The sequence below is a fragment of the Lolium perenne genome, chromosome 5 (genome assembly GCF_019359855.2).
Source record: "Lolium perenne isolate Kyuss_39 chromosome 5, Kyuss_2.0, whole genome shotgun sequence".
NCBI classification, from domain to species: Eukaryota; Viridiplantae; Streptophyta; class Magnoliopsida; order Poales; family Poaceae; genus Lolium; species Lolium perenne.
In genome coordinates, this window is record NC_067248.2 from 122,662,188 (window position 1) to 122,734,276 (window position 72,089).

General features: G+C 45.1%; 2 protein-coding genes across 2 annotated transcripts; both read left to right on the forward strand.

Annotated features, from left to right (window-relative positions):
* The first annotated feature begins 11,258 nt into the window (after positions 1-11,258).
* On the forward strand, positions 11,259-12,009 carry LOC139831580 (uncharacterized). The gene is made up of 2 exons (XM_071820879.1): positions 11,259-11,762; positions 11,821-12,009. The coding sequence occupies exons 1-2, from the start codon at positions 11,259-11,261 to the stop codon at positions 12,007-12,009; spliced, it is 693 nt and encodes a 230-aa protein (XP_071676980.1).
* A 6,029-nt stretch (positions 12,010-18,038) lies between these two features.
* On the forward strand, positions 18,039-22,777 carry LOC127299779 (cationic amino acid transporter 6, chloroplastic). Its single transcript, XM_051329829.2, has 5 exons — positions 18,039-18,548; positions 19,329-19,551; positions 20,323-20,671; positions 21,248-21,479; positions 21,872-22,777. The coding sequence occupies exons 1-5, from the start codon at positions 18,125-18,127 to the stop codon at positions 22,453-22,455; spliced, it is 1,812 nt and encodes a 603-aa protein (XP_051185789.1). The 5' UTR covers positions 18,039-18,124; the 3' UTR covers positions 22,456-22,777.
* Positions 22,778-72,089: the final 49,312 nt, after the last annotated feature.

The following is a 72,089-nucleotide window of genomic DNA, read 5'->3' on the forward strand; positions in this document are numbered from 1 at the left end:
AAATTATGAATTTTAAGAATTTAAATAATAACTTGGAATTTTAAACCATTATTTCCTTGTATTTAAAAATTCAAGGAAAAATCTCAAATAAGTTTAAATACTTATTTTCAAACATTTCAAAATGAAATTCTACTATTCCAAGTCATTTCTATTGAGAAAGATATTTCTCAAAGAAAAATACTCTATTCCCTATTTATTCCAAAAATATATAGAGACAACTCTATTATTTTAATTCAGTTTTGGAATGAATGATAAACCACCAAGTCAAATAGTTTTACTTTGAATTATTGTATTTTATGAGAATTAAAATGATTTACACTTTTAAATCTATTGCAAGTTACTGTCAAAGACATAAATCGTAACTCAACCCTAAATTGCTATAACTCAGCGGGGTAAAGGGATTCAACATAAAATAATACATCCATGATTGCATTATTTGGATTTTATAACATTGTCCTTACCGGACAATGATGCTTCTTACAGAACCCGAGGTCCAGGTTCCATCAACTGCATTGAACTGCACTATCTCGCAGTCCACAGGCAAGTTCACCCTTGCTCATGTCAACTTGATTATTTTCTACTACTTTAATGCAAAGCTATATACTTATCATTCCTGCATCGCAAATGAAATGTTACTTTCCAACTATGAATATGACTATGTGGCTGGCAATGGAACCATGGTATGTGTTGATATGGTGGAGGTTCCATTGCATGGGTTATATCACCCTAGGATTAATTACCAATGCCGTCCAGTGATTCTAGCGCCGTACAAACCGCGTTGACCATGAGATCTATAATGGCTCTGGGGAAGCCAGCCGTATCTTTTCCCTTCTGCACGCCAACGGATCTGTAGAGCCGATGGGGTGTTGGAGGCACCGCCGCAATAGGTTGGGATATCCTTTTAAATCCCCATCCATTAGTGATGATAAGCTCTACGATCTATGATGGATTGTCCGGAGTACACCGTGAGTAAAGCCGTATTATCGGGAGAAGTCTACTGGGGGTGTACGGTCGGACAAAAGGGTGGGTTTGCAGTCGCGGAGAAGGCGGTGTGGGCTTGGATTTTCATACCTGGCCTCACACCAAAGGAAGTGTGAACGGGGGCAAGTCCCTGCGGATGGCAAAAGGGGTGGAATCTCTTATGGGAAAAGTAACGCACCTCTGCAGAGTGTATCAAATTGTGGCTGTCACTGAAGGAGATATGCCCTAGAGGCAATAATAAAGTGGTTATTATTTATATCTCTATGTTTATGATAAATGTTTATATGTCATGCTATAATTGTATTAACCGAAACATTAGTACATGTGTGATATGTAGACAAACAAAGAAGTCCCTAGTATGCCTCTTAACTAGCTTGTTGGTTAATGGATGATTAGTTTCATAATCATGAACATTGGATGTTATTAATAACAAGGTTATATCATTGTATGAATGATGTAATGGACACACCCAATTAAGCGTAGCATAAGATCTCGTCATTAAGTTATTTGCTATAAGCTTTTGATACATAGTTACCTAGTCCTTATGACCATGAGATCATGTAAATCACTTATACCGGAAAGGTACTTTGATTACACCAAACGCCACTGCGTAAATGGGTGGTTATAAAGGTGGGATTAAGTATCCGGAAAGTATGAGTTGAGGCATATGGATCAACAGTGGGATTTGTCCATCCCGATGACGGATAGATATACTCTGGGCCCTCTCGGTGGAATGTCGTCTAATGTCTTGCAAGTATATGAATGAGTTCATAAGAGACCACATACCACGGTACGAGTAAAGAGTACTTGTCAGGAGACGAGGTTGAACAAGGTATAGAGTGATACCGAAGATCAAACCTCGGACAAGTAAAATATCGCGTGACAAAGGGAATTGGTATCCTATGTGAATGGTTCATTCGATCACTAAAGTCATCGTTGAATATGTGGGAGCCATTATGGATCTCCAGATCCCGCTATTGGTTATTGGTCGGAGTGAGTACTCAACCATGTCCGCATAGTTCACGAACCGTAGGGTGACACATTTAAAGTTGGATGTTGAAATGGTAGAACTTGAATATGGAATGGAGTTCGAATATTTGTTCGGAGTCCCGGATGAGATCCCGGACATCACGAGGAGTTCCGAAATGGTCCGGAGAATAAGATTCATATATAGGATGTCATTTTATGTGAATTAAAATGACGCGGAAGGTTCTATGGAAGGTTCTAGAAAAGTCCGGAAGAAACCACCAAGGAAGGTGGAGTCCACATGGGACTCCACCTCCATGGCCGGCCAACCCTAGTGGGGGTGGAGTCCCAAGTGGACTCCCCCTTAGGGGGCCGGCCACCCCTCCCATATGGGAGGTGGAACTCCCACCTCTAGTGGGAGTCCTAGCTTGGGTAGGTTTCCCCACCATATGGAAGGTTTTTGGTTCGGGTCTTATTCGAAGATTTGGAGACCAACACTTGGGGTTCCACCTATATAATGAGGGGCCAAGGGGAGGGGGCTGGCCACCCAAGAACCACCAAGGTGGCCGCACCCCTTAGTGGCCGGCGCCCCCCTCTCCCAAACCCTAGCGGCCTCTCTCCTCCACCACGTCCCGCACGCTTAGCGAAGCTCCGCCGGACTTCTTCACCACCACCGACACCACGCCGTCGTGCTGTCGGATTCAAGAGGAGCTACTACTTCCGCTGCCCGCTGGAACGGGAAGGTGGACGTCGTCTTCATCAACAACCGAATGTGTGACCGAGTACGGAGGTGCTGCCCGTTCGTGGCGCCGGAAGCGATCGTGATCAAGATCTTCTACGCGCTTTTGCAAGCGGCAAGTGAACGTCTACCGCAGCAACAAGAGCCTCATCTTGTAGGCTTTGGAATCTCTTCAAGGGTGAGACTCGATACCCCTTCGTTGCTACCGTCTTCTAGATTGCATCTTGGCTTGGATTGCGTGTTCGCGGTAGGAAATTTTTTGTTTTCTATGCAACGTTATCCTACAGTGGTATCAGAGCCGTGTCTATGCATAGATGGTTGCACGAGTAGAACACAATGGTTTGTGGGCGTTGATGCTCTTGTTATCTTTAGTTTGAGTACTTTGCATCTTCGTGGCATAGTGGGATGAAGCGGCTCGGACTAACTTTACATGACCGCGTTCATGAGACTTGTTCCTCGTTCGACATGCAACTTATATTGCATAAGAGGCTTTGCGGGTGACTGTCTCTCCTACTATAGTGAAGATTCAATTTACTCTTCTATTGAAAACATTAGTATCAATGTTGTGGTTCATGTTCGTAGGTAGATTAGATCTCTCTCTCGAAAACCCTAAACCACGTAAAATATGCAAACCAAATTAGAGACGTCTAACTTGTTTTTGCAGGGTTTGGTGATGTGATATGGCCATAATGTGATGATGAATATGTATGAGATGATCATTATTGTATTGTGGCAACCGGCAGGAGCCTTATGGTTGTCTTTAAATTTCATGTTGAGTAGTATTTCAAAGTAGTTGTAATAGTTGCTACATGGAGGACAATCATGAAGACGGCGCCATTGACCTTGACGCTACGCCGACGATGATGGAGATCATGCCCGAAGATGATGGAGATCATGTCCGTGCTTTGGAGATGAAGATCAAAGGCGCAAAGACAAAAGGGCCATATCATATCACATATGAACTGCATGTGATGTTAATCCTTTTATGCATCTTATTTTGCTTAGATCGCGATTTCGTAGCATTATAAGATGATCCCTCACTAAAATCTCAAGATAATGAAGTGTTCATCCTTAGTAGCACCGTTGCCAAGACTTGTCGTTTCGAAGCATCTCGTGATGATCGGGTGTGATAGAATCAACAAGTGCATACAACGGGTGCAAGACAGTTTTGCACATGCGGATACTAAGGTGGCCTTGACGAGCCTAGCATGTACAGACATGGTCTCGGAACACGTGATACCGAAAGGTAGAGCATGAATCATATGGTTGATATGATGAACACTTTGAGTGTTCGCCATTGAAATCACACCTTGTCTCGTGATGATCGGACATAGGTGCGGTGGATTTGGTTCGTGTGATCACTAAGACAATGCGAGGGATATTGTTTTGAGTGGGAGTTCATCTAGATTTTTAATTATGTTGAATTAAAATTTGAACTCAATTTGTCATAAACTTAGTCTAAACTTTTGCAAATATATGTTGTAGAGATGGCGTCCCCAATCAATTTTAACCAGTTCCTAGAGAAAGAAAAACTTAAGAGCAACGGTAGCAACTTCACCGACTGGTTCCGTCATGTGAGGATCTTCCTCTCTAGCGGAAATCTGCAATATGTGCTTGATGCACCGCTAGGTGACCCTCCTGCAGAAACTGAAACCGATGAAGTAAAAGCTGTTTACGAGACTCGGAAAACTCGGTACTCTCAAGTTCAGTGTGCCATCCCGTGCGATCAGGAATCCGATCTTCAAAAACGTTTTGAGCACCACGATCCTCATGAGTTGATGAATGAGCTGAAAGCTATATTCGAGACTCATGCGGCCGTGGAATGCTATGAAGCATCGAAACAATTCTTCAAATTGTATGATGGAAGAAGGCAGCTCCGTTAGTGAGCACATGCTCGCCATGACCGGCATGCGAAGAAACTCACTGACTTGGCAAGAGTGATTCCTAACAGATCGGGATTAATCGTGTCCTTCAATCACTGCCACCAAGTTACAAGAACTTTGTGATGAACTACAATATGCAGAACATGAACAAGGAGTTACCTGAACTCTTTGGCATGCTAAAAGCTGCTGAGATTGAGATCAAGAAAGAGCACCAAGTGTTGATGGTCAACAAGACAACCAGTTTCAAGAAACAGGGCAAGTCTAAGGGAAATTCAAGAAGGGTGGCAAGAAAGCTGCCACGCCTCCTATGAAACCTAAGAACGACCCTAAGCCTGATGCTGAGTGCTATTACTGCAAGGAGAAGGGACACTGGAAGCGTAATTGTTCCAAGTATCTGGCTGATCTGAAGAGCGGCCTTGTCAAGAAGAAGAAAGAAGGTATATCTGATATACATGTTATAGATGTTTATCTCACTGGTTCTCGTTCTAGTACCTGGGTATTTGATACTGGTTCGGTTGCTCATATTTGTAACTCGAAACAGGAACTAAAGAATAAACGAAGACTACTGAAAGATGAAGTGACGATGCGCGTTGGAAATGGATCCAAAGTCGATGTGATCCCTGTCGGCACACTTCCTCTACATCTACCTTCGGGATTAGTTTTAAGCCTAAATAATTGTTATTTTGTACCCGCGATGAGCATGAACATTATATCTGGATCTTGTTTAATGCAAGACGGTTATTCATTCAAGTCTGAGAATAATGGTTGTTCTATTTTTATGAATAATATCTTTTATGGTCGAGCACCACAAAAGAATGGCTTATTTCTGTTAGATCTCGATAGTAGTGATACGCATATACATAACATTGATGCTAAGCGAATTAAATTGAATGATAATTCTACTTATATGTGGCACTGTCGTCTTGGTCATATTGGAGTGAAACGCATGAAGAAACTACATACTGATGGATTACTTGAATCACTTGACTTTGAGTCACTTGATAGATGCGAATCATGTCTAATGGGAAAAATGACTAAGACTCCATTTTCTGGTATGATGGAGCGAGCTACTGACTTATTGGGAATCATACATACTGATGTGTGCGGACCAATGAGCGTAGCATTGCGCGGTGGTTATCGTTATGTTCTAACCTTCACAGATGATCTGAGTAGATATGGGTATATCTATTTCATGAAACATAAATCCGAAACTTTCGAGAAGTTCAAGGAATTCCAAAGTAAAGTAGAAAATCAACGTAACAAGAAGATTAAATTTCTACGATCTGATCGTGGAGGTGAATATCTGAGTTATGAGTTTGGCATGCATTTAAAGAAATGCGGAATACTTTCACAATTGACACCGCCGGGAACACCACAACGAAACGGTGTGTCCGAACGTCGTAATCGAACTCTCTTAGATATGGTTCGTTCTATGATGTCTCTTACTGATTTGCCGTTATCATTTTGGAGTTATGCATTAGAGACAGCCGCATTCACTTTAAATAGAGCACCATCAAAATCCGTAGAAACGACACCGTATGAATTATGGTTTAATAAGAAACCTAAGCTGTCGTTCCTAAAAGTTTGGGGTTGCAAAGCCTATGTAAAGAAGTTACAACCGGACAAGCTAGAACCCAAAGCGGAGAAATGCATCTTCATAGGATACCCTAAGGAAACTATAGGGTATACTTTCTATCACAAATCCGAAGGCAAAATCTTTGTTGCTAAGAACGGAACCTTTCTTGAGAAAGAATTTCTCACTAAAGAAGTGACTGGAAGAAAAGTAGAACTCGATGAGATTGATGAATCTATACTCGTTGATCGCAGTAGCGCAAAGATCGAAGTTGTACACACATCGCCTACACCGGCAACAGAGGAAGCTAATGATAATGATCATGAAACTTCGAACGAGGAAACTACTGAACCTCGCAGATCGACAAGGGAACGTACCACTCCTGATTGGTATGATCCTTGTCTAAATGTCATGATTGTGGATAACAATGATGAGGACCCTGCGACGTATGAAGAAGCGATGATGAGCCCAGATTCCAACAAATGGCAAGAAGCCATGAAATCCGAAATGGGATCCATGTATGATAACAAAGTATGGACTTTGGTAGACTTACCTGATAGCCGAAAGGCTGTCGAGAATAAATGGATCTTCAAGAGAAAAATAGATGCTGATGGTAATATTACTGTCTATAAAGCTCGACTTGTCGCAAAGGGTTTCCGACAAATTCAAGGAGTTGACTATGATGAGACTTTCTCACCTGTAGCGAAGCTAAAATCTGTGAGGATTTTGTTAGCAATAGCTGCATTTTTCGATTATGAGATTTGGCAGATGGATGTCAAAACGGCGTTCCTTAATGGAGACATTGAGGAAGAGTTGTATATGGTACAACCCAAAGGTTTTGTCGATCCTAAAAATGCTGACAAAGTATGCAAACTTCAGCATTCAATCTATGGACTGAAGCAAGCATCGAGAAGTTGGAACCGACGCTTTGATAAGGTGATCAAAGACTTCGGGTTTATACAGTGTCATGGAGAGGCCTCGTATTTACAAGAAAGTGAGTGGGAGCTCTGTAGCATTCCTGATATTATATGTAGATGACATATTATTGATCGGGAATGATATAGAACTATTAAGCAGTGTTAAAGGTTATTTGAATAATAGTTTTTCAATGAAAGACCTTGGTGAAGCATCGTATATATTAGGCATCAAGATTTATAGAGATAGATCAAGACGCCTAATAGGGCTATCACAGAGTACATACCTGGACAAAATTCTAAAGAAGTTTAGAATGGACGAAAGTAAGAAAGGGTTATTACCTATGTTACCAGGCAAGGTCTTGAGTAAGACTCAAGGACCGGCTACGGCAGAAGAAAGAGAAAGGATGAGTAATATCCCCTATGCCTCGGCAGTAGGATCTATCATGTATGCCATGCTATGTACTAGACCGGATATAGCACATGTTGTTAGTTTGACTAGCAGATATCAAAGTGATCCAGGAATGGAACACAACACATCGGTCAAGAATATCCTGAAGTACTTGAAAAGAACTAAGGATATGTTTCTTTGTTATGGAGGTGACCAAGAGCTCGTTGTAAGTGGTTACACCGATGCAAGTTGGAACACTGATCCTGATGACTCTAAGTCACTGTCTGGGTACGTGTTTATATTGAATGGTGCTGCGATGGTGGGCAAGCTCGAAGCGGTGCACGGTGGCGAAGTCTTCAACGTAATCGTAGTACATAGCGGCTTCAGAGGCTTCATCAGAAGCGGTATGGATGAAGAGGTTCATTGTAGAGCTCGGTGTGGTTCCTAGTGCATTGGACCCATTAATCATTTACTGTGATAACATGGGTGCCATCGCCAATGCACAAGAGCCAAGGTTACACAAGAGGCTGAAGCATATCAAGCTGCGTTACCACTCGATTCGCGAGTACATCGAAGATGGAGAAGTAAAGATTTGCAAAGTACACACTGATCTGAATGTAGCAGATCCGTTGACTAAAGCTCTCCCTAGGGCAAAGCATGACCAACACCAGAATGCCATGGGTGTTAGGTATATTACAATGTAATCTAGATTATTGACTCTAGTGCAAGTGGGAGACTGAAGGAGATATGCCCTAGAGGCAATAATAAAGTGGTTATTATTTATATCTCTATGTTTATGATAAATGTTTATATGTCATGCTATAATTGTATTAACCGAAACATTAGTACATGTGTGATATGTAGACAAACAAAGAAGTCCCTAGTATGCCTCTTAACTAGCTTGTTGGTTAATGGATGATTAGTTTCATAATCATGAACATTGGATGTTATTAATAACAAGGTTATATCATTGTATGAATGATGTAATGGACACACCCAATTAAGCGTAGCATAAGATCTCGTCATTAAGTTATTTGCTATAAGCTTTCGATACATAGTTACCTAGTCCTTATGACCATGAGATCATGTAAATCACTTATACCGGAAAGGTACTTTGATCACACCAAACGCCACTGCGTAAATGGGTGGTTATAAAGGTGGGATTAAGTATCCGGAAAGTATGAGTTGAGGCATATGGATCAACAGTGGGATTTGTCCATCCCGATGACTGATAGATATACTCTGGGCCCTCTCGGTGGAATGTCGTCTAATGTCTTGCAAGCATATGAATGAGTTCATAAGAGACCACATACCACGGTACGAGTAAAGAGTACTTGTCAGGAGACGAGGTTGAACAAGGTATAGAGTGATACCGAAGATCAAACCTCGGACAAGTAAAATATCGCGTGACAAAGGGAATTGGTATCGTATGTGAATGGTTCATTCGATCACTAAAGTCATCGTTGAATATGTGGGAGCCATTATGGATCTCCAGATCCCGCTATTGGTTATTGGTCGGAGTGAGTACTCAACCATGTCCGCATAGTTCACGAACCGTAGGGTGACACACTTAAAGTTGGATGTTGAAATGGTAGAACTTGAATATGGAATGGAGTTAGAATATTTGTTCGGAGTCCCGGATGAGATCCCGGACATCACGAGGAGTTCCGGAATGGTCCGGAGAATAAGATTCATATATAGGATGTCATTTTATGTGAATTAAAATGACGCGGAAGGTTCTATGAAAGGTTCTAGAAGGTTCTAGAAAAGTCCGGAAGAAACCACCAAGGAAGGTGGAGTCCACATGGGACTCCACCTCCATGGCCGGCCAACCCTAGTGGGGGTGGAGTCCCAAGTGGACTCCCCCTTAGGGGGCCGGCCACCCCCCCATATGGGAGGTGGAACTCCCACCTCTAGTGGGAGTCCTAGCTTGGGTAGGTTTCCCCACCATATGGAAGGTTTTTGGTTCGGGTCTTATTCGAAGATTTGGAGACCAACACTTGGGGTTCCACCTATATAATGAGGGGCCAAGGGGAGGGGGCCGGCCACCCAAGAACCACCAAGGTGGCCGCACCCCTTAGTGGCCGGCGCCCCCCTCTCCCAAACCCTAGCGGCCTCTCTCCTCCACCACGTCCCGCACGCTTAGCGAAGCTCCGCCGGACTTCTTCACCACCACCGACACCACGCTGTCGTGCTGTCGGATTCAAGAGGAGCTACTACTTCCGCTGCCCGCTGGAACAGGAAGGTGGACGTCGTCTTCATCAACAACCGAACGTGTGACCGAGTACGGAGGTGCTTCCCGTTCGTGGCGCCGGAAGCGATCGTGATCAAGATCTTCTACGCGCTTTTGCAAGCGGCAAGTGAACGTCTACCGCAGCAACAAGAGCCTCATCTTGTAGGCTTTGGAATCTCTTCAAGGGTGAGACTCGATACCCCCTCGTTGCTACCGTCTTCTAGATTGCATCTTGGCTTGGATTGCGTGTTCGCGGTAGGAAATTTTTTGTTTTCTATGCTACGTTATCCTACAGTCACTCCCTGTTCCGGGAAGGGAACTGCGAACGCGGCAGGAAAGGAAATCCACGAAGTTCTGGTCAACCTGTGAAGACTGACGGGCATAGTTTTCATAATAAAAGCAACCTTTTGAAGAAATGATTTCAAAACATGCATTGACCTGCGATTTCCTGATCAATGGTCGTAGCTAGTGCATCAAACACATTTTTACTCTTGTAGAACTTGCTGAGTACCCCTGTACTCACTTTCTTTCGACACCCTTGCTAGACTGTGATCCGGAAGTGGAGGCCGTCAACGATGGAGCACCAGAAGGAAGTTACGAGCTGGTTTACGAGGAACCTGATCTTACCGGCGGAGTGGAAGGAGTAGACTATGGGATAGTCTACGGATCAGATGACACGGAGGTGGAGGAGTAGTGACATACCCTAGCATCACAGAGCCGAGCAGCGTAGAACTTACTTAAATAAGTTGTTGAGCTCTCTTTATAGTTGTTATAAGTTGTAATCGTACTTAAGTAGTATCTTAGGGTGTTCTCATAGGACCTGTGAGAATACCAATCTTGTTAAGACAATGTTTGTAATAAAGTATGGAGTGTTATGACCTGCAATGTTTCTGTTGTACCACTCTGAGGGATATGGCAATTTGTGAAGAAGTCCCTTCACAAAGATCATATCAACGACTTGTATACTACAACATGCAGTGGTATGTTGGGTCACCGCACGCGCCCTAAAAAGCGCCCTGGCTAGTTTTTGAGCCCAGTAGAAGCGCCGGCAACCCCGTGCCGGCCCCTTCGTAGAGGGCGCGGATCGGACGCCGGCACCTCGCGGCACGTCAGAAACTGCGTGTGGACGCCTGCAGCCAGGCGCACCGCTTTTCTCACCTTCCACCCACGCTCGAGCTGACTCCCACCTCTCTACATCGCCATCGCCACCATCGCCGTTGCGCCCCTGCTTGCAATAGACACCGCTGCCGATACAGGAACCGCCGTCCATCGACACGGCCGCCACCGCCTCGACCGGCGGCTGCTGTTTTGACCGGAACAGAGGTCGCCGCCACCGCTGCACAACCGCCCGGCCCGCAAGGTGTTCGTCGGATTTCTGCGATGAACAGCGATGACGAGAGGATGGTGTAGCTGTTCACGGAGGAGCAGAACGTTGAGGCTGTCCGGCGACAACAACAACAACAACTGATTCTGACGAGCTTGCTCCGTGTTCACCATCCTTTGTTTGCCATGCCTCGACACGGTGGCTCAAAGCCAGGCAAGAGGAGAAACATCAACCGACATTTTCAAGCCGACGCAATGCTGCTTGACGCCAACTACTTTGCCGACGACGTGACTCATTCACCGAAAGAATTTCGGCGCTGGTTTAGGATGAACAAGGATATGTTCATGAAGATTGTTTACGGCGCCAGGGAGTATGACGACTACTTCATGATCAAGAAAGAGTGCACATATTTGTGGGGCTTCACCTCAATTCGGAAGTGCACTGCTGCAGTGCGCTGTCTTGCATACGGATCTCCTCCAGATACAACCACTGACGACCTACGGATGGCAGAGTTGACATGTTCACAGACTCTCTACAGGTTTTGCCATGCCGTCATACCGGTGTTTGGTAAATACTATTTGAGAGCACCAAGAGCAGATTATACAACTCGGATCCTGGAAAATAATGCAGCAGAAGGGTTTCTTGGGATGCTCGGAAGCATTGACTGTATGCACTGGGGCTTGAAGAATTGCCCCTTTTCTAGGCAGGGGATCTACAAGGGGAATACTGGTGAGTGCGATTTCATTCTAAAGGCAGTGGTAGACCATGACCTCTGGATTTGGCATGCTTTTTTTGGCATGACATGACGTGCTGCAGCGGTCTCCGGTGTTTTCTAGGCTAGCTGAGGGGCAAGCTCATGCCGTGAACTTTGAGGTAAACAACCACACATACAACAAGGGGTACTATCTAGCTGATGGTATCTACCCGACGTATGCTACATTTGCGAAGACAATCCCGTCTCCAACTTTGGAGATGGACGTTATTTTGCAACATGCCAGGAAGTAGCTCACAAGGATGTTGAGCATAGTTTTGGGGTGCTTCAGCAGCGTTTCGTCGTTGTTAGGTACCCTGCTCTCACTTGGTCCGAGTCTCAGATGTGGGAGGTAATGAACGCCTGTGTGATCATGCACAACATGATCATTGAGATCTACCATTTGATTATCAAGATCATCTTGCTGAGGTAGAGCATGTACCCCAAGAATCTGGCGTGTTTCTTCACATGATTATGAAGATCATCTTGCTGAGGTAGAGCATGTACCTAAGAATTTGACGCTTTCCTTCGCATGCATCATGAAATCCGAGATGCAGGTGTTCATGCTCCACTCCAGGCGGAATTTGGGGGCGAGGGGAGGACACGCCAACAATGCATGGTTTAATTTGAATTCTTGTATGAAAATTTTAATTTGTATTTGTTTCACTAGTAGAAAACAGGGCTTTCGTCCAACACCCTTGGAAGCTTTAGTCCCGGTTTAAAAACCAACTGGGATTAATGGGAGGCATTGGTCCCGGTTTATCCTAGAAAGCCTTTAGTCCCGTTTTGTTTGGAGCCTTTAGTCACAGTTCGTATTACCAACCGGGACTAAAGGGGTGGCGAGCCTTTAGTCCCGGTTAGGTTTTTTGGCTCCCCACGCATCTCCACACCCCCCGTGGATTGCCTTTTTAGCTCTGTAAAGTACAACAGAAAATGATAGAAAATTTAAAAAATAAAATCTTTTGAGATTCCTGTTTGTTACGCAACCTATTATTAGGGAGAATTAACAAATTTGAATTTCGACATTTTTTTTACATAAAAGGTTTAGAAAAAGATAAAATGGCATTAACTTTTGCATACGACGTTGGAAAAAAACGTATAATATATATATCAAAATGATCGTGTGAAAATTTTACATCTGCATTCAAATTAACTAGCTAGCTAGAGATGGCTAACTATACTGCTTGCGCATCAAGCAGGGGGGCGGGTCCTCTCTAAATGTGCACTACTCTAGTTTTTGCCATAAATTCAGGATTTTATATTTTTAAAAATTATAAATTAATAATTGCATCCTGCATAAAGATTACTATTACTTAACCATAAAGTTAGCCAATTTTTAGATCTTCAATTTTCAGGGTTGGCAAAAAAAATTTAAAAATTATAATACAAATTTAAATAGTCAATATTTAAAAGAATATAAAAATTATAATACAAGATTATTATTATATCATTAGTTTTGTTTATTAAAAGAATATTTGGAATTCAAACAATAAAGAAGTGTGACATGGAACAACACGTTAATATGATTGATATGATACTACTATCAACAATATGTGCGCGAAGCACTTGGAAACGGGGCGGGAAAGAAACTTGGAAGTTAAGCGTGCTAGTGCTGGAGTAGTGGAAGGATGGGTGACCGAGCGGTAAGTTTGACCGGTAAGTAATTTGATTAGAGATTAAGTGTAGTTAGAGACTAAACTTGTCAAATAACTGAAATACTAGAAATTCTGAAAAAATAGAAAAAAAAGTGGGAGCGAAAAAATTAGTAAAACAAAAATGGATAAAAAAAATAATGAAATAGCCTTTAGTCCCGATTAGTGTTACAAACCGGGACTAAAGGTCATTTGCCTCGACGCACGCCAACAGCCCACGTGGCGGGACCTTTAGTTCCGGTTTGTTTTACAACCGGGACTAAAGGGGAGGGCCTTTAGTCCCGAAGGTTCAGTCCCGGTTGAAAAACCGGGATTAAGGCCCTTATCAACCGGGATTATAGGCCTTTTCTCTACCAGTGTTTGGTTGTACGAATAATTTAATTTCTATTTGTTTGATATTATGAATAATTTAATTTCTATTTGTGTGATTGTATGAATAATTTAAATATATTATGCATAATTTATGTGATTGATATGTTGTTTCAAAATATTGTAAAAAGAAAAGAATTTTTTTGGGGGCTACCGTATGGGAAACACCGGTGTGGGAACATCATCCTCAAATAGAGAATGCAGTGTCAATGCCCAAACACAACAGTATTGACACTCTTGCTAGCGTCCATTTAGAAAGTGTCGGTGGAGATGCTCCAAGAGAGAGGGGTTCAGGCAGGAGAGTACATAACATACGACGAGCAGGAGAGTGATAGAAAACCTTCCAACTACCAAGCGGGGCCCACTTCATTGCATGCTCTGGCAGTAGGTCCAAACTGGCGCCGCGCCGCGCGTCCCGTTTTGGAGCCACGGCTCATCCGCAAGGCAAACGAACCGTTGAGAAGCCCGAACCGAACAGTGCCCGATCGGCACCTAATTTGGAGCTAAAGGTATTCGTTCATGCAAGAGCATTTCTAAATGCCCCCGAAATGTCTATGATATGTCCATCGGAGCGTCCACCTAAAAAAATAGACTCGCACTGACGCTCTTAAAAATGTGCTACCTCCGTCCTAAAGATTAGAACTTCTATTATTTTTGAAAGTCAAACTAAATAAGTTTGATCACATTTTTCGAAAAATCTATCAATAAATATGATATTTTATAGATACTATATGAAAACATATTTCATTATCTATCTAATAATATTGAATTTGGACTTTACATGTTAACAAATTTTGGTAAAATATGTAGTCAAATTTAACATAGTTTGACTTTATAAAAATAATATAAGCCTTAAGCTTTGGGATACAGGTAGTATCAGTAGAGTGCAACCCGAAACCTCTATTCGTCCTCTCGCGCTAGGCCTCGATCTATACATGCCAATCTCGGGGGCTCCGCCTGCCGCTACTCGTTCCATCTAGTCTAGGCCGTCACTAGTTGCTCATCTTCCCGTCTAGTCCATGTCGTCGCATGTTAATTTGACTACATATTAGCCATATGAGCCACTGGGGCAAAAGTCTCATCATAGTCACGGCCGTCAACCGCACCTCCACCGCCGTGATGCCTCCAAATAGTCTACCCTAGGACGGCAAGCCGAAGAAGCCATGCAAGGCTTAGTATGCGATGAATGCCAACACATCATGCAAGAGATGGATGTGGATACGCGGCAGCACCAACACCAACAGAGGAGCCAACGCTTGCGATCAAAGAGGAGCCAACGCCGATGGTCATAGAGGAGCCACCGTCGATCTCCATCTGATCTGTCCATTGATGCTTTTGTAATGTTATTGTTAGACTTGGTGGCCATTTTATGATGTGGCAAAATTTAAGGCTTTTCAACTATTTAAACTTTTTACATGTTTTAATTTGAATAACTTAATCATTTCAATTTATTTAAGAAAATATCAATTGGATCGTCCTATTAGGCAGCGACGCTATAGGCAAAGGCCCCTAATAGGGCGACCGCTTGTGTAGGTCCCGCCATGTTCGATGTTGTTGCCGGATATGGTTTAGGGGATCCGGGGAGATGCTCGTACTGAAGATTTTAGCACACAATTAGTCCAAAGATTTTTTTTTTGAAATTCAGTCCAAAGATTTTTTTTTTTGAAATTCAGTCCAAAGATTCAAAACAAGAAAAAACCCTACTTAAAATATTGGTAGGTGAGTAGGGTGATGCAAACAAATGTTACAGCTTGGTATGTCAAAAGAGGAAGAGAAAGCCCAAGCTCCCGTGACATGTGGGCCTGTTTGATTCATAGAAATGTTGGAGAAAAATCATGGGAATATAATTTTCCTTTGGTGACACTATTCATCTCTTTGATTCAAGAGAATGGAGCATAGGAAAAGTTTAGAAATTTTATCTTTGGTTTTGGTTTCATAGGAAAGTCAAAGGATACAATCCACCCAAACCTCTTTTCCACATTGCTAGGCAGAAAGAACGAGACAAAAATATAAACTACATAATAATGATCTAATCTTATAATTACATTTTAATCATGATTTAATTAACGTTATACGGACTCTTATCCTTTTCCTATTTATGTGAATCAAACACCTAATTTTACAAATTAATGTGCTTTTACAACCATCGAAAATTGCACATACATTTGTATCTTGTTCCTGTGGTTTTCTATTTCTTCATTTGTGAAATACTGCAGACCAAACAGGCCCATACTTTATCCCACCTCTTTTAAAGATCATATAACCCCATCTCTCCATCAGCAGAACTTCACGGGCACGAATCTCCAGCATAGCTAATGACGAATCTGCAGCTACGGCATGGCACCATGGCTTCCTTTTCTATGTGTGTGTCAGAGCTAGCGATATTCCTCAGCCAGGTGCTGGGTGTAAACGCATTGACAGATCGATTGTCCGTTTATATAAGTGGAGTGCGTCCACTCTTCGGATATGGATATGTAAAGCGGCCTCCCATGGTAGACTCTACTACTGCCAGACTACCACTCTGGCCATATCATACGCGCTCCACATTTTGGGTACGATTTGATCCGGACTTGGACAATCGTGTAGCTTTGTATTACCACTTGGGAGATCCTTGGGCCAACTTTGCTAGAGAAATCCTTGAGAATGTTAAGCTTCATGCACTAGCCATTTGAACTAAAAGTGCGAACTGATGGAAAGAGCTAGACAATCCATATATACACTTCACAACACCCTCACTCGCGTGTGACGGGAGAAAAGAAAGTCAACACGTGAAAGAAGAAGAGCACACCGAAACAGCGGTGACTAAAGAGGGGGGCAACAACAATTTTTAGACTTAATTGCAAAAACCATGTGAAAGACAGGATTTGAACTTGAGACCTGGGGCTCTGATACCATGTTAAGCTTAATGCACTAGCCACTTGAACCATAAGTCCAAACTAATAGAAAGTGCTAGGCAATCCACATATACACTTCACAACACCCCCACTCGCGTGTGACGGGAGAAGAGAAAGTCAACACGTGAAAGAAAAAGAGCACACCGAAACAGCGGTGGCTAAAGAGGGGGGCAACAACAATTTTTAGGCTTAATTGCGAAACCATGTGAAAGCCAGGAGTTGAACTTGAGACCTGGGGCTCTGATACCATGTTAAGCTGCATGCACTAGCCACTTGAACCAAAAGTCCAAACTGATGGAAAGGGCTAGGCAATCCACATATACACTTCACAACAGAGAATACCTACTCATTGCGAGACAACCGGTTTTGTTTCATGTAACACTCCCTAGTGCTTGTAGATTTGCTAACCTACAAATGATCTAGCCCTGCTAGCAATTAATTATAACAAGAGATCAGCTTTGATACTTTTCTAAACTACTCCTTCTGTTCCATAATTTTTGTGCTGAGTTTAGTTTAAATTTAGACTACTATCATTGGCATAAAAGAATACCGTAAGTTTGTCTCAATTTCGATGTAGAGTGTCTAGATAAATTTAAATTTAGACAAGTATCAGACAACGCCTAATGGAGGGAGGGGGTACAAATTGATGTGGAAAGAGCTAGTAGTGTGTGTTACTCTTTTGTTGTCGCCCTTGCCCGAGAAACCAATGCTCCGACTTATTGGCTACTTTCTCCATGTATAAGTTTGGTAAAAAATGGAGGTTCACTAAGTTTGATTAAATATGTAAAATGAAATACCCATAATTACTATATCAAATAAGTAAGTCACACGAATATATCTTATGTGGGTTGATACTAATTTGCATTATGGATCTTGATATTAATGTACCATCCATATAAAAAAAAACTGCTCAACTTTTTCTATATACCTTCGTATATAGATAAAGTTGAGCAGTTTTTTTTAGAGCCGGAGGGAGTACATGATTTGGTGAAATTAAGAAAGTGTCAAATTTTGAGTAAAATTGTTTGGGTGTGTGATCCGGATAGTTTCATGTTTTTTTGAAGGAAAGAGTTGGCTGTTTCTTTTCTTTTTTTGCATGCATTAATCTAACATCAACGCTCTTTCAAGCTGAAAAGAAAATAATTTGGTGAAACATAGAAAATATTAAATTTTGAGAAACAATATTGGGACCTGTGATCCTTATTAGAGTTTCATCTCTCTTTTTTTTGGCAGGAAAGAGTTTCCTATTTCTTTTTTTGCATAAAATAATTAAATAAAATGGCCCTTTTGAAGCTGAAAGAAAAAAAAATCTATCATCCCGGCCCTTGACACTCCTGTGGCCTCTTTATAAGGCGAGCTCTGGGAGCCCTCACTCTCCAGGCCTCCCTCATCTTCCGTTTCTTCTCCAACCCCCTCACGGAAACCCCGCTCGCACTTCTCCTTCCGTAACGGCCATGGACAAGGGCGCGCTGATGTCTCAGGACCCGGGCCAGACCGGCGTCGGCGGCGCGGGCTCGTTCTCGAGCCTGCGCGCGTACGGCCGGGCGCTGTCGCAGACCCCGCGGCGGCTGGCGCGGCGCGCGTGCGCGGCGACGGCGCCGGAGGAGGAGATGAGCCGCGTGCGCGCGCGTTCGGGGGCGTCCATGGCGCGCTCGCTGCGGTGGCCCGACCTGGTGGGTCTGGGCCTGGGCGGCATGGTGGGCGCCGGGGTGTTCGTCACCACGGGCCGCGCCACGCGGCTCTACGCGGGGCCCGGCGTGATCGTGTCGTACGCCATTGCCGGCCTCTGCGCGCTGCTGTCCGCCTTCTGCTACACGGAGTTCGCCGTCGACATGCCCGTCGCCGGCGGCGCCTTCAGCTACCTCCGCGTCACCTTCGGTAAGCTCGTTCGCTCGCAATCGCGCCCCGTTCCCAATCAATCAATCATGGCCCGTTTCTTGTCACCTCTCAATCGGCGATTTCTTTATCCCATGGCATGAATATTTTTGTTGGCACTCGCGCGCTTTGTTCGTGCGATCGTCACTGGGGCCGCCGCGCGCGACGAGTGATGACTCACAACATATCGATGGAAATATCGCATCTTTTCCGAGCCCCTGAAAATAAACTAGTCCATGGTTATCTACCTTCATCTGTACTTGCTCTCCACCTCTTCCGTTTGTCCAGTTGCCCCAAAAGCAGCCTCCTTTTGCGCCTATTAAATGCGCGCGCGGAGAGGTGTCGTCGTCGTCGTCGTCGTCTCGATGTGAACTGTTGGCCTGCTCCTGCTGTCGCCATGGATGTTTGTTTCTCATCAAATTCAGACATCTGTTGTTTAGTGTTTACGCACGTCTCGCTGTCAACTGAATTTGGATCGAGATTTTAGTAAGAATAGAACCAAGCTGGGGAGTCCAAACGGGAGAGAAATTTGCTCGGATTGCGACTCCCAACAAATTTAATTGCGCACGCCCACATCCATATCCAGGAAATAATGTTGGGGAGGCGGGCGGTCGCTTTCTTGCATCTCCCAAACGGTTTGCTCTTTTGGCCCAGATGCGGATGGGGCCTCCTTGCTACCTAGCTCGACTGTGCTGAAAGCAAATGATCTCACGCTGAAATCATCAGCCGCCATGCCACCCATCATCAGCGGCAGTAACTGTAACTGTTTGCGTGTGTGCGCAGGTGAATTCGCGGCGTTCCTGACGGGCGCGAACCTGATCATGGAGTACGTCTTCTCCAACGCCGCCGTGGCGCGCAGCTTCACGGCCTACATGGGCACCGCCGTCGGCGTCGACGCGCCCAGCAAGTGGCGCATCGCCGTGCCGGGCCTACCCAAGGGGTTCAACGAGGTCGACCTCGTCGCCGTCGGGGTCATCCTCCTCGTCTCCGTCTGCATCTGCTACAGGTACGTCAGTTACTCACTTACTCTAATCTATCTATCTATCTGCAGTGAGGTGTGCAGCCCAATAATGCTGGGACACTCCCATTGTCAAATGTTGTGTCACACTGCATTCAACTTCTCCCTATATTGTTTTTTGGGGTACTAGTACAATTAACAACTCAATATTGAAATCGTTTTGGCCTTGCTTGCAAGCGTCAGTCATCTCCTGTCTCTTGCCGTGTCTCCATGTACTGTTGACTGAAATTGCTGTTCCTCTGCAGCTACTTCTAGGAGTGCCAATCATTTGTGGAAAAAATATAAATTAAAACAAGTGCAAGATTTAATAACGATCTCGCGAGGAATTATTTGCTCTAGTTCTACTAGCCATTATTTACTCCAATTAATAATAATAAAGATTATGTTCTGTAAGAAAGGGATCTTGTCCGTCGCTGTTGTGCCTTTTCCTGCCTTTCGCAATCGAATGTCTTCTGTTCCAAATGTTACTACCGAAGCTTTTTCCAAAGAAAGAATCTGAGATGGGCGGCCTCTACGTTTCTCGGTCAAAACTGCAAGAACCACTCTTTTTTAATTAATTCCCTAGTACATACATTTGGGGTGACAGATTGGAAGGAACAACCAACCTGTTCTTGATTCCTGTCGGTATCAAACTGCCCAGTGTTAATCTGCCGGATTCTCATTTTTTTTTTGTTTTTTTAGATTTAGAAGAAACATGATAGGATAGGAGCACATATTCCTGCAAAAAAACATGACGATGTTTTCTTGTCTGATAAACAGCACCAAGGAGAGCTCGATTGTGAACATGGTGCTCACGGCCGTGCACGTGGCCTTCATCCTCTTCATCATCGTCATGGGCTTCTGGCGCGGCGACGTGCGCAACCTGACCCACCCTGCCGACCCGGCCCACCCGGGCGGCTTCTTCCCCAACGGTGTGGGTGGTGTGTTCAGCGGCGCCGCCATGGTGTACCTGAGCTACATAGGCTACGACGCCGTGTCCACCATGGCCGAGGAGGTGGAGCGTCCGGCACGCGACATCCCCATCGGCGTGTCGGGCTCCGTCGTCATCGTCACCGTGCTCTACTGCCTCATGGCCGCCTCCATGTCCATGCTGCTTCCCTACGACGCGGTGAGAACCAAATCATGCCACCGACTGGAGTACCTACTAACCAGGATATCATCTATATTTGTAGAAAAATATTGAGACTCCCTATCTTATTCCATAGGCATATACGGATGATGCTTTCCTGCTTTCTGAGTCTCATCTAGAGTAGAAGAAGAGATCTCGCCTATATATGCATGTTGGTTAAGAGTAGGTGAGGATAATTCCGGGAATATAGTGCCTAGGGTAAGTGGATGAGATTGCTAGTATTGCGCTCGTAGCTGTGTAGAACAGGAGATTGGCACAGTTGCAAGCACACGATTCTTGTTATTTTTCCTACCTTTGCCTGTCCCTTTTTGGGATGTTGGTCATGTGATTTTTGGGATGGAGCTGCCGTCTCCATCGCAGGACGGCGGCAAGGCCCAAATCTACTTTCTAGCTTAGGGGCATCTGCACCAAATTGCCTTTAGCCCTTTGCCTTTCTGGGTTGCCCATTGGCCATTGCCGATGGCTTTGGTCAGTGACAGTGTCACCAACAGAATCCGATCTTTGTGTACTATTTCACCTGAGAATGATTACTGAAGGGTTCTTCTTGTGGTGCAGATTGACACGGAGGCACCCTTCTCGGGGGCGTTCAGGGGCAGCGAAGGGTGGGGGTGGGTGTCGAACGTGATCGGCGCCGGCGCGAGCCTGGGCATCCTGACGTCGCTCATGGTGGCGATGCTGGGGCAGGCCAGGTACCTGTGCGTCATCGGCCGCTCCGGCGTCATGCCCGCCTGGCTCGCCAAGGTGCACCCCAAGACTGCCACGCCCGTCAACGCCTCCGCCTTCCTCGGTACGCACAGCAGCTCACGATCATCCACTCTTCCGTTTCGATTTTGACTAGAAACGTCGCGGCTTCACGGGCACCATGATTCCTTCGAGAGTTGTTTCCGGCAACGACAATGTGTGTACAATACGGTTGCTTTCCGTGACCACCATTAATGGCGGGCGAAATCGATTAGCGAGCGACCGGCCGTGGCAACCTCTGTGGACTTTGGCAGCACGCACGGGAGCTGTTTCCATGGACGCCCGCGGGCGAACGCGCGATAAAGCTAGGCTAGAGTAGGCACGGGCATCACACGCATCGTACCGCGTTTTCGTAGCTGACCAAATCGACAACTTTTCTTGGTTTTCTCAGTTTACCTTTCTCGTATATTGACAGTTTGCACTCCTTCCTCCTCGCAGGGCTCTTCACGGCCGCGCTGGCGCTCTTCACGGAGCTGGACATCCTGCTCAACCTCGTTTGCATCGGCACGCTCTTCGTCTTCTACATGGTGTCCAACGCCGTCGTGTACCGCCGCTACGTCGTCGGCTCGCACACCACCACCGTCGCCACCTCCTCCGACGAGCGGCCTCGGTGCGGCGCGTGGCCGACGCTCGCGTTCCTCCTCGCCTTCTCCCTCATCGCTCTCTCCTTCACGCTGGTGTGGAAGCTGGCGCCGCAGGAGGGCCGCGCCAGGGTCGGGCTCCTGGTGGCGTGCGGCGTGGCGGCGGTGGCCACGGTCGCCGCCTTCCAGGCGCTGGTGCCCCAGGCGCACACGCCCCAGCTGTGGGGCGTGCCGGGGATGCCGTGGGTGCCCGCGGCCTCCGTCTTCCTCAACGTCTTCCTGCTCGGCTCCCTGGACAGGCCTTCCTATGTCCGGTTCGGCTTCTTCTCGGCGGCCGCCGTGCTCGTGTACGCGCTCTACAGCGTGCACGCCAGCTACGATGCGGAGGAGAGTGCCGCGCTAGAGGGTGCCAAGGTGCAGGACGAAGATTGCAAGGTGTAGCTAGCTAGGGCGGACTGATCGATGGAGCTAGTTTAACTGGTGCTCTAGCCGTTAACTTCTTCCTTTACTTATTTTTCCCTGTGGTCGTGTTCTTAGATTCTTAGTGGTTGGCAGCAGAGCAAACGAGCTAACAAGGTGATGAAACGCGAAAACTGAGCGATGATTGGGTGAGGGAAAGAGGTTTACCTGGAACTTGCATATGCGATGTACAAGTTCACTCAAAGTGTACATGTTCTAATTTCATTGAAGAACTTGCATATGCGATGTACAAGTTCTCAAAGTGTACATGTTCTAATTTCATTGAAGAAACTTTTTAGCGAAATTGTTTCTGTTGTTACCTGTCAATTTATTTACCCACTTGCTACTCATCAATCATTTCAGGCTTGATTGGTTGCTACCAGGGTTTGGTCGCATCTATGAAACACGGCTCCGTCGGTGCTATTCGAGGAAATGTAACCTTTAATTTACGTTGTGCAAGTTGTTTGTTCGCTAACAATTTCTACTCCGCATCAGTTGTGAAGCAAGCCCCTGGTGTTTGGTTGCTCACAAATCGTGTTTCAACAAATGCAACGGCTGTTTCTTCTACCCTTCTTGGTGAGCTTACCAAGTTTACCGCCACAAGCTGTTCAACGAAATAGGAAATAATATGATAACAACCATAGATCACATAATTAATAAAGCTAGCATACGGATAATAGGTCTAGCAGTGGAGTTGCACCATGAGGTCATGAGCAGCAGCTCGTGATGCAACAAAAGTCCATCAATCGAGAGGTTACGTAAATACCACTTTGCAAAATATACATACATGTCATAAGTTCAGATCAACCCTAGCTACTCCCAAAAAATACATCATGGATGCGGTGTTCATCATTGTTATCAGAACAAGCACGATCTCCTCAGAGGTAATACTTCGCTAGGAAGACGGTGAACCAGGCCATTCTGTTAGGAGGGGTCATCGCGAGATACCTTTTGCCATGTGCCTTGTGATCCATGAGGTGGCTCAGAGCACAGTGGACCGCCGAGGCAGTGAGCGGAGTAGCTGGAACACGATCGACGTAGATCTTTGTCATCTGAGCATAGTTGTTTATGGACTTGTTGATGAGATCCGCATCCCTAGGGCGAGTCTGCGATGATGATGTTACTTAGTTCTTCCTCATGTTCAACCTAACAACAACCATCATAACTTAGTCAATGAAGTGCAAGAGAAGGTGCAATGTTCAAACCTTGGTGTAGGCATAGTATGCATCATCGTCCATCATGATAGCTGATGTGTTCTCCACCCAGTGCACCCCCTCCGGTGTTTTTTGCTTGCATACCTGAACCCACCTAGCTTTCCAATGCCTCAGATGGTTCTAGATCTGATCGACACCAACCTCACGGCCAATGAACTTCAGAACAACATGTACAATCTCCTTCAGGTCATGGTTCATGAAGAACTGCACTCCGGCCTTCTCTCCCGTGACCAACTCACATACCCAGTTCAGCACGAAGGTGGACAGAGCGGCAGGCCATATCATGTTTTCTTCTTCTTCATAGGAAAGTGCCTATCAAGCTCCAGGATGTACCAGAGTGGTACAACATGCAACACAGACTTCTGTGATAGATCAGGGGAGGTCGCGTCCTATACAGAAAATAAAAGTAGCGGGTGCAAGAACATTGGTAAACAAACTACTTGTTTAACACTTAGAAGCTCTGAGGACAACATTATGCAATAATGGTAAGCAAGAAAGCACGCTAACAAGCTTTAATGAAGTTCCAAACACGTTGTGTGCACACATATTGAATATAACAAAGTACTAATCTTCTGTGCATGCTGTCATGTATAAATGCATAGCTGGTACAAGGAGTAGTTGTACACATCGTAGAACCAATCTTCGTACCAACTATCACACTTATACGTTGACAACTTGGCTTAGAAGAGTGCATAAATATGTGTTCGGCGAAATAACGGCCACTAGAAATCTTAGAAATGCATTATAGGCTTACAGATCAAAGCAATAACTAAGCAAAACTATTATACTATTACATATCGAAGGAAGAACTAAGCAAAACCACTCTACTCTTACAGATCAAAGCATAAACTTAGCAAAAGTACTATGCAAGTATAGACGAAGAAACAAACTAAGCATAAAAACTTCAGGTCATACATATCGAAGCACCAAGTTAGCAAAACTACTAGATCGAACCAAGAACTCTCTATCCCTACACATACAAGCAGCCTTAGTGTAGATCTAAGCTAGGGTTGGGAGGTACTCAAGTGATCTGGAAGTTGGACCCAGAGGAGGAAGACAACAACATGTTCAGCGGTTGAGGAAGAACAACCGCAGCGGAGGTCCACCGGCCCGTCACTTACCTTGGTTGCCGGTGAACAGCTATGGACGGAGAGTTCGAAAGGGGGAAAATGCTGGCGCGGTTTTGGGCGGTGAGGTGGGGAGGTGTAAATAGGGAGGAGTATCGGAGGTAGGTGACCCGAATTTCTCCCGCCGTATTTTCGCTCGCACATACAGGCTCCCGCACCCCTCCCTCGCATCAGCGCAACACATTTTTTGCACCAGCGAGCGCGAGACGAGGCTGCATCTCCAGAAACGGCCGAATCGAGCGTTCCCCCTCATACAACTTTTCGGGTGCTTTAAAGTTCATGCAATGTAGGAAAATTTTCTTCCGTGGGACGTCCAAACGCCCGTTTTTCGTCTCCACGCATGCGAGGAAACCCATTGTTGGCAAACAAACAGGCCAACATCTGACCATCCGCGCACGCGTTTCGATTTGTGTTGTCCTTTAGCGACATCAAACATGAGCGTTTGTTTTTTGTGTCGCATCCCGCTCGCGTGTCTCGGTTTTCCCATACACATGTCCCTGTTTTTTTTTGGTCATTTTTGATATTTTTGAATTTCACAATGTTACCTTTTCCATTTTAAGGTTCTTATGTTCCCATTGGGGTGGTGAGGGAGAGCACCATACAAGGACCATCTAAATCGAATGCAATTGAAATTTTGAGCAAAAACTTTAGCAACCGTAATTTGATGCGAAAAAGGAAGATTATAAATTCTATGGAAAAGGTCACGGAAAGGCTTTTGTCCCACCCATACATCTTCCTGAAATCTGGTTTTTCTCCACCCCTATAATTCTTTTACGGTAGCTATAAAACACGTTCTTCACTTCCATCAGGCCATACCAGAAGTGAGAGCATTCAACATAATTTCTATCCTGAGTAATAGTTCCGGATTTCACATATTTAACTAGGAGTAATTTTTGCCGATCACCATCCTCAGTTTTGGGTCTCCATAAACATTTACACAACAACATAATATTCCTCAAATTTGAACTATAAAACCCAAATCTCCTTGATCTCTAGGACGACAGATATCACTTCACTTAACTAAATTGTACTTACTAATACCATCTTTTCCTTGCCACAAAACTCTATCTCTAAAAGATCCATACGCTTTAGAACGCCTTCAGGAATTTCAAAAAAAGAAATCATAAAGTTTGGGATGCTACTTAAGCATGTTTTTTGTGAGAATAATTCTACTTCCCAAAGATAGAAGATTTCCTTGGCAACTTGGGGTTTTATTTTCAATTTTCTCCTCCCCCATTTTCCAATGAGAATTACTCTTTTATAATGAACATGAATTCCTACATACTTAAAAGAGGAATCACCATCTTTGCTGGTGAAAATATACTCATATTCTTCCTGCTTTTCCTTAGCCTGTCCAAAACAATGGATTTTGCTTTGAAGAAAATTAAATTTTAGACATGTCATATGTTCAAAAGTACATATGATAATATTAAGATTTCTTCCACTCTCCAAGCCATCCTCAAACATAATATCGCATCGTCATCGTATTGAAACATCGATAGTCCACATTCATATAACTCCAGAATCAACCCTTTAATAATATCTTGCTCAGTATCTCTCATAATTAGAGTAGCTAGTGTAGGGATTCGTAGCATAGAAAACAAAAAATTTCCTACCGCGAGAACGCAATCCAAGCCAAGATGCAATCTAGAAGACGGGAGCAACGAGGGGATGAACGAGACTAACCCTTGAAGATTTCCAAAGCCTACGAGATTAGATCTCGTTGTTGCAGTAGACGATCACTTGCCGCTTTCAAAAGCGCATAGAAGATCTTGACGGTGCCACAATCGGGCAGCACCTCCGTACTCGGTCACACGTTCAGTGTTGATGAAGACGACGTCCTTCTCCCCGTTCCAGCGGGCAGCGGAAGTAGTAGATCCTCCTTGAATCCCGGCAGCACGACGGCGTGGTGGCGGTGTCGATGGAGATCTCCGGCGGAGCTTCGCTAAGCGTTTGCGGGAGAGGTGGAGGAGGTGGGGCGGCTAGGGTTTGGGAGAGGGGGTGGCCGGCCACTATGGGGTGCGGCGAAGGCTAAGGCTTGAGGTGGCCGGCCCCCTCCCCTTGTCCCTCATTATATAGGTGGAACACCCAAGAGTTGGTCTACAAGTCTTCGAATAAGACCCCAAACCAAAACCTTCCGTATGACATGAAACCTACCCAAGGTGGGATTCCCACTTGAGGTGGAATTCCCACCTTTCCTTGGGAGGGGGTGGCCGGCCACCATAGGTGGAGTCCACCTGGGACTCCACTCTCTAGGGCTGGCCGGCCATGCTAGGTGGAGTCCCTCCGGGACTCCGCCTTCCATAGTGATTTCTTCCGGACTTTTCTAGAACCTTCCATAAATGCACCGGATCATTTTCAAACTTATAAAATGACTTCCTATATATGAATCTTATTCTCCGGACCATTCCAGAACTCCTCGTGATGTCCTGGATCCCATCCGAGACTCCGAACAAAACTTCGAACTCCATTCCATATATTCAATATCTACTAATACGACATCAAACCTTAAGTGTGTCACCCTACGGTTCGCGAACTATGTAGACATGGTTGAGATCTCTCTCCGACGAATAACCAATAGCGGGATCTGGAGATCCATAACGGCTTCCACATATTCAACAATGACTTAGTGATCGAATGAACCATTCACATACGATACCGATTCCCTTTGTCACGCGATATTTTTACTTGTCCGAGGTTTGATCATCGGTATCTCTATACCTTGTTCAACATCATCTCCTGACAAGTACTCTTTACTCGTACCGTGGTATGTGGTCTCTTATGAACCATTCATATGCTTGCAAGCTATTAGACGACATTCGACCGAGAGGGCCCAGAGTATATCTATCCGTCATCGGGATGGACAAATCCCACTGTTGATCCATATGCCTCAACTCATACTTTCCGGATACTTAATCCCACCTTTATAACCACCCATTTACGCAGTGGCGTTCGATGTAATCAAAGTACCTTTCCGGTATAAGTGATTTACATGATCTCATGGTCGAAAGGACTAGGTAACTATGTATCGAAAGCTTATAGCAAATAACTTAATGACGTGATCTTATGCTACGCTTAATTGGGTGTGTCCATTACATCATTCATATAATGACATAACCTTGTTATTAATAACATCCAATGTTCATGATCATGAAACTATGATCATCTATTAATCAACAAGCTAGTTATACAAGAGGCTTACTAGGGACTCATTGTTGTTTACATAACACACATGTATCAATGTTTCGGTTAATACAATTATAGCATGGTATATAAACATTTATCATAAACACAAAGATATATAATAACCACTTTTATTATTGCCTCTTGGGCATATCTCCAACAGTCTCCCACTTGCACTAGAGTCAATAATCTAGATTACATTGTAAGGTACCTAACACCCATGACATTTTGGTGTTGGTCATGCTTTGCCCTAGGGAGAGCTTTAGTCAACGGATCTGCTACATTCAGATCAGTGTGTACTTTGCAAATTTTTACTTCTCCATCTTCGATGTACTCGCGAATCGAATGATAACGCAGCTTGATATGCTTCAGCCTCTTATGTGACCTTGGTTCTTCTGCATTGGCGATGGCACCCATGTTGTCACAATAGATGACTAGTGGGTCCAATGCACTAGGAACCACACCGAGCTCTACAATGAACCTCTTCATCCATACCGCTTCTGATGAAGCCTTTGAAGCCGCTATGTACTCCGATTCTGTTGAAGACTTCGCCACCGTGCACTGCTTCGAGCTTGCCCAGCTTACTGCAGCACCATTCAATATAAACACGTACCCAGACTGAGACTTAGAGTCATCAGGATCAGTGTTCCAACTTGCATCGGTGTAACTGGTTACAACGAGCTCTTGGTCACCTCCATAACAAAGAAACATATCCTTAGTTCTTTTTAAGTACTTCAGGATATTCTTGACCGCTGTCAAGTGTTCCATTCCTGGATCACTTTGATATCTGCTAGTCAAACTAACAGCATGTGCTATATCCGGTCTAGTACATAGCATGGCATACATGATAGAGCCTACTGCCAAGGCATAGGGGATCTGATTCATCCTTTCTCTTTCTTGTGCCATAGCTGGACCTTGAGTCTTACTCAAGACCTTACCTGGTAACATAGGTAAGAATCCTTTCTTACTTTCGTCCATTCTAAACTTCTTTAGAATCTTGTCCAGGTATGTACTCTGTGAAAGCCCTATTAGGCGTTTTGATCTATCTCTATAAATCTTGATACCTAATATGTACGATGCTTCACCAAGGTCTTTCATTGAAAAACTGTTATTCAAATAACCTTTTACACTGCTTAATAGTTCTATATCATTCCCAATCAATAATATGTCATCTACATATAATATCAGGAACGCTACAGAGCTCCCACTCACTTTCTTGTAAATACAGACCTCTCCATGACACTGTATAAACCCGAAGTCTTTGATCACCTTATCAAAGCGTCGGTTCCAACTTCTGGATGCTTGCTTCAGTCCATAAATTGAACGCTGAAGTTTGCACACCTTGTCAGCATTTTTAGGATCGACAAAACCTTTGGGTTGTACCATATACAACTCTTCCTCAATGTCTCCATTAAGGAACGCCGTTTTGACATCCATCTGCCAAATCTCATAATCGAAAAATGCAGCTATTGCTAACAAAATCCTCACAGATTTTAGCTTCGCCACAGGTGAGAAAGTCTCATCGTAGTCAACACCTTGAATTTGTCGGAAACCCTTCGCGACAAGTCGAGCTTTATAGACAGTAATATTACCATCAGCATCTGTTTTTCTCTTGAAGATCCATTTATTCTCGACAGCCTTGCGGCTATCAGGTAAGTCTACCAAAGTCCAAACTTTGTTATCATACGTGGATCCCATTTCGGATTTCATGGCTTCTTGCCATTTGTTGGAATCTGGGCTCATCATCGCTTCTTCATACGTCGCAGGGTCTTCATCATTGTTGTCCACAATCATGACATTTAGACAAGGATCATACCAATCAGGAGTGGCACGTTCCCTTGTCGATCTTCGAGGTTCAGTAGCTATCTCATTCGAAGTTTCATGATCATTATCATTAGCTTCCTCTGTTACCGGTGCGGGTGGCACAGGAACAACTTCCGGTACTGCGCTACTCTGATCAACGAGAGAAGATTCAGTAATCTCGTCGAGTTCTACTTTTCTTCCAGTCACTTCTTTAGTGAGAAATTCTTTCTCAAGAAAGGTTCCGTTCTTAGCAAAAAAGATTTTGCCTTCAGATCTGTGATAGAAAGTGTACCCTATAGTTTCCTTAGGGTATCCTATGAAGACGCATTTCTCCGCTTTGGGTTCTAGCTTGTCCGGTTGTAACTTTTTTACACAGGCCTCACAACCCCAAACTTTAAGGAATGACAGCTTAGGTTTCTTATTAAACCATAATTCATACGGTGTCGTTTCAACGGATTTAGATGGTGCCCTATTTAAAGTGAATGCAGTTGTCTCTAATGCATAACTCCAAAATGATAACGGCAAATCAGTAACAGACATCATAGAACGAACCATATCTAAGAGAGTTCGATTACGACGTTCGGACACACCGTTTCGTTGCGGTGTTCCCGGCGGTGTCAATTGTGAAAGTATTCCGCATTTCTTTAAATGCATGCTAAACTCATAACTCAGATATTCACCTCCGCGATCAGATCGTAGAAATTTAATCTTCTTGTTACGTTGATTTTCTACTTCACTTTGGAATTCCTTAAACTTCTCGAAAGTTTCAGATTTATGTTTCATGAAATAGATATACCCATATCTACTCAGATCATCTGTGAAGGTTAGAACATAACGATAACCACCGCGCGAGGCTACACTCATTGGTCCGCACACATCGGTATGTATGATTTCCAATAAGTCTGTAGCTCGCTCCATAATACAAGAGAATGGAGTTTTAGTCATTTTTCCCATTAGACATGCTTCACATCTATCAAGTGACTCAAAGTCAAGTGATTCAAGTAATCCATCGGTATGGAGTTTCTTCATGCGTTTCACTCCAATATGACCAAGACGACAATGCCACATATAAGTAGAATTATCATTCAATTTAATTCGTTTAGCATCAACGTTATGAACATGTGTATCACTACTATCGAGATCTAATAGAAATAAACCATTCTTCTCAGGTGCTCGACCATAAAAGATATTATTCATAAAAATAGAACAACTATTATTCTCAGACTTGAATGAATAACCGTCTTGCATTAAACAAGATCCAGATATAATGTTAATGCTCAACGCGGGTACAAAATAACAACTATTGAGGTTTAAAACTAATCCCGAAGGTAGATGTAGAGGGAGTGTGCCGACTGCGATCACATTGACCTTGGATCCATTTCCAACGCGCATCGTCACTTCATCCTTCAATAGTATTCGTTTATTTTTTAGTTCCTACTTCGAGTTACAAATATGAGCAACCGAACCAGTATCAAATACCCAGGTACTAGTACGAGAACCAGTAAGATAAACATCTATAACATGTATATCAGATATACCTTCTTTCTTCTTCTTGACAAGGCCGCTCTTCAGATCAGCCAAATACTTGGAGCAATTACGCTTCCAGTGTCCCTTCTCCTTGCAGTAATAGCACTCAGCATCAGGCTTAGGGCCATTCTTAGGTTTCACAGGAGGCTTGGCAGCTTTCTTGCCACCCTTCTTGAATTTTCCTTTAGACTTGCCCTGTTTCTTGAAACTGGAGGTCTTGTTGACCATCAATACTTGGTGCTCTTTCTTAATCTCAATCTCAGCAGATTTCAGCGTGGCGAAGAGTTCATGTAACTCTTTGTTCATGTTCTGCATATTGTAGTTCATCACAAAGTTCTTATAACTAGGTGGCAGTGATTGAAGGACACGATTAATCCCCAGTCTGTTAGGAATCACTATTCCCAAGTCACTGAGTTTCTTCGCATGCCCGGTCATGGCAAGCATGTGCTCACTAACGGAGCTGCCTTCTTCCATCATGCAGCTGAAGAAGTGTTTTGATGCTTCATAGCATTCCACGGCCGCATGAGTTTCAAAAATAGCTTTCAACTCATTGACCAACTCATGAGGATCGTGGTGCTCAAAACGTTTTTGAAGATCGGCTTCCAGACTGCATAGGATGGCACACTGAACTTGAGAGTACCGACTTTTCCGAGTCGCGTAAACATTCTTTACTTCATCGGTTTCAGTTTCTGCAGGAGGTTCACCTAGCGGTGCATCAAGCACATATTGCAGGTTTCCACCATCGAGGAAAATCCTCACATGACGGAACCAGTCGGTGAAGTTGCTACCGTTGCTGGTTAAAATTGATTGGGGACGCCATAATCTACAACATATATTTGCAATAGTTTAGACTAAGTTTATGACAAATTGAGTTCAAATTTTAATTCAACAAAATTAAAAACTAGGTGAACTCCCACTCAAAACAATATCCCTCGAATTGTCTTAGTGATCACATGAACCAAATCCACCACACCAAGTCCGATCATCACGAGACAAGATGTAACTTCAATGGCGAACACTCAAAGTGTTCATCATATCAATCATATGATTCATGCTCTTCCTTTCGGTATCACGTGTTCCGAGACCATGTCTGTACATGCTAGGCTCGTCAAGGCAACCTTAGTATCCGCGTGTGCAAAACTGGCTTGCACCCGTTGTATACACTTGTTGAATCTATCATACCCGATCATCACGAGATGTTTCGAAACGACAAGTATTGGTAACGGTGCTACTAAGGATGAACACTTTATTATCTTGATATTTTAGTGAGAGGGATCATCTTATAATGCTACCGTCGCGATCTAAGCAAAATAAGATGCATAAAAAGGATTAACATCACATGCAGTTCATATGTGATATGATATGGCCCCTTTGTCTTTGCGCCTTTGATCTTCATCTCCAAAGCACGGACATGATCTCCATCATCAACGGGCATGATCTCCATCATCGTCGGCGTAGCGTCAAGGTCAATGGCGCCGTCTTCATGATTGTTCTCTCATGTAGCAACTATTACAACTTCTTTGAAATACCTCTCAACATGAAATTTAAAGACAACCATAAGGCTCCTGCCGGTTGCCACAATACAATAATGATCATCTCATACATATTCATCATCACATTATGGCCATATCACATCACCAAACCCTGCAAAAACAAGTTAGACGTCTCTAATTTGGTTTGCATATTTTACGTGGTTTAGAGTTTTCGAGTAAGATCTAATCTACCTACGAACATGAACCACAACGGTGATACTAGTGTTGTCAATAGAAGAGTAAACTGAATCTTCACTATAGTAGGAGAGACAGACACCCGCAAAGCCACTTATGCAATACAAGTTGCATGTCGAGCGTGGAGCAAATCTCATGAACGCGGTCATGTAAAGTTAGCCCGAGCCGCTTCATCCCACTATGCCACAAAGATGCAAAGTACTCAAACTAAAGACAACATAAGCATCAACGCCCACAAAACAATTGTGTTCTACTCGTGCAACCATCTATGCATAGACACGGCTCTGATACCACTGTAGGGATTCATAGCATAGAAAACAAAAATTTTCCTACCGCGAGAACGCAATCCAAGCCAAGATGCAATCTAGAAGACGGGAGCAACGAGGGGATGAACGAGACTAACCCTTGAAGATTTCCGAAGCCTACGAGATTAGATCTCGTTGTTGCAGTAGACGATCACTTGCCGCTTTCAAAAGCGCGTAGAAGATCTTGACGGTGCCACAATCGGGCAGCACCTCCGTACTCGGTCACACGTTCGGTGTTGATGAAGACGACGTCCTTCTCCCCGTTCCAGCGGGCCGTGGAAGTAGTAGATCCTCCTTGAATCCCGGCAGCACGAAGGCGTGGTGGCGGTGTCGATGGAGATCTCCGGCGGAGCTTCGCTAAGCGTTTGCGGGAGAGGTGGAGGAGGTGGGGCGGCTAGGGTTTGGGAGAGGGGGTGGCCGGCCAGTATGGGGTGCGGCCAAGGCTATGGCTTGAGGTGGCCGGCCCCCTCAACTTGTCCCTCATTATATAGGTGGAACACCCAAGAGTTGGTCTACAAGTCTTCGAATAAGACCCCAAACCAAAACCTTCCATATGACATGAAACCTACCCAAGGTGGGATTCCCACTTGAGGTGGGATGTGGCCGGCCACCATAGGTGGAGTCCACCTGGGACTCCACCCCCTAGGGCTGGCCGGCCATGCTAGGTGGAGTCCCTCCGGGACTCCGCCTTCCATAGTGATTTCTTCCGGACTTTTCTAGAACCTTCTAGAACCTTCCATAAATGCACCAGATCATTTTCAAACTTATAAAATGACTTCCTATATATGAATCTTATTCTCCGGACCATTCCGGAACTCCTCGTGATGTCCTGGATCCCATCCGAGACTCCGAACAAAACTTCGAACTCCATTCCATATATTCAATATCTACTAATATGACATCAAACCTTAAGTGTGTCACCCTACGGTTCGCGAACTATGTAGACATGGTTGAGACCTCTCTCCGACCAATAACCAATAGAGGGATCTGGAGATCCATAATGGCTTCCACATATTCAACAATGACTTAGTGATCGAATGAACCATTCACATACGATACCGATTCCCTTTGTCACACGATATTTTTACTTGTCCGAGGTTTGATCATCGGTATCTCTATACCTTGTTCAACCTCGTCTCCTGACAAGTACTCTTTACTCGTACCGTGGTATGTGGTCTCTTATGAACCATTCATATGCTTGCAAGCTATTAGACGACATTCCACCGAGAGGGCCCAGAGTATATCTATCCGTCATCGGGATGGACAAATCCCACTGTTGATCCATATGCCTCAACTCATACTTTCCGGATACTTAATCCCACCTTTATAACCACCCATTTACGCAGTGGCGTTTGATGTAATCAAAGTACCTTTCAGGTATAAGTGATTTACATGATCTCATGGTCGAAAGGACTAGGTAACTATGTATCGAAAGCTTATAGCAAATAACTTAATGACGTGATCTTATGCTACGCTTAATTGGGTGTGTCCATTACATCATTCATATAATGACATAACCTTGTTATTAATAACATCCAATGTTCATGATCATGAAACTATGATCATCTATTAATCAACAAGCTAGTTATACAAGAGGCTTACTAGGGACTCATTGTTGTCTACATAACACACATGTATCAATGTTTCGGTTAATACAATTATAGCATGGTATATAAACATTTATCATAAACACAAAGATATATAATAACCACTTTTATTATTGCCTCTTGGGCATATCTCCAACAGCTAGAACATCCGCAGAAATGTCGAATGGAATCGGAGACAATGGATCACCTTGCCATAGACCTCTCCTAGTCAAAAAGTAGGGACCAACTAAAACCATTTACCAAAATATTAACATTTCATCCAATCAAAAACATGTTTAATCCATTTGATAAAAGCTACAAGAAAACATATCATTTCTAGCACTGGAAACATAAAATATTGGTTGATTTTGTCATATGTGTTTTTCAAAATCAAATTCAAAAAATACACTAGATTTATTTTTTGATGAATGTAATGAAAACTTCATGAAGTACAACCACAGCATCCAAAATAAATCTACCTTTTATGAAAGTTGATTGAATCTTAGAAATAAGTTCATTAGCCACTAGGATAGCCCTAGCATTCAACACTTTCGTGAACATATTAAATAGAACGTTCAGAAGACAAATAGGTCTACACATTTCGTATTTTATCTACACCCTGACCTTTGGCAATGCAATATATTAGGTTTAGAAGCTACAATAATAAGAAAATAGATGTGTCCATTTCATTTATGCATGTAAAATCCAGGAAAATTTAAAACTTTTTGAGAGAACTTTGGCGATGCAATACACTCCTTTCATCCTAAAATGTAAGGCATCTAAGGATTAGTCAAAAGTCAAAGTTTTTTTAAGCTTGACCAAGTTTATACACAAAAATATAAACATTTTGTCGTCGTGGTGAACAGACAGATGCCATGGGATGGCTTAAGTTGGGGCCGAATGGACGCTAGAGGATTCGGGGGAGGGTTTGTGTTATGGATGGAGAGGTTTCCGGATGGATTCCTCAAGAACTTGGCCTTGGCCTAAGGAAGAAGATGATGAACACAAGAACAAGAACAGCACTAGATCTCTCTATTTCTTCATAACAAGTGGTTACAAGTTTCCGTGTACAAGATGTCTAATGCTAGGTAACCTGCAACGTGCCCGCGAAGGGTTGTGCCCCCTCTCCTTATATAGGGGAGAGGGTGGCTTACAAGGGAAGAAACCCTAGAAACCCTAATGGGATCTTTGACTGGACAAACTACTTTACAAAGCTACTTTAGCTACCGGTGATGCCGGTATGTCTTTAATCAGGGGCTGTGACATCCTCCGGCACCTTTTACGTCATCCATTGCCTTTGGCGTCATGGCTTCGATTAAAGCTGAAGTGCTTCGCTCATCTTTGTCTTCTAGCTCTGGAGAGCATCTTTGACTGGTCTCTGCCGACGTGCTACAGTGTAGCCTGTTCCGGTTGTTCCGGTACGCTCTCAGCAAGTTCCGGTATCCCCTCCTTGGCATACCGGTATGATTCTCTGAATCAACTTCTGCTATCCGGGACAAACTTTAAACCGGTACTTTGATGGCCTAAACCATCCGGTTTGGCATGCCTTTGGCATACCGGGGGTCATCCCCCCAACATTAGTCCCCGAAGCTGGTATAGTCCGGTGGATCCTATCCAACGGACCATGCCAGGTTTTCCTTTCTCAAGGTACCGGTTTAACCCTTCCGGAATCCGGATCGAACTCTTCGGCGTCCTTGCCGAACTTGTGTATCTATACCGGTTTTCTCTGGCATCTCTTGTCATTAATCCTCTCCTCGACGAAGTCGAGAATATCTCGAGTACCGTGCCTGTCAGTGACATGCGCACTGTGCCTGGCGCACGATAGTGTCAGTGGTCACTTCGGTTCGTCTTCTATGCCTGCATCTATGACGCCGCACCGGATCCGCGCGGCCGTTCCGGATCTGTGTGGCCTTCCCTGTGTTTTCTATTTTCCGCGCGTGTATCCGCACGCCACGTGGCGGCCCAAGAGCCAAACCGCCGCGGCCCAGCGGTTTTTGGCCCACTACGCGCTTTCCCAATTTAAGGGGGGAGCGGTTCCTCCTTCCTCTTCTTCTCGCATTCACCTCCTTTCTCCTTGCGCTCTGAGCTTCTTGCCGCCTGTGCTTCCGCCGTCGCCGTCCTCCGCTGAAGCACTACTCCGGCGAGGTCCAGCCGCTGCTCGTGCTGCATAGGGGACCCTCCGCAATGGCGAGGATCCTCGAAGATCTTCGCCTGCCGTAGCCTCGGGTTCCCGCAGGCTCCCTTCGCACGCCTACGCCGCCGGCCTTCTCCGACGACCTCGAGCCCGTCGCTTCTCCGGCAACCATCTTCGCCAACGTCTCCGCCGCCTTTGGTTAGACTCTAGATCCCAGTATCTTCTTACTCGTCTTGGCATTTCAGTTCTTTGGGCGCTAGGATATTTATCTCCATTTTTTCTTGATTTTCCCCTTTTCGTAGATCTTCGCACGAGGCTAGGATTTGGGAAAGTTGTTTGCGAGTAGCATCCGGCATCTTTATTCAGATGTCAACCGATCTCTATCTTTCCGAGTCTACCGGCAGCAGCCACCACGACGAAGCCTCCGATGGGCTCACGGCAGATCTTGCCCAGAGCGAGGCTGGTACCGGTAGCTCTGCTCCTGCTACTGGTAACCAAGGGGAAGCCGCCAGCTCCAGCCATGGCGCCGGAAAAGATCTGGACTCCTACACGAGGGGAGCCTGGATGGGTTCCGATGTGACCCAGGCGGATATTTATTGGCTCTACCGCTCCCGGAGGATTCCGGAAGAGGTTTGGTGCCGGATCCCTGGTGAGGAGCGCCAGCCTGAGCCTGAGCCGGGTGAAATCGTGGTCTTCGCCGCTCATTTTGAACGCGGCTTAGGCCTTCCAGCGTCGGACTTCTTTCGGCGCTTTCTCGATTTTTACGAGCTCCAGCCCAACCATCTTCTGGCAATGCCATTTTCTACCTTTCTTCTTTCACCGCCTTCATGGAGGGATACTGCGGTATCACTCCTTCTGTAGATAACTTCTCTTTCTTTTACTATCTTCGGAAAAACTCTATCCAAGACTGGGAACTTCCTCCGCCTAAACCCTTTGTCCGGTGTGGGGGCTACATCTTGTCTCCCCGCTCCGGAAGCAACTTCTACAAACTCTCAGGTCTGGACTCTGTCCGGACCTTGCAGAGGACTTTTTTCTACGTCCGGAACGGCGGTCCGGAAGACTTCATTAATCTTCCGGCGTATGTTCCCGGGCCGCCCTCCATGAAGAACTGGCTCCACAATCCGAGGGAAGACAAAGAGTCCGTCCGGATCGCCGGCTTCATCGATATCAACCGGGAAAAGACCAACCTCTGCGCAGAGGATCTGGTCCGCGTCTTCCTCGCGCGCCGGGTGCTGCCCCTTCAGCGGCGCGCCCACAAGACCAGCGAGATGTCGGGGCCAATGGACCCGACAAGGATCACAACGCATCGGCTTAGCCCTACCGACTTGGTCCTTAAGGCCAAGCAGATCTGCCAGAATCGCTAAGTTCCAGCGGGAGATATGGGCTGGCCCCCTATAGCCGCCGCAACTCTCCTCCGCGGCGAGTAAGGCCTTGAGATCTTCGGAAAGCTTCTCCAGATAGCACCGCGTGTATTCCGTTCTAATGTGTTGTTTTTGTTTCAGAACTTTCGCCGGATCAGACAGGAGCATCCGGCTTCCTACACGCCGGATCGCATCTTTCAGGACGACTTCGACGCCGATCCCTACGTGAGGGGAAGGCAGCAAATGGGTCGCACCCACACCCCTCATCCCGGTAAGGACTCCAGTTCGAAAGACGGGGCTGTTATACTTGAGGCATTTTTGCTCCTTCGTTTTCTAATCCGCCATTTTTTTCTTTCTGCAGACCTTGCCTCAGCAGGCTCCGAGGTCCGGAAGAACAAGGCGCCCGCAACCGAGGCCGGCTCAAGCCATGCCCCTCCTGCCAAGCGCTCCCGGCAGGAAGTCGTTGGCGGTAGGAAGGTTACCGCCAAGCATCACCGGAAGATGCCAGTTGCCTCTAGGTAAGCTTCCATCTTTTTCGCCTCGCGGTTCTTCTTCCGGTTGCTCTTCCTCAACATCATTTTCTCTTTTATCTTTTCAGGTCTACCCTCAAAATTACAAAGAGCGCCTCTGGCATGAGGCCGGAAAACTCTGAGGGTTCACCCATGGCCTCGCCTCCTCCTCAACCAAGTCCGGTACCATCTGGTGCCGGCAAACCTTCTGCCTCCCCTCTGGGGGGCAGCACAAGTACGGGGCGCGCGACCCCTAAACCTCCACAGCACCGCGCGGAGGGGAAACCTGTTTCTCCTGCAAAGACCCAAGATACCGGCGCCAGCAACATCGGCGCCGGTGCTGAAGACGCCGGGCAGGGGGAACCTCTCGTTCCTCCTGTCCCAAAAAAGAAGAAAAAGAATACTGCTTCCTCCCCCTCCAAGGCCATGCCGGACTCTTCCAGGCCGGCCGGCTCCTCTCCGGCAAAGGAAGCTCCTGGGGCTTCTGCGCCGTCCAAGACTCCAACGCCTCCAACGGCGGGCCCGCTCCTGCGCCTTCCTCGCTGGTGCTGCACACCAGCCGCACCTCCGTCGTGGCCGGAGAATCGGCCTCAGCTCAGCTGGGCCGGATCACCGAGCTAACCCGCGGAGGGGTCGAACTGGGGCATCTCGCTGATTACGCCCATAAGTGGAATCAGGAGGATCTGTCCCCTGCGACCTGCGGCCTGGGGAAGGACAAGCTGCCGGTTGCGGACCCTGCCGGCCCCCGAAGCACCGTCCAGCACTTTGGCCGGTTGCGGCGCGCTGTCAAAGAATTTGACACCGCGTGGCACGACGCCAACAACAATGTGGTGGTAAGCTGCACAAAATCCATTTCTTTTACATCTTTATCGGTTTTTACTTTTTCCGTATTATATATCTTCCCAGTCCCCGAGTTTCGGGTTGAGAGCACAGCTCTAAGCGCGAAACTTTGTTAAAAACGCACAAAAAACCGGCATAGCCAGTCCCCGAGTTTCGGGTTGAGAGCGCAGCACTTAGCGCGAAACTTTTCTCCTTGCCGGCATATTTCTTACCGAAAATCTTTTCAACTTGAACAGAGCACGACGAACACCCGGAAGCAGCTCTTTGAGGAGCTGTTGTGGGAGCACCGGGAGCTTTTGGAAGCCCACAGCCAATGCCAAGGTTAGCTTTTTGTCTTCCGGTTTCTTTTTACCGGTTGCTTCTTCTTTTAGGTACTTATAAAATTTTCTACGCTTCAGCTGTCCCGGAAGCCACCATCGAGGCCCTGTCTGCCCAGGTCGCCGCGCTCCAAGGTATCATTTTCTTTTCCGGTTACCCTGCATCTTTCCATTTTACCGGAGTTATTTTTCTGTTAACGCTTTCCCTTCCGGCCTGCAGCTGAAAAGGAGCGGCTCGCCAAGGAGCATCAGCAAGCTCTGGATGTTCAGAGAAACAACTTCTCTGAGCTGAAGGCACAACTCAGGGCGGTCGAATCCCGGCATTCCCGGGAGCTCGAGAAGGTCCGGGCGGCAGCGGAGGCCAAGCTAAACGAATCCTTGGAGGAGTACACGAACTCCACCGCAGTGCTACGGGGTGAGCTGGAGGAGCAGACCAAGGCTCGGGAGGATCAGACCAAGGCACGGGAGCTGGCTGAAAACCAGGTTGCCGCCCTCATGACGGAGCATAAAGACTACGACCGATTGGTCGTACAAACCGACACGCTGCTCCTCAGTAAGTCTTTCTTCTCTTCCTTCACTGCTTATAAGCTTATGTCATCCGGTAGTGTGCCCTTATCCTCTTCATTTTCTTGTAGGGATCTTTTCGGACTCCCAGGAGTACGCCGTCCGAAAGGTAGAGGAGCGCAGGACGGAGCTGTCTTTCCGCGACCGGGAGCTTCCCTGGGATGCATATGACCACCTGGTCGCGCTCTCCTCCCGGGTTCAGCACATGCGCGCCATGGACCGGCACTTTTGTCGATCTGCCGGATCATGCCAAGGAAATCTGCAAGGTGCTATGGCTTGAGGACGCTGTGCCGGAGAGCGTAACGCTTCTCTCTGACCGTCTCAAGGACGCCTGCCGGAGGATCCGGGAACGAAGATGCTCTGCGGCTCGTGCCGGAGCAGATGCGGCCCTGCACGTCGCCTGCTCCTGGTATGAAGACTTGGATCTGGATGCCTTCCGCGCCGTTCGCGATGAAGCACCCACAGACATGGATCCGGTCTTGACCGCCAAGCACCAGGATCGTGCCTATCGGATTGCGGAGTTCGCCCCCTTCCGCACCTTCATCCCTCCCCCTCCCGAAGTCAAAGATGCGCTCTCTGACGACGAGGAAGAGATCGAGGAAGAGGAAGAAGAAGGAGCCGGAGAAGGCGCTGCTCCCTCGGAAGCTCCTGAGGCCGGTGCTCAGCTCCCCGTTGCTTGAACTTGTTCCCTTGTGCCCTTTGCCTGTGGCTTTAAAGTCTCAAACTTGTTAAATTCTACCCCGGTATGCCGGGGTTTATGGTGTAAGATAAAACTAAGCATCTCTTTTGCTTTGTGCTACAACAATTATGCTTATTACGGTATCTGTTTACCGGTAAGTATTTAAGTTGAGTTTTATGTGCTAACTTAGCATTTTGCATATCGTTTGCTTTGATCTTGCGCTGTGAAGATTCCGGAATTGTTTCGGCATCCAATCCGATGCACACTTGGTTCTTTTACTTTGCCTCTGCCTACCTCTCTGGGTTTTTTGGCGTATGAGTCACAAAGTTCTTTTGCCAAGCAAGCATTTTCATGAACTTAGAAAAAATTCGAAATTTTTCACAAAAAACCGGTATAACCGGGGTTAGTCAAATTTTTCCGGATTGATTGTTCCCATTCATCCTCTTCGTGTTTCACGTGCTTAGTTCCTACCGGTTTATCTTGCTTGCCATGAAGCCGGTCTGCGGACAACAGCATAGTCGAAGACTCCGGTAGGTTTAGCACGTTACTAAACTGGAAAGAAAAAATGTTCACCAAGCAACCGGTAAACTGAAAAAATAAACACATTACATGCAATTTTTGGTAGAGGCAGTCCCCGAGATTCATTCGAAGTGCCGGCATCTTTATTCATAGTACTTAAGGTACAAAAAGGAACTTCTTACAGCACAACTTCAGGAATAGAAAGGACGCAGTAGTGCTATGTTCCATGGGCGCTTGGTTTCTTCTCCAGACCTGTCCGCCTTGCCTTTCTTCGATTCCTGTGCATCGATTAAGTAGTAGGCGTCATTGTGCAGAGCCTTGCTCACAATGAAAGGTCCTTCCCATGGGGGTGAGAGCTTGTGGCATCCCTCAGTGCGCTGCACTAGGCGTAACACCAGATCTCCCTCCCGGAAAACCCTTGGGTTAACCTTCCGGCTATGATAGCGTATTAGGTTTTGCTGGTATATGGCCGTTCTTGCCAAAGCCAGCTCTCTTGCTTCCTCTAGCAAGTCCACATCATTTTCTCGGGCCTCTTTTACCTCTTCTTCGGTATAGAGTTGAACCCTTGGTGAATCATGAATGATATCGGTTGGGATTACAACTTCTGCCCCATAAACCATGAAAAACGGAGTGTATCCGGTAGACCGGTTTGGTGTCGTCCGGATGCTCCACAGCACGGATGGTAGCTCATCTAGCCAACATCCTGGTGACTTTTGAAGCGGTTCAATCAGCCTTGGCTTGATACCGGAAAGCACCAGAGCATTTGTCCTTTCAACCTGGCCATTGCCTTGTGGGTGTGCGACGGAGCACAAGTCCAACCGGATATTGTTATCCTCACAAAACCTTTTGAACTCACCTTGAGCAAAGTTTGTGCCATTGTCAGTGATGATGCTATGCGGGTATCCATACCGCAAGATCACATCTTTTAAGAATTTCACCGCCGTATGCCCATCACACTTTGCGATAGGTTTCACTTCCAACCATTTGGTGAATTTATCCACCATTACTAGCACATGTGTCATGTTGCCCCTTGCAGTTTTAAATGGACCTACCATGTCAAGGCACCAAACAGCAAATGGCCATGTCAATGGTATAGTTTTGAGGCCAGATGCTGGGGTATGATTTTGCTTGGCGTACCGCTGGCAGCCGTTGCATTTTCGTACCAAGTCCTCAGCGTTTTCCAAAGCGGTGGGCCAATAGAACCCATGCCGGAACACTTTTGCCACTAAGGCCCTTGAAGAGGCATGATGCCCACATTCTCCTTGGTGAATCTCCACCAACATTTCTTTTCCCTCTTCCGGTTCCACACATCTCTGGAGGACACCGGTAACACTTCTTTTGTACACCTCACCGTTGATGATAGTTTATGCCTTGGACCTTCTCTGGATCCTTCTCGACTCCTTTTCGTCAACCGGCAAGGTGCCGTTGATCAGGAATTCCTTAATAGGTTCAACCCAAGTTGGCGTTTCCCGGACTAGGAACACCGGTACGTCTATCTCCATATTGTCCACCAGCATAGCTTCTTCCGGCTTAGACATCGCAGTCCCCGGGTCTACCGGAACAGTCCCCGAGTTTACCGGAACAGTCCCCGGGTTTCCTTCGTCAATATCCATCGGCACAACATGTGATTCCGGTACAAAAATTGACTCTGTTTCCGGACTTGGTTTGATTGACGGAGTCCTTAGGTGAGCCAAAGCTACTCCGGGAGGAATTTCCTGCCGGGAGGAGCCTAGCTTGGAAAGAGTATCCGCAGCTTCGTTTTCTGCGCGCGGCAAATGGTGAAACTCACAACCTTCGAAGAATCCGGCAATCTTCTGCACGTGAAACCGGTATGAGGCCATGTTGGCATCTTTTGCGTCCCAATCTTCGGAACACTGCTGCACCACAAGATCTGAATCACCATAGCAAATGATCCGGTGCGCACCGATTTCTTTTGCGACCTTGAGCCCATGGATCAAAGCTTCGTACTCAACAACATTGTTCGATGCTCGGAAATGCACTTGTAAAACATACCGGAGATGATCTCCCTTAGGCGAAGTGAGCACCACACTGGCGCCCAGACCCTCCTTGAGCTTGGATCCATCAAAGTGCATCTTCCAGTACTCTACCTTGTGTTCTGGCGGTTTGTATTGCATTTCCACCCAATCAACCAAGAAATCAGCTAAAGCTTGTGATTTTATGGCGTCTCTTCTTTCGTAGTCCGGTACGTATGGTGATACCTGAATTGCCCACTTGGCAATCCTGCCACTAGCATCTTTGTTTCCCATGATATCAGAAATTGGCGCCTCGCTCACTACTTTCATGGGATGCTCTTCAAAGTAGTGCTTGAGCTTTGTGGCGGCCATGTACACTCCATAAGTCATTTTCTGGAAGTGAGGGTAGTTTTGCTTTGAGAAGGAGAGCACCTCGCTCAGGTAGTATACCGGTCTCTGCACGGTTTTTCCTTCCTCTTCTCTTTCAACCACAACTACTACACTCACAACCCGGTTCGTTGCTGCTATATACAACAGCATAGGCTCTCTTTCTAGAGGCGAAGCCAATATCGGCGCTATAGCTAGCATTGTTTTTAGCTCTTTGAACGCCGCGTCTGCCTGAGGGGTCCAGACAAAGGTATCAGAATTTTTCATCAAAGCATAGAGTGGTAGGGCCTTTTCCCCCAACCTGCTTATGAACCGGCTTAGCGATGCCAAGCTTCCGGTAAACGTTTGCACATCTTTGAGCTCTTGCGGTATAGCCATTCTTTCTATGGCCCGGATTTTTACCGGATTAACCTCAATACCCCGGCTAGACACGAGAAAGCCAAGCAACTTGCTGGCTGGTACACCGAAGGTGCATTTTGCCGGATTGAGTTTCATGCGGAACCTTCTTAGGTTATCAAACGTTTGCCTCAAATCATCGATCAAGGTTTCCTTGACCTTCATTTTTATCACAATGTCATCGACATAGACTTGCACATTCTTTCCAATTTGATCAAACAAACACTTTTGCATGCAGCGCTGGTACGTTGCACCAGCGTTGCGCAAACCGAAAGGCATAGTAACATAGCAATAAACCCCGTGCGGGGTGATAAACGCAGTTTTTATTTGATCTTCCTTTTTCAAGGGAATTTGGTGGAAACCGGAATAGGCATCCAGGAACGACAACAGTTCACATCCAGCAGTGGAATCAATCACTTGATCGATCCGGGGTAAAGGGAAAGGATCTTTCGGACAAGCCTTGTTCAAGTTGGTGTAGTCGATGCACATGCGCCACACCTTTGGAGCTTTTGCCTCTAGGTTCTCCTCTTTTTTCTTCTTGACCAGCACCGGATTGGCTAGCCACTCAGTATGTAGTACCTCCACAATGAAACCGGCAACTAACAACTTTGTCACCTCTTCTCCAATGATCTTTCTCCTATCTTCAGCAAACCGGCGCAGCGGCTGCCTTACCGGCTTCGCATCCTTCCGGACATTTAGAGAGTGCTCAGTCAACTCCCTCGGAACACCTACCAAGTCATCAGTAGACCAGGCGAAGATATTCTGATTCTCACGGAGGAAGTTGACGAGCACGCTTTCCTATGCCTCACTGAGACCGGCACCGATGCGAACGGTGCGCTCAGGGTAAGCCGGGTCCAGCACGATGTCTTTTGTCTCCTTGGTTGGCTTGAACGTTGGTGCGCCAAGGTTGGCACTCATTGCAGCTAAGCTCAACTGTGAGGACTGAGCCAGCGCAACCGCAGTTTGCATTCTCCTTTTTTCTTCTGCGATTACCAGCGATTCGGCCAGATTTGATCCGGCGGAAGCGGTTTCCAGTGAGACTTTGTAGTTTCCCACAACGGTTAGGGGTCCAGATGGTGCAGGCATCTTCATCTTGAGATACGCCGTATGAGTTGAGGCCATGAACGAGGCCAACGCCGGTCTCTCCAGCAACGCATGGTAAGGACTGTCTAGGTCCACCACTTCAAACATAACATTTTCCACCCGGCAATTGTCACGTCCTGCAAACGACACGTCCACCCGGACTTTTCCCATGGGCGAGCAGGACAAACCCGGAACGATCCCATGGAACGTAGTGTGAGTTGGTTGCAGCATGTTTTCAGTGATTCCCAGCGTACGCATGGTGTGCCGGTACATAATGTTTATGCTGCTTCCATTATCAATCAGCACCTTGCTGAACCGCACTCGACTCGTTGGCCCATGCATGATAGGGTCCACAACAAGAGCATAACCACCCGGATTAGGCATGATTTTCGGATGATCCTTGAACGACCAGGTGATTTCCTGATCTGACCACAGCATGTACCTTGGTACTGCCGGCATTACTGCATTCACTTCCATGGAATGGCGGTACAGGCTTTGTTTGTCATTTGGCTCAGTAACGAACACAACACAGCACATGTCCGGATCCTGGTAGACATTCCGGCCCAAAGGTGCCGGCGGTGGTGGTTGGCCATTGCCATCAGCCACCTGATGAACTTGCTGGTGCTGCTGCCGGTTTGGCTGAGGCTGTACCGGTATAGCGTTTGCCCCGGTAAGCGGTGGTGGTGGTGGCAAGGGATGCTGATGCAGCATATCTTGCGAAGGTGGTAGTATCGTGGTACAGCCCTGTGCTTACGCATCTTTTACCGCACCTTTTAGCATCAGGTACTTGGTCCAGGAACAATCCTTCGTCAAATGGTTAGACAGATTAGCCGGATTTGGTGTGTGCCACCGGCAAGGTTGGTCCATGGCTGCTTCCATAGTGTACTTCGCATGTTCTTGCCAGTTCTTTTTCTGGCCACATGGTTTCTTTTCCACCCATTGTTTCTTAGGACCCGCCCATGGCCGCGATCCGGTTTTTTGCCTCTGGCTGCCGCTGGCACCAGAATTCTCTTGCACAGCAGCAACTTGCTGCAGACCGTATCTCCGATTCGGGGAATCTTCCCTTCTTTTGTTGTGCCGGTTATCCCGGTACTGATCCTGGTGTGTGTCAACACCCGGATTTTTAAGTCCGGATGCCTATTATGTCCTACATCGCAATCCCAGGAATATTGTTGTTGCGAGGCATAATAGTTAAGTATCACAGTCATCATTCATTACAAACCATAAGTCTTACAAATTTGGAATCACATGATCCATATTACACGAATAGTTGATCTATCGATCAACGAACAAACACAAGTTCATAGTTCAACATAGCGGAAGCGTAAGATACAAGGACTCTCTAGTCCACAGGCCAACGCTTGACGTCGGAAGGCGCTTAGTTGTCGTAGGCGTCCTGTTGGTCATCTTCTTGTCCCTCTTCATACTCTGGCCATTTGAATAGCCAGGGACAAAGCCGTGAGTACGTTGAGTACTCGCAAACTAATACTAATGTAAGTGCTAGACTTTCTAGTATGGTTTGCTAAGCTCTAGTTTATTTGCATAAAGCTAGTTTTAGTTCACAAAGTTTGAGAAAAGCTTATTCAAGTGCTAACTAACTCAAGTGGGAACATTAGTGTCATTCCCACCATTCAAGTGGTGATTTCAATTCAATTCACCACAAGTCATTTCACCGTCATCTTTCAACATCCTTTTTCAAAGATATGACATCGGAAACTGTATGGCCTTTCCAACCGTCCGTAACCGTGGACGCGGCTATTCGAATAGGTTTACACTCTGCAGAGGTTGCACACTTGTGCCACAACATTTGATTTCATCCGTCGGGATTACCCCGAATCATCGTAACACAGTACGCGGATCATCAACCATAACCTTTCACTTACAAATCCTAGTATGAGCACCTCTCCCCATGAGCTTGGCCTCCCAGTGAAGACCAACTGTCAACCTGGGAACTGCACAGGGCTTGGCCGTACAATTCACCTCAATTTCACATCATTTCTCAACAACGGAGGCAGCCTCAAGCGTAACCCCTATGACGTGTGTTCAGAGGGAACCCATACTAAGACGCATAAACTTCCAGTTAAGCCCTACCCATAATCAGGTATTGTGGGGGTACTTAATAATTGGAAAGGTATCGCATTCAAACGAACATCATTGTTTATCAAAAATCACCATCTTCTCTTGGTCATATTCACCTTCAAAAATCATTCAATGGAATGCATCTTCATTCCAAGGTTTCAAATTCATTTCAAATTCACATTTGTTCCCATCTAGAGTAGTCAAGTTTTATTTCATTAGCACTAGCTCTAAATCATGAGGGGTGCTATCTTGCTTTGCTTGGAAGAGACTAACTTCACTACTCTAGTAACCAACTTGTACTTTGACCAAAGTTAACTATAAAAGTAACTCATTGAGAAAACAAGTAAAGACTTGTAAGGTAAAAAACTTGGGATAGGCTTATGTAAGATAAGATAAGAATCATGGTGCCTTGCCCCAAAGGGGCTTTGCACTTTGCAAGAATAATAGCTTGCCTTGGTAGTTCTCAAACTGTTCCTCCTCCTCCTCTTGGTAGCAACCTTCTTCTTCGGCGTACTCTCTGGTGCTACCATCTAAATTTGAATACGAGTATAATTACTCACTAATTCAATGGCTATTCCATACATCACATATAACACACAAACTATTCTATGCACACAAATAAATTAACTAGGGTGCATGGGTGGTGTGGTTTAAATAGAATTCACTTCTTTGTATTTAACATGTAAATGATAGTTTCCATAGGGTTCTTGAGGAATAATTTCCTCTCATTGAAATCTTCTTAAGATTTAATTTCTCAAACAATCATGAATGAACTCATATTGACCTAAGTCAAATGTTTTTCATCATCATTTGTGAAAATGATTTAAATGAGGTAGATCACCTCATATCATTTAATATCACTACATATGATTTAAATCTCAAGTAATTCATATAAGAGAGTTTGGAACCAGGGGTCCAAACATCCCATGAATTCATGTGAGACAAGTTTAAATGAAGTATAAGACTCCACATAATTTACTTTAATAGTTTTGGACAATATCAACTAGTTAAACTAGCCCTATCATCCATTACTTAAACCATGGCATGATCATGCAAAGTGACCACACCATTTTATTGCATAAATAATTAGTGTAAGTCAAATGTGAGCTATTAGAGTTGGAAATAACTTAATATCTATTTTGGGTTATTTTTAATAATTATTTGAATAGGGAAAAGTCCCTGCCTTGTTATTTTTATCACATTAATTCTACAAAGAATCTGGTCATGGGACCAGTGGCATGTTGTAGATAATTTCTCTAGCTTTCCAACAATATAAAGTTCATCAAATTTGGTTTAGCCAATTTAAATCTATTGAATTTCAAAGTGGCAGCAGTATTGAAATTCATTTGATATTATTTAAACTGGATTTGGATTAATAGGCCGGCGGGAAAACTAGTTGGGCTGAAAGATTTGAAAACGGCCCAAACCAACCCAGTCCAGCCCAACCACGGTCCACAGACGCGCGGCGCGCTGACAGGGTGGGGTCCGCGCGTCAGTGACTCAGCGTCACCGAAGCGGTACGTTTTAAAGTGGAGCGTTGGATTAGAACGCAGATCAACGGCCGTGGTTCATCGTCGTCGCCGACGAGAACCCGACGATGCGGCGGCGGCAGTAGGGGGTCAGCGGGCTAACCAGTGCTCCAGCGAGGGATGGCAGTGTGCGTGGTGAAGTTGTGGACGACGACGGAGCTCCTGGTACCGGCGGCTCCTCCTGGAACAGCTCCAATCGACGGCGGCGACCTCCGGGTGCTGGCGGCGTCGATCTTCAAATTGGAGCAGCTCCGGCGATGATTCGATGGGTGGAGTGGTGGTTGAGAAGCAGTGAGAGGTGGGGAGTGAGATGGTGTGCTTGGTTCTGTCCAGGGAACTCCCTATTTATAGGATTGCGAGAGGGTGGCGGGGCAGTGATGCGGGCGACCATGGCGCGGCTTCTCCGGCGGCTGGTCGAGCTAGGCGTGGTCATGGCGATGCTCTACGTGTCCAGGCGGTGCTACTGGCAGCGACAGCTTGGTCGGGGAGCGTCGGAATCGCTCGCGTTGCGTCCATGTCTGGCGGTGTCCGCGTCGGGGTTTCCTCTTCGTCTCCGGCGGCGGTGGGCACGGGTCGTGGTCTTGGCCGTGTCTGGCGGTGTCCAGGTGGCGCGTGGATGCTCAACTCGTCGCTAGCGGGTCCAGGGTGAGAGCGAGGTGGTGGCGCGGCGCATGTACTGTGACGTCCGCGGGTGTCCACGCGCGACGTCGTCAGCATGGCGTGGCCACCACTGGGAGCGCGCGTTTCGGCGGCTGTCGAGCTTCTCCTCGACCATGGCCGGTGCTAGGTGGTCCAGTAGAGTGAGGTGGCGGCGTTGGACAAGGTGGGCAGGGGTGGCGATGAAGGAGAGGAGGGGTGGCTCGGCATGGTGGCGCCATGGCCGGCATGCCATGCCCATGTGAGCTAGCCACTCCTCATTAGGGTTACTATGTGCCATTTAGGGTTTTAGGGGACCAGGGGACACAATGGTGTAGGTTAGGGTAGTTTAGGTGAGGTAGATTCACTATTTGCAATAGTTGCAAATAGTGCCCGAATTTGTAAATTGCAAAAATATCCAAATTTGAAAATATTCAAATGGTGAATGTATTTGAAAAGTAAGTGCTTAGATAAGTTGTATTTGACCAGAGGTGATTTGAGGTGGTGGTGGAAAAATTAGAATTCAAGAATTGGCAAAAATGGCTAAGTGAAGAATGTTGCATATGTGAGAAAGTTGTGACTTTGGATGAGCCTTGCTCATGATCAAAGATGATTTTGGCATGGTGATCTTTACCAAAGTTGTTCACCTTGATGTTGACTTTGAAATGGTGCAAATAGTTAGCAAGAGTTGGTTTGGGAAAATTGAATGGCAAGGGCTCAAAGTGGTAATCAGACTATAATTGTCAATTTTGACCATTATCATATGTGAGCTAGATTTGTGTTTGAATTTCATTTGAATTGTGATTCTTTGATTCCCAAAGTTGTAATAAGTGTTTAATAACATTATTCAACTAATGGTGAAGACCAAATAGGTCTAGGGTCAAAATTTATAAAAATGCCATAGGGCATATGTGAGGGTTTTTAGGGTTTTTCATTTAGTGGAATTTCTCCCTCTTTGATTTATTTGGTTGGTGATCTTAATATGATCACATTAGGGTTTTAGAGCATATCAAATACAAGTAATAACAATCATCATGGCATATCACTCAAATGCACAAGTCCTATGCATGATACTATATGCAAATTAAAAAGTTTTTGTTGGTTTGAAATTTTGCTTTCTGGAATTCTCTAACTTTCTTTTTATTGAAAATTGGGGTGTTACAAACCCTTCCCCCTTACAAAAGATCTCGTCCCGAGATCGAAAAGAAAGTTAGGTAGTAAAGAGATCTGGGTACTCCTTCTTCATGAAGTCTTCGCGTTCCCATGTGGCTTCATCCTCGGTATGATTGCTCCATTGGATCTTCAGAAACTTGATGCTTCGGGTGCGGGTGGTTCAGTAAGCTTCCTCCAGGATGCGAATCGGCACTTCGCGGTAAGTCAGGTCCTTGTTGATATCTACCGATCAGTGATCGATGTTCTTGAACACTTCGGTCTTCTCCGGGACTTCTAGGCACTTCCGGAGGAGTGAGATGTGAAACACGTCGTGTACAGCCGACATATCTTCGGGCAGCTCCAGTTGATACGATACTTCTCCTCGGCGGCTGAGGACTTTGAAAGGTCCGACATATCGGGGTGCAAGCTTTCCTTTCAGTTGGAATCTCTGCATTCCTTTCAAGGGGGATACCTTGAGATAGACGAAGTCTCCGATCTCGAAGGTCATCTCCCGACGTCTCTTGTCGGCGTAGCTCTTCTGTCTTGATTGCGCCGTCTTGAGGTACTCGCGGATCTGGTGTACTTTCTCTTCAGCTTCATGAAGAACATCTGGGCCAAAAACTTGGCTCTCTCCGACTTCCGACCAGTTTAGGGGTGTGCGGCATTTCCTTCCGTACAAGGCTTCAAAGGGGGCCATCTGTAGGCTGGCTTGATAGCTATTGTTGTAAGAGAATTCTGCGTAAGGCAGGCAGTCTTCCCACTTGGATCCGTATTCCAGTACACATGCTCTAAGCATGTCTTCCAGTATCTGGTTTACTCCCTCAGTCTGTCCGTCGGTCTGAGGGTGATAGGCGGTGCTGAAATTTAGGCGAGTGCCTAGTCCTTCATGCACTTTCTGCCAGAACCTTGAGGTGAACTGTGATCCTCTATCTGACACTATCGATTTGGGGGTTCCGTGCAGGGCGACTATTCTGGAGATGTAAAGTTCAGCTAACTTCGGGCCTTGATAGGTGGTTTTGACGGCGATGAAATGGGCGACTTTGGTCAATCTATCGACAACTACCCATATTGAATCATTGCCTTTGCTGGATTTGGGCAGTCCGGTGATAAAGTCCATTCCTACGGAGTCCCATTTCCATTCCGGAATCTGGAGTGGCTGTAACAGTCCGGCGGGTCGCTGATGTTCTGCCTTGACTCTCTGACAGATGTCACACTTGGCGATATAGCTACCGATCTCTCTCTTCATTCCGTGCCACCAAAATTGTTCTTTCAGGTCCTGGTACATCTTGGTACCTCCGGGGTGGATTGAATAAAGGGTGTCATGGGCTTCTTGCAGGATGACTTGTTTCAAGTCAGAGTCCGATGGTACGCAGAGACGTTCTTTGTACCAAAGAACTCCGGCTTCGTCTACGGTGAATCCGGGGGCTTTTCCTGCGGCTATTTGTTTCTTGATCCCGTCAATGCTAGCGTTGTCTTTCTAGGCTTCCTTGATTTGACCAACCAAGGTGGGTTGCAGTTCTATGCTGGCTAGGAATCCTTCACTAACAAGTTCAAGTCTGAACTGTTCAAACTCTTGATGCAAGCTGGGCTGTTCAGTTGCGAGCATGGAGTTCAACTGACACGGCAGTCGACTCAAAGCATCCGCTACCACATTGGCCTTGCCGGGGTGGTAGTGAATCTCCATGTCGTAATCTTTGATCAATTCGATCCATCGGCGTTGTCGCATGTTTAGCTCCTTCTGGGTGAATATATATTTGAGGCTTTTGTGGTCGGAGTAGATCTCGCATCGATTACCCATGAGGTAATGACGCCAAACTTTCAAGGCTAAGACCACGGCTGCAAGCTCGAGGTCATGGGTTGGGTAGTTCTGTTCATGTTGCTTGAGTTGTCTTGAAAGGTAGGATACAACCTTGCCTTCTTGCATAAGCACGCATCCAAGTCCAGTCTTGGAGGCGTCACAATATACGTCAAAGGGCTGATATCTGGCATGATCAGGATTGGGGCTGTTGTCAGTCTACTCTTGAGCTGTTGAAAGCTCTCTTCGCATTTGTCGGCCCACTCAAACTTTCTGTCCTTTTTCAGCAATTGGGTCATTGGTCGAGCGATGCTCGAAAAACCTTCTACAAATCTGCGGTAGTATCCGGCTAATCCAAGAAAAGCGCGGACCTCGGTTTGTGTGGTTGGGGCTTGCCATTCCATAACAGTTTTGATCTTGGCGGGATCTACGGCAATTCCTCCTGCAGACAAGATGTGTCCCAGGAATCCAACTTCTTCCAGCCAAAATTCACACTTGCTGAACTTGGCATACAACTTGTGCTGTCTAAGGGTTTCTAGGACAATCTCCAAATGCTGTTCATGTTCCTCTTCGGACTTGGAGTAGACGAGAATGTCATCGATGAAAACAACGACAAACTTGTCCAAAAAGTTCATGAAGATCTTATTCATGAGATTCATGAAATAAGCGGGGGCATTGTTCAGTCCAAACGACATGACATTGTACTCATACAACCCATATCTAGTGGTAAAGGCAGTTTTTGGAATGTCGGTGGCTCGGATCTTCAGTTGGTGGTATCCAGTTCTAAGATCTATCTTGGAGAAAACTCGGGATCCGGTGAGTTGATCGAACAAGTCTTCTATCTTGGGTAGGGGGTATTTGTTTTTTATGGTAACATCGTTAAGCTTACGATAATCCGTACATAAACGATTTGCACCATCCTTCTTGTCCACAAACAAGACGGGTGATCTCCAGGGGGATGCACTTGGTCTAATCAGACCTTTGGCCAACATATCATCTATCTGCTTCTTTAGCTCCACAAGCTTGGTTGCGTTCATGCTGTAGGCTCTCTGGGCTATGGGTCCAGTTCCGGGGATTAACTCGATGATAAACTCAATATCCCGATCCGGGGGCATACCGGGTAGATCATCCGGAAACACATCAGGGTAGCGACAAACGACCCTGATTTGATCCAGAATTGGCTTGGATACACTTTGGTTGCAGGTGAATTTTCTGGGTAGTTTTTCAGAGACGTGCTCTACTACGATACCGGTGCTACTAGTCATGGTTATGGCTTTCTTGGCACAGTCTATCAATCCATTGTGTTTTGACATCCAGTCCATTCCTAGGACAATTTCCAAACCTTTGGTTCCAAGTATGATTAGATTGGCATAGAAATCTACATCATGGATTTTGATTGGTACATTTTTACAAAATTTTCTGGCTTTGGTGGTTGATCCGGGGATTTGAACTATCATAACATGCTTCAAACTGAGGGGTTGAATTTTACTTGTTGATGCAAAGTCTTCGGTGACAAAAGAATGAGATGCTCCGGAATCAAACAACACTCTGGCAGGGATGTGGTTGACAGAAAACATACCCAGTACAACATCTGGTGCTTCCTGGGCTTCTTCGGCGTTCATGTGGTAGAGGCGGCCGTTGCGGTTATTGGGGTTGTTGGGGGCGAACTTCTTGCCGGTGGAGACATGGCGTTGCTGCTGAGCAGGTGCAGCGGTGTTGCCGGCGAGCTTGGCAAGACGCTTGGGACACTCGTTGGAGTAGTGCCCCACTACACCACACTCATAACAAGTGATGGTGGTCTTGTCCTGCTTGTTCGCAACGGGCACGGCATTGCTTCCGGTTCTGGGAGCGGTGTTGGTGTTGTTGTCGTTGTTGTTAGGGGCTCGGGGTGGAGCGCGGTTGTAGTTGTTGTTGTTGTTGTAGTTGTTGTTGTTGTAGCCTCCTGGCTTGGAGTTTCCTCCACTCCGGTTCTGATAACTGGGGCGCGAGTTCTGCATCTGTGGCTTGTTGTTTCTCGGAGTGAAACCTCCGCTTGAGCTAGGGCGAAACTTCTGGGGGTGGCTTGATCCACTCTGATTCGCCATGCGGCGCTTGCGGTTCTCATTGGCTTGGTTTAACTTGCCCTCCATTTGGATGGCGGAGTCAACAAGGGCTTCAAGGTCGGCGAAGGGGATGTTGACGAGGACAGTCTGCATCTCATCATGCAGTCCGTTCAGAAATCTCTCCATCCTCTTCTCAACGGTGTCGGTCTCATCAGGGGCATACCTCGACAGTGTGAGAAACTTGTCGCGGTATTCAACCACCGTCATGCGACCTTGTTTCAGTTCACGGAACTCATCCCTCATCTTCTTGATAAGACCCGGGGGTACATGGTACTTGCTGAACTTGAGTTTGAAATCCTCCCAAGTCATGAATTGACCTCCGTTCATGGCATGGGTGCTTGTCCACCAAGCACGGGCTGGTCCAGCGAGATAGTGGGTGGCGAACAAGACTTTCTCGTTGGCTTCCACTCCGGCTACCTCCAGATTGTTCTCCATAGTCTGGAGCCAATCGTCGGCGTCGAGGGGCTCCTCGGTCTTGCTAAACACCGGGGGATTGGTGTTTTGAAAGTTCTTTAGCTTGGATCCGGGGTGGTCATGATTTCCATGGCCTTGGTTGGCGATGTTCTGCAAGGCGATGAGGTTGGCTTGGCGTTCGGCTCTTTCGGTTTCCCTGTCGGCAAGCATGGTTTGCAGCAGTTGCAGCATCGCGTCGTTGGTGCGATTTGGAGGGGCCATCTGAAGATATAGAAGATCATGAGATAAGAGGGAACATTCTATGGTTCATTTTGGTTAAGTTTGAAAAATTATTTGAAAACTTGGAATCTTTTCATGACAAACATAACATTCATTCATTCATTCAACACATGATACAAACTAACACACACATACTCCAATGGTTTTAAGAACCATTCTCATGCTACGATACAAGGGACGGGATACAACTCACACCTACATAAGTGAGACTGGTGCAACTACTCCTCATCCTCGACATCGATCGGGACGTAGTCGTCGGGTCCTGCCTCCAGGAACTCGTAGTCCTCCTCCTCGGTGTTCTCGTCCTCCTCAAAGTCGTTGTCGTCGCTCAGGAAGGCGTCTCCTCCCTGAAGGTCGATGCCTCCATCGTCATCCTCCAGCTGATGAATCTGATCCTCCTGGGCCTTGACAGTGGCCTCAAGTGACGCGATCCGGGCGCGAAGGCGATGAATCGTAGCGTCCTTCTTGGCACGCTGCTGGCGAAGGCTCTTGCGGTCGTTGTTGAGTAGCTTGATCGCCTCACCCTGCTCGGTGATGTGAGCATGGGTCTGGTTCGCGTAAGCGCGAGTGGCGTCGAGGTCCCTCTGAGTCTGGTAGAGCATGAAGTCCAGGTGCTCAGCATGGTGCCTCAACTCCGGGTGCGGCTGCAGCTCCATGGGCACTCCCGCGGCATCACGCCTCACAAGGTGGGCGTAGCGAGAGGCGAGGATGCGCACCACGTTCTGTCCACAGAGGCGCGCAAGTGCCTCCTGTAGGCCACGTGCGAGTCCATCGAGCCAGTTGCTCTTGCGGAAGGAGAAGAGGATCCTCTCCGAGGTGGGAGGCTCCATCTTGCCCCTCAAGTCGGCAGTGATCACCCACTGCAACTCTCCTCCGGGCGTGTCGTCCAGCTGAACCCCGTGGAACTCGGGGTGTGGGCGCCCAAGGAAGTCAGAGACGGCGTTGAGGTCGTGCTCGAAGATCAAGCTTCCTCCGTTCCCAAGCTGATAAAACTTGGTGTTGATGGGTTCATTCGGCTCCATCTGAAAGAGAATTGGATGAGTAAGTTAGAGAGTGCAAAGTGTGGCAAATTTTTAAGTTGATTCAAATAAGATAGAACATGATTCATCAAATTTTGGCAAAGTCTCAAAGACAAGAGTGTAGTAAATTTTCACAAATATTTTCTTTCATTTTGATTTCAAAGTTAAGTTTTTCAGAACGCCCATTCTAACTAAGGTCTTCTAAGGTCAAACAATGGGTCTGATACCAACTTGTCAACACCCGGATTTTTAAGTCCGGATGCCTATTATGTCCTACATCGCAATTCCAGGAATATTGTTGTTGCGAGGCATAATAGTTAAGTATCACAGTCATCATTCATTACAAACCATAAGTCTTACAAATTTGGAATCACATGATCCATATTACACGAATAGTTGATCTATCGATCAACGAACAAACACAAGTTCATAGTTCAACATAGCGGAAGCGTAAGATACAAGGACTCTCTAGTCCACAGGCCAACGCTTGACGTCGGAAGGCGCTTAGTTGTCGTAGGCGTCCTGTTGGTCATCTTCTTGTCCCTCTTCATACTCTGGCCATTTGAATAGCCAGGGACAAAGCCGTGAGTACGTTGAGTACTCGCAAACTAATACTAATGTAAGTGCTAGACTTTCTAGTATGGTTTGCTAAGCTCTAGTTTATTTGCATAAAGCTAGTTTTAGTTCACAAAGTTTGAGAAAAGCTTATTCAAGTGCTAACTAACTCAAGTGGGAACATTAGTGTCATTCCCACCATTCAAGTGGTGATTTCAATTCAATTCACCACAAGTCATTTCACCGTCATCTTTCAACATCCTTTTTCAAAGATATGACATCGGAAACTGTATGGCCTTTCCAACCGTCCGTAACCGTGGACGCGGCTATTCGAATAGGTTTACACTCTGCAGAGGTTGCACACTTGTGCCACAACATTTGATTTCATCCGTCGGGATTACCCCGAATCATCGTAACACAGTACGCGGATCATCAACCATAACCTTTCACTTACAAATCCTAGTATGAGCACCTCTCCCCATGAGCTTGGCCTCCCAGTGAAGACCAACTGTCAACCTGGGAACTGCACAGGGCTTGGCCGTACAATTCACCTCAATTTCACATCATTTCTCAGCAACGGAGGCAGCCTCAAGCGTAACCCCTATGACGTGTGTTCAGAGGGAACCCATACTAAGACGCATAAACTTCCAGTTAAGCCCTACCCATAATCAGGTATTGTGGGGGTACTTAATAATTGGAAAGGTATCGCATTCAAACCAACATCATTGTTTATCAAAAATCACCATCTTCTCTTGGTCATATTCACCTTCAAAAATCATTCAATGGAATGCATCTTCATTCCAAGGTTTCAAATTCATTTCAAATTCACATTTGTTCCCATCTAGAGTAGTCAAGTTTTATTTCATTAGCACTAGCTCTAAATCATGAGGGGTGCTATCTTGCTTTGCTTGGAAGAGACTAACTTCACTACTCTAGTAACCAACTTGTACTTTGACCAAAGTTAACTATAAAAGTAACTCATTGAGAAAACAAGTAAAGACTTGTAAGGTAAAAAACTTGGGATAGGCTTATGTAAGATAAGATAAGAATCATGGTGCCTTGCCCCAAAGGGGCTTTGCACTTTGCAAGAATAATAGCTTGCCTTGGTAGTTCTCAAACTGTTCCTCCTCCTCCTCTTGGTAGCAACCTTCTTCTTCGGCGTACTCTCCGGTGCTACCATCTAAATTTGAATACGAGTATAATTACTCACTAATTCAATGGCTATTCCATACATCACATATAACACACAAACTATTCTATGCACACAAATAAATTAACTAGGGTGCATGGGTGGTGTGGTTTAAATAGAATTCACTTCTTTGTATTTAACATGTAAATGATAGTTTCCATAGGGTTCTTGAGGAATAATTTCCTCTCATTGAAATCTTCTTAAGATTTAATTTCTCAAACAATCATGAATGAACTCATATTGACCTAAGTCAAATGTTTTTCATCATCATTTGTGAAAATGATTTAAATGAGGTAGATCACCTCATATCATTTAATATCACTACATATGATTTAAATCTCAAGTAATTCATATAAGAGAGTTTGGAACCAGGGGTCCAAACATCCCATGAATTCATGTGAGACAAGTTTAAATGAAGTATAAGACTCCACATAATTTACTTTAATAGTTTTGGACAATATCAACTAGTTAAACTAGCCCTATCATCCATTACTTAAACCATGGCATGATCATGCAAAGTAACCACACCATTTTATTGCATAAATAATTAGTGTAAGTCAAATGTGAGCTATTAGAGTTGGAAATAACTTAATATCTATTTTGGGTTATTTTTAATAATTATTTGAATAGGGAAAAGTCCCTGCCTTGTTATTTTTATCACATTAATTCTACAAAGAATCTGGTCATGGGACCAGTGGCATGTTGTAGATAATTTCTCTAGCTTTCCAACAATATAAAGTTCATCAAATTTGGTTTAGCCAATTTAAATCTATTGAATTTCAAAGTGGCAGCAGTATTGAAATTCATTTGATATTATTTAAACTGGATTTGGATTAATAGGCCGGCGGGAAAACTAGTTGGGCTGAAAGATTTGAAAACGGCCCAAACCAACCCAGTCCAGCCCAACCACGGTCCAGAGACGCGCGGCGCGCTGACAGGGTGGGGTCCGCGCGTCAGTGACTCAGCGTCACCGAAGCGGTACGTTTTAAAGTGGAGCGTTGGATTAGAACGCAGATCAACGGCCGTGGTTCATCGTCGTCGCCGACGAGAACCCGACGATGCGGCGGCGGTAGTAGGGGGTCGGCGGGCTAACCAGTGCTCCAGCGAGGGATGGCAGTGTGCGTGGTGAAGTTGTGGACGACGGCGGAGCTCCTGGTACCGGCGGCTCCTCCTGGAACAGCTCCAATCGACGGCGGCGACCTCCGGGTGCTGGCGGCGTTGATCTTCAAATTGGAGCAGCTCCGGCGATGATTCGATGGGTGGAGTGGTGGTTGAGAAGCAGTGAGAGGTGGGGAGTGAGATGGTGTGCTTGGTTCTGTCCAGGGAACTCCCTATTTATAGGATTGCGAGAGGGTGGCGGGGCAGTGATGCGGGCGACCATGGCGCGGCTTCTCCGGCGGCTGGTCGAGCTAGGCGTGGTCATGGCGATGCTCTACGTGTCCAGGCGGTGCTACTGGCAGCGACAGCTTGGTCGGGGAGCGTCGGAATCGCTCGCGTTGCGTCCATGTCTGGCGGTGTCCGCGTCGGGGTTTCCTCTTCGTCTCCGGTGGCGGGCACGGGTCGTGGTCTTGGCCGTGTCTGGCGGTGTCCAGGTGGCGCGTGGATGCTCAACTCGTCGCTAGCGGGTCCAGGGCGAGAGCGAGGTGGTGGCGCGGCGCGTGTACTGTGACGTCCGCGGGTGTCCACGCGCGACATCGTCGGCATGGCGTGGCCACCACTGGGAGCGCGCGTTCCGACGGCTGTCGAGCTTCTCCTCGACCATGGCCGGTGCTAGGTGGTCCAGTAGAGTGAGGTGGCGGCGTTGGACAAGGTGGGCAGGGGTGGCGATGAAGGAGAGGAGGGGTGGCTCGGCATGGTGGCGCCATGGCCGGCATGCCATGCCCATGTGAGCTAGCCACTCCTCATTAGGGTTACTATGTGCCATTTAGGGTTTTAGGGGACCAGGGGACACAATGGTGTAGGTTAGGGTAGTTTAGGTGAGGTAGATTCACTATTTGCAATAGTTGCAAATAGTGCCCGAATTTGTAAATTGCAAAAATATCCAAATTTGAAAATATTCAAATGGTGAATGTATTTGAAAAGTAAGTGCTTAGATAAGTTGTATTTGACCAGAGGTGATTTGAGGTGGTGGTGGAAAAATTAGAATTCAAGAATTGGCAAAAATGGCTAAGTGAAGAATGTTGCATATGTGAGAAAGTTGTGACTTTGGATGAGCCTTGCTCATGATCAAAGATGATTTTGGCATGGTGATCTTTACCAAAGTTGTTCACCTTGATGTTGACTTTGAAATGGTGCAAAGAGTTAGCAAGAGTTGGTTTGGGAAAATTGAATGGCAAGGGCTCAAAGTGGTAATCAGACTATAATTGTCAATTTTGACCATTATCATATGTGAGCTAGATTTGTGTTTGAATTTCATTTGAATTGTGATTCTTTGATTCCCAAAGTTGTAATAAGTGTTTAATAACATTATTCAACTAATGGTTAAGACCAAATAGGTCTAGGGTCAAAATTTATAAAAATGCCATAGGGCATACGTGAGGGTTTTTAGGGTTTTTCATTTAGTGGAATTTCTCCCTCTTTGATTTATTTGGTTGGTGATCTTAATATGATCACATTAGGGTTTTAGAGCATATCAAATATAAGTAATAACAATCATCATGGCATATCACTCAAATGCACAAGTCCTATGCATGGTACTATATGCAAATTAAAAAGTTTTTGTTGGTTTGAAATTTTGCTTTCTGGAATTCTCTAACTTTCTTTTTATTGAAAATTGGGGTGTTACAGTGTGGCTGGCTTGTTTGTGCTGGCTCTGCCTGCACTGCCGGTTGCATTGGGTCTCCCAACGCATAGCTATCAGCCACGCGTATCATTTCTGCCAAAGTTGTTGGCATGTTCCTCTGCAGCTTTTACCACAAAGGTGAACCTCTTCTGCACCCATTGCAAAACCAAGCTATGGCTTGCGCTTCGATTACCCCTTCACAAGAGTTCCTTGTGGAGTTCCACCGGGTCAGATAATCCCGGTCTGTTTCGTTTGGCTGCTGCGTGCATAAGGCAAGCTGTTGCGGCCTGTTTGGCCTTCGATAGGTACTGCTGAAGTTGCTTACAAAAGCTTTCTCAAAGTCCAACCAGCCGTTAATACTTCCTGCTGGCAAGTTGTTCAGCCAGATGCGTGCTGGCCCTACCAGGAAAGACGGTACAATTCTCACGGCCCAACGCCGGTTTCCTCCGCCAGCGACAGTTCCTCCGCCGCCGGCAACGTAAACTGCGGTCACGTAATCCGCGAGCCAGTCTTCCGGTTTAGTACTTCCATCGTATGTTTTCGTGTCACGAGGCAACGTGAAGTTGCGAACTGGTGGTTCTTCTTTCATGATCCGCGGGCCAAAACACTTGGGACCCGGTGGACCTTCCGCTTCAACCTTCTCAGACAAATACATCCTATCCAGCCTATGCCTCGCATCCCGGTCTGGTAGGCTTCTTTCTCCCAACCTTTCCCCCAAAGGGTTTCGGTAGCTGCCGACTCTTTCGGTAGCTGAATCAGCTTCATCGTATCTTTCCGGTACCGTGGCCCTTGCCTGCCGGTACCTTGGCGGAGGCACTTTCTCCTCTGCATAAACAGCTCTTGGTACACGATAATTTTGCCCGATTTCACCTCTACCGGCATACTCATCTCTGGCGTTGCCGTATCTGGCATAGCCGCGATCTGCCCCTTGGCTTTTTCTACCGGCCTCGTGTCGCCCTGCTTGTTGTTTTCCGGCAAGAACTGGATCATACACAGTCATCTGCTGCGCATTCACCTCTTTTTCTTTTCTCTTGTCTGGATGGGGGGACAATGCCTGCCCATGGGACTTGCTTCCGGCATTCCTTGTTGAATGCACAGATTTCGAAGCCGCAACCTTGTTCAACTTAGCTAGCTGCTCAGCATTTTGCTGCTCGATGGTATGAAGCAGCTCTCTGACACGCTCTTGCTGTTTTGCCAAAGCATCTCCGGAAAGCGATTCACACAGCTCTACTGCAGCCTTAGCAGCTTTTATGGTTTTATCCGGACTGCTATACTTAGGTTTCTCTACCATGCTCAACGATGCAGAAGTGCTCTTTCCGGTAAGAATCTCCTTACGCAAATCCTGATCTAGGTTGCGAGCTCTAAGCCGGTTTTCCGGTATCCTTGCAGCCTGAGCGCTAACAGAAGCAAAGCCAAGGGCAGCATTATACTCACGTAGGGTTAGGTTCAGCTCGCGCTGCGCCCGGACGATGTTGGCTCCGTTCGCGAGCAGCGTCTGGCGCTGCGCCTCCAGCTCCGCCTGAGCCGCTGCTGGGTCGACGTTCTGCGCGATGGGCGTGGCGAGGACGCTCATGGCCGCTTGGAGTGGAGTCTCCGGTGGTGGTGCGGAAGCTCCCGAAACTTCCTAGTCGCGCTCGGTTAGCGGCTTGGCCGTGCGCGTGGACTTCGTCCGGCCAACGCCTTCCGCCGCAACTCCCTTGTCGGCGTCGCCCGCGCCAACGACCAGCACCTCGGCGCTGCCGGCGGCGCGGATCGCCGCAAAGCGCAGATCTTGGGGGGTCTGGAGCCACTAGCACCGGCGAGAGGCACTGGCGCTCGGGGATGGTGCCGTAGTAGACTGGGATGCTCCCGAACTCGATGACGCGGCCGTTCTTGGGGAACTTACCTCCATTGGAGAAGCAGCCCGTGTTGTCGTTGATGAAGCGCATGTCGCGGATGCGATTGACGAACGCGGTGATGACACGCTCGCCGCCGACGGTGAGGAGGCCCGCCCGAATATGAACTCCAGCAAGCGCCGCTGCTGGCCCCATGGTGGGCGCCAACTGTCGTCGTGGTGAACAGACAGATGCCATGGGATGGCTTAAGTTGGGGCCGAATGGACGCTAGAGGATTTGGGGGAGGGTTTGTGTTATGGATGGAGAGGTTTCCGGATGGATTCCTCAAGAACTTGGCCTTGGCCGAAGGAAGAAGATGATGAACACAAGAACAAGAACAGCACTAGATCTCTCTATTTCTTCATAACAAGTGCTTACAAGTTTCTGTGTACAAGATGTCTAATGCTAGGTAACCTCCAACGTGCCCGCGAAGGGCTGTGCCCCCTCTCCTTATATAGGGGAGAGGGTGGCTTACAAGGGAAGAAACCCTAGAAACCCTAATGGGATCTTTGATTGGACAAACTACTTTACAAAGCTACTTTAGCTACCGGTGATGCCGGTATGTCTTTAATCAGGGGTTGTGACATCCTCCGGCACCTTTTACGTCATCCATTGCCTTTGGCGTCATGGCTTCGATTAAAGCTGAAGTGCTTCGCTCATCTTTGTCTTCTAGCTCTGGAGAGCATCTTTGACTGGTCTCTGCCGACGTGCTACAGTGTAGCCTGTTCCGGTTGTTCCGGTACGCTCTCAGCAAGTTCCGGTATCCCCTCCTTGGGATACTGGTATGATTCTCTAAATCAACTTCTGCTATCCAGAACAAACTTTAAACCGGTACTTTGATGGCCTAAACCATCCGGTTTAGCATGCCTTTGGCATACCGGGGGTCATCCCCCCAACACATTTATAGTACTGAATCAACATGAATAGACTCACCATAAAATATATTTTCATAATATGTTCAATCGATATTGTAGATGTAAATATATTTTTCTAAATATTTGGTCAAAGTTTGACTTTTGACCATTCCTTAGACGCCTTACATTTTGGGACGGAGGGAGTACTAGCTAGGTTTAGAGGCTCGAATAATAGGAAAATTTTAAATGATTGAAGTTCCACCAAATCTAAATATTGAAAAATAGTTCATCATGTAGAGCGTTACAATTTTAGAATTATCTTTGGTATAAGTCGGTCATTAGGAGGGTAGAAGTAAGAGTCATAAATAAAAGTGAATCAACACACAACACACCCTTAAAGAACAAGTAATAACTTGATGCTTAACTTATCTTCTCTAGACATCAATGAACACATGTGATGAATAATTCTCTAGTGCATGCTCAATCAACCAAACCTCAGATCATTTCTATCCTTTCCTTATTCTATCACATCAAATCTTGATCTTCTAATTCTATCTAAATCATAACCACTCCTAACACCTTATACGGAAAATATGAAAAACCACAAGGTATAAAGTGCATAATATTCATGCATTATTAAACTACTCATGACTTAATAAATATATGAAATCCAATAAAGCTAAGCCCATTTACATTATCATAAATATATCAAACAACTTGAATTTAATTAACTAGGCAAGACGACTTCGGTTCACACGTGAAAGTGCTTCGAAAGGTGTCAGCAGGTGTGCGGAGCCGGAGCCGGCATGTTCGCCCGCTGGGCCGAGTGTTTGCCCACTTCAGAGTCTTCGCCTTTAGAGAGAAATCCGTGTCCCTGGCAAATGATCAGCTGGCAACAGTTCTGTCAGATAATTGCTGACCGGTTTTCTCAAGCCAATGCAAATGAAGCAGTCGAGATGTTGAAAAATCTACAGCAAACCTCTTCTGTCCAACGAGGGTTTGTGCCTCAGTGTATCAAAATCATTGGAACTGAAGTCATCTTTAGATCCTATTTGATCATTCATATTGTTAATTAAATTTTAACTTAGTCAATAAGGCATAAAATGACCAGTCCACATTTCTAATTTAAATTTTGACTTAAAGATGCAAATTGGCCCACATATTCAATTCTGCGCAAAACACATCTAGGGACAAAAACCACTTTTCATGGTTAAAAAGAAAGGTTACAAGGTAATAATGACCATGCCACATAAGTTACTTCATGGCTAAGGAATGTCTATGAGCATGACACCCAAGTAGCTTAGTCATCCATGCAAGTGATCGAGAAGCCATCATGTATGTGTCACTTTACTATGCATTTTCAAGAAGTGCTTGACACCAAGTAGCCTAGTGGCCCATGCAACTGAGGAGTTATCACATAGGTGTCACCTTGCTATGCATCCTAGATAACTATAAATAACCCACCCATTCGACCCCTACCCTCACCCCCAACCCAAGGCACACAAACTAGAAACTGCATGAGAAGAAGTTACAGAGAGATCTAGAGATGGTTAAGTGAAGCATCTAGGAGGATAAGAAGAACGAGAAATAGTTCTCCACCAAGCAAAAGAACGGGTAATCTTCAAAGGTTGATATAGTTAAAAATCATAAAGAGTAATTAGAGTACTAATACCTTCGATCAATAAGATCAAACCATTGGTCTAGGGGATCAATGACAGTAGAAGTGCCAGTACCAATAGATCATGATATACAATGGATCCTATTGTTGACTAAAGTTCCACCATAGTACTTAAACATGCTTAGTACCGCATATATGTTCACGCTCCAATGAGGAACCACGCCGTATGATATCATGTGGTCAAAGCACCTATACCATTAAACCAACAATCATCTTCCGTATCCAGTCCTTTTAAAAGAGTATAAATCCTACTTAATGATGAGAGAAACTAAGTGGATACAATGCTCTATTCTAAACAAGGGCACATGCATGCCTTAATAATCCAGAAGACAAGTCAAATTTGTGATTCAATGCTTCACCATTGAATTAGCTTATTAGTTCCATCAAAGGAATAATGCCATGATTGCAAGCCTTGCTAAACCTAAAACCCTAAACTTAAGAATTGTGTTGAGATGAAGATACCTCATACCTTTGTGAATCAATTCTAAGAGTAGTCCTATGGTGATAATCCAAACTCTAGTCAATTTTTCAATTCATCACTTTTGTGTGATGATTTTAGTAAGATATATTGACAAAGTGGATTTCTCCATATGTCAAAGAAGGCCATTATTATTTGCACATTTTTCAAGTGCATCCAAAACATTGGAAAATTATCGATTCCAAATTTTCTTTGGAAACTAGTTGTCTAAGAATTCCACGAATATATTTGACTTGGGAAGCAAGATTTCAAACCTTGTCCAAATATGGGATTAATCTATGTCGCATAGTATTTTCATATGTTACCAAAACACAAATTTATCTTATTAATAAATCATAAAAATGAACATACAATTATTTTCAACTAAATAAACCTTTTAAATTATTTATAAATGTTTTAACTAAATTTTAAGTTATTCAAGATATTATAAAGTACTTCCCAACATGAGGGCATCCATTTGAGATTTCTCTCAAACTGGAAAACCCTAGTTGACAACCCTATATACCATGTGTGAATATAGAAACCTTTTCTAAATTGACCAAAGAAAAGAAAGAGATAAATATGAGGAACCTATGGAAATTTAGAATATTCAGTTTGAACTGAATTACATTTTTAAGATTCCAAATATAATTTTCCCTCGATTAAAATTTTTCCTAATAGGAAAGTATTCCCCCCCATTCCATTCCAAACAAAGGAATTGCAATCCTTTGACAATTTTTTTTTAAAGCTAACTATACAAATCCAAAGAAATGTTGAAGCTCATAATAATAATTTTAAAATAAATCTATTTAAATATTTTGACACAATTTAAATTACACATATGGATATGTGAAGAAATGAATAGCTCACACTCAATTTCCAAATAGTATTGAGGGATGGAAAATACCTCTCACTCATATTCACAATAAGTCAAGTATTTCAATTATTCTAATATTTTTTCAAAATAAAATCAAATTCCAAATAGAAGTCAAATTGGAAAATTAAAACACAAAAGTAGAAAACGGAAAAGGAAAAGAGAAAATTCGATAAAAAAACAAATAGAACAGTATCTGGGCCGAAATCTACCTACCTAGCCCACCTGGAAGCCCAACTAAACTTTACCAAGTTTCCACATAAGACCGCGTGTGCTAAGGGGTTTTTCACAAAAACGTAGACAATAGACAAAAGCCCCGCCCTCCCTCATCCTCGATCGGTCGCTGTGGGCAAACTGACTTCGCCAGAAAACCGACCTAACTGGCGAGTATTTAACTCTGCGTAGCTTCCACGTGACCTGTTCATCCTTATCCTCTAACTAAGATCCCCAATCGAGCATGACTCTTAGTTGTAGAAACCATAGACGACCTCGTCGAAAGATCACCTCCATCGATGATACGGACCCTCCGATGACCTATAAACAGGCCAGGAAAACCAAGCTAGAGTCATCACTCCACTCTCTCTAGAGCTCTGTCTCTCGTGGGGAATTGAAGATCCTGGACTACACATGTCAATGTCTTTGGCTAGGGTAGCCACGATACAAAAATAATAATTCATTTAAAATCAAAATTCCACAAAATCATTCAAACTTGGGAATTCATAAAAAATAAATAAAATCCAAATGACTACAAAAAATATACTCTATCAATGTACATCAAAATCTCAATCCATTGAATTTGATGAAAAAATTAATAGAACCTATTCATATTGTTTCTTGTACCTCAGAATTCAAGAAAATTAACATGAATTTTTTTAATTTCAAATGTGGATAAATTGTGATCTTGTATTGAGGAATGGAATAAGTCAAAAATTCATGTCCTCTAAGTCATATGAATACTAATTATAAGAAGGATATGGTCTATGTTGTTTTTTTTGAAATAATATAAATATTATTTTTAATGAAATAAGGAAAAGAGGTGTAACCCTAAAAAATAAACATTTAGGAAGATTCATTTCAGAAATTCAAATAAATATATGAATTACAATCAAGTGCTTAGATTAGTGTGGATAACATTCCCATATACAACTAAAGTCAAGTAACTATTAAAATTTGAAGAATTAATAAAAACATGGAAAGGAGTTATAATTTAATATCTAACTTAAAGAAATCCATGGAAGTAAAAAACCACACTCTAAGAAGTAGTTTCCATAATCCACTCATTGGGGTCATTGTTAAGAAGGATATAATTAATGTTCCACATGACCCAAAGGTCATTATCCTTGTAAAACAACATTTAAAGATATGAAACCCTAATCAGTTAGAATAAAATGAAAGTCAAATAAAACCCTAAGAAATGATCTTAAAAGTTATTATTTTTTCTATATAAAGAATTCACTAAGGCATATTTTCCTAAACAACTTAAAATAATCTATACTTCTTATAAAGCAAAACCTCACTAAGTGCAACTAATGTTATTCTATCTCTACATGCAAGCCAACCACATCATCTATTCCATTAGCCAATCAAATGTCCATGTCACCCCCGCTAACATTCATTATTGATGTATCCTTGCATGCAAGCTATCTATGTCACCATTTTTTATTAAAATTTCCACATAACTAATTTAGGTCCATCAAATATAAAAAATAATGTGAATTAAATTTAGCATCTCAACTATTTGGACCAATTGAATATTGCATACTTCTATAGACAATTCATATTACATATGTATTATACTATTTAATTTTGACAATATAATTTCTTAGAAGATTTCCACTGCAACACGCGGGGTATCCTTCTAGTATTGTCTTATGAATGAGGACTGTTACCAGTTAAAAGTAATCATGTCATTCCATGTTATGTCATCTATTTTTTTTTATTGTTGCGCTATTGAATATTGAGTTAGAAATCTTAATTTCTTGAGGTTTACTTGTTGACTGAAGTAAACTTTAACCTAAAGCAAATTGGTAAGAAATCACCAACCCTAAACCTAAGTTAAATCCGTAACAAAAATCAACATGGGCCGATTTGGAGGGTTTAGAACGCTTGCATACCATATATCATGCATAACAAGATATTGACCATATTTCAAACATTAGTCCATAATGGACCAATGCTGCTCTTCCATTTGAATCATATGACGATGTAAAGCCTGTTCATTGCATAATCTTGCACTCGGGAGGCAAGTTCAATCTTCCAAACAATTTTATAGTTTTATAAATACTATTTCAAAAACTTTCATTACATTAAAATGAAAACTATTTTAGAAATATAAAATGAGGTTTACCGGCCTAAGGGTCGAGTAATCTATCAGGTGCGCAGTGGAACCATGGGTGAGCGTGAAACTCGATGGTGGACGTTCCACTATAGTGACAAAACCTTAGGATTAAACAACAAGTATAGTTAGGTATTCTAAGTGTTGTATAGACAACACTGACCACAAACCCTGGAGTGGGGTAGGTAAGTCAGCTCGACCTTCTTCCTTCTGTACGTATTGTCAACACCCGGATTTTTAAGTCCAGATGCCTGTTATGCCATACATCGCAATCCCAGGAATATTGTTGTTGCGAGACATAACAGTTGAATATCATAAGTCATCATTCATTACATACCATAGTCGTCTTACAAATAGAGATCACATGATCCAATATTACACAAATAGTTGATCTATTGATCAACAGATACAATGTTCATAGTTTCATAGCGGAAGCGTAAATAGAAGGGACTCTCTAGTCCACAGGCCAACGTCTGACGTCAGAAGATTCCCTAGTTGTCGTAGGCGTCCTGCTGGTTGTCATCTTGATAGTTCTGCTCCTCTTCATAGTCTGGCCATTTGAATAGCCAGGGACACAGCCGTGAGTACTTTAAAGTACTCGCAAACTAATACTAATGCAAGTACTAACATTGCTATTGAGAGTGTTCTAAGCTCTAAGGGTATTTGCGTAAAGCCAGTTTTAGTTTAGAAACATTTTTTAAACAACTCCTCATGTGCTAACTAACTCAAGTGGGAACATTAGTGTCATTCCCACAATTCTGTTGTGATTCAAATTCAAAGTCACCTTTCAATTCAAGTCACCATTCACCATTCATAGTTTTTAGAAAAGTTCTGATGACGGAACAGTATGGCCTTCCCAACTGTCCATAACCGCGGACGCGGCTATTCGAATAGGTTTAACTCTGCAGAGGTTGTACACTTGTGCCACAACAATTGCAATAGTTCGTCAGGGGTAACTGGCCCTGATTTATCGTACGCAGTACGCGAACTACCAATCCTAACCTTTCATTTACATACTCTAGTATAGGCACCTCTCCCCATGAGCTTGGCCTCCCGGTGATAGCCAACTGTTATCCCGGAAACTGCACAGGGCTTGGCCGTACAATTCACCTCAATTCACGTCATTTCACTTTCAATGGAGGCAGCCTCGGCATAACCCCTATGACGCTTGTTCAGAGGGAACCCATACTAAGACACATAAATTTCCAGCTAAGCCTTACCCAGATTCAGGTATTATGGGGGTACTTGTAAAATTTGGAATGGTATCGCATCCGAACCCAACCATCAGTTTTTGTAAAATTCACCAAGTCATTCACAAGTCATATTCACCTTCAAAATCTTTCAATAGAATGACTCATCATTCCAAGGTTTTCAAAGTCATTTCACACACACACAAGTTCCCATCTAGAATAGCCAATTTTAATTTAGCACTAGCATCTAGGTATGAGGGGTGCTAAGTAATTTGCTTTGCTTCTAGGCTAACTTTGATACTCTTGTACTAATCCAATACTAACCAAGTGAATCATGAATCAAGAAGTACTTTGATAAAACAAAAGTAAATAAAGCTTGTAAAGTAAAACTGGGAAATAGGATCATAAGCATAAAGTAAATGGGGTAATGCCTTGCTCATGGTGAGCTTTGCACTTTGCAAGAGTATTATCTTGCCTTGGTTGGGGAATTGGTCAAAGTGGTCTTCTTCTCCTTGGAAGTAGACCTCCTCCTCCTCTTGATACTCCTCGGTACTAGCGTCTAAAATACGAATACGGGGTACACAATCATCATACCAAACTTATTTACTAAACTAAGCACACTCATGATGCACACCACTTAAACTATCATCACACATTACTATTAAGTTGGTGGATGTGTTTTTCTTATTATTTAAGAAAAATAATTTCCTCTCATACTAAATTAGGTGTTACTTCTAATTACTTAGAGAAATAATTTCCTCTCATTATCTTATTAAGATTTAATTTCTCTCATGAACAATATGTGACCTAGGTTGACCAAAGTCAACCTCTTCACACTTATCATTTAAGAAAATGATTTAAATGAGGTGAGCACCTCATACACTTTAAGCCTAGCATGGTAGAGATTTAATATCATCAACAAATCATATGAGACCTAAATGACCAGAGTCTCTACCTCATTTTGAGTTGTTGGTGACAAGATTTAAATGAGAGAAAAACTCCCATGAGATTTATTAATAGTTTTGGACAATATCTTTGAGTAGAAATGGCCATATAGTCCTTTTATTAAACTAGGCCATGATCATTCAAAGTAAGTAGGGCATATTTTTGCATAAACAATTACAAGTGAAATGTGATTTATTGGAGCTGGAACTAACTCAAAAGCATTTGTGATTGATTTTTACTAATTATTCTAAGGCAGAAAAGTCCCTGTCTTGTTTATTTTCCTACTTTAATTCTATGAAAGATCTAAGTTTGAATCCAGTGGCATTGTGTAGGGAAAACTCTAAGATTTCCAAATATATAAAATGTGTAAATTTTGGCCAAGTAGATTCGGAGTTATTCAATTTTGAACACAGCACCAGTTTGCAAATATTATCTATTCTGAAAGTTTGAATTCAAACTGTGGGCTTGGCGGGAAACTACACGGGCTGCGCAGTGAGAGCGAGGCTTGGGCCAGCCCATCACCGCAACAGGCCAGCTGACAGTGGGAGCCACCCGTCAGTGGCCTTAACACGCCCCGAAACGGTACGCAACTGGTGCCGTGGGATTAAAAGACAATCGGACGGTTCTGGGTCGTCCCCGTCCTC

Excerpts from the sequence above, each read along its gene's own strand:
- LOC139831580 (XM_071820879.1), top strand. The coding sequence starts at position 11,259 with ATGCTGCTTGACGCCAACTACTTTGCCGACGACGTGACTCATTCACCG. Across the intron at positions 11,763-11,820 it reads ATTTCATTCTAAAGGCAGTG|CGGTCTCCGGTGTTTTCTAG; the intron begins GTAGACCATGAC and ends GACGTGCTGCAG.
- LOC127299779 (XM_051329829.2), top strand. The coding sequence starts at position 18,125 with ATGGACAAGGGCGCGCTGATGTCTCAGGACCCGGGCCAGACCGGCGTC. Across the intron at positions 19,552-20,322 it reads TCCGTCTGCATCTGCTACAG|CACCAAGGAGAGCTCGATTG; the intron begins GTACGTCAGTTA and ends TCTGATAAACAG. Across the intron at positions 20,672-21,247 it reads TGCTGCTTCCCTACGACGCG|ATTGACACGGAGGCACCCTT; the intron begins GTGAGAACCAAA and ends CTTGTGGTGCAG.